Source organism: Oncorhynchus nerka, linkage group LG11 (assembly GCF_034236695.1).
Source record: "Oncorhynchus nerka isolate Pitt River linkage group LG11, Oner_Uvic_2.0, whole genome shotgun sequence".
Classification (NCBI taxonomy): domain Eukaryota; kingdom Metazoa; phylum Chordata; class Actinopteri; order Salmoniformes; family Salmonidae; genus Oncorhynchus; species Oncorhynchus nerka.
Genome location: NC_088406.1, coordinates 16,822,785 through 16,894,873, shown reverse-complemented (window position 1 = coordinate 16,894,873; position 72,089 = coordinate 16,822,785). Strand labels below are relative to the sequence as shown.

Below are 72,089 nucleotides of genomic sequence, written 5' to 3'. Positions count from 1 at the left end.
GTGTGTCTGTGTCTCGCTGTGTGGCTGTCTCGCTGTGTGTCTGTGTCTTGCTGTGTGTCTGTCTTGCTGTGTCTCGCTGTGTGGCTGTGTCTCGCTGTGTGGCTGTCTCGCTGTGTGTCTGTGTCTCGCTGTGTGTCTGTGTCTTGCTGTGTGTCTGTCTTGCTGTGTCTCGCTGTGTGGCTGTGTCTCGCTGTGTGGCTGTGTCTCCCTGTGTGTCTGTGTCTCCCTGTGTGTCTGTGTCTCCCTGTGTGTCTGTGTCTCGCTGTGTGGCTGTGTCTCGCTGTGTCTCTCTATGTGTCTCGCTGTGTCTCTCTGTGTGTCTCGCTGTGTCTCACTGTGTGGCTGTGTCTCGCTGTGTGGCTGTGTCTCGCTGTGTGGCTGTGTCTCGCTGTGTGGCTGTGTCTCGCTGTGTGGCTGTGTCTCGCTGTGTGGCTGTGTCTCGCTGTGTGGCTGTGTCTCTCTGTGTGTCTTGTTGTGTCTCACTGTCGCTGTGTGTCGCTGTGTCTCTGTCTCTGTGTCCTGGCTGATGGCAAACACAGGATGGTGAATCCATATATAACACTGACTGTGTGTGACATAGCTGTTAGCACTCACCATTACACTTGACAGAGTTCATGTCAGCCAGTCTGAATAAATGAATCTCTCTCTCTCTCTCTCTCTCTCTCTCTCTCTCCACCCCCCACTCTCTCTCTCTCTCTCTAAATCCGCCCCCTCTCTCCCCCCTCTCTCCCTCCCTCCCTCCACCCCCTCTCTCCCTCCCTCCTGTCTCCCCCATTCTCTCTCCCTCCTGCCCTCCCCCATTATCTCTCCCTCCTGCCACCCCCCTCTCTCTCCCTCCTGTGTCTCCCCCTCCCTCCACTCCCCTCTCTCTCTCTCTCCTCCACCCCCCTCTCTCTCCCTCCACCCCCTCTCTCTCTCCCTATACCCCCCTCTCTCTCTCCCTACCCCCCTCTCTCTCTCTCGCTCTCCCTCCCCCTCTCTCCCTCCCCCTCCCTCCCTCCACCCCCTCTCTCCCTCCACCCCCTCTCTCCCTCCACCCCCTCTCTCTCTCCCTCCACCCCCCCTCTCTCTCCCTCCACCCCCCTCTCTCTCCCTCCACCTCTCTCTCCCCTCCCTCCACTCCCCCCCATTCTCTCTCCCTCCTGCCACTCCCCCCATTATCTCTCCCTCCTGCCACCCCCCTCTCTCTCTCCCTCCCCCTCCCTCCACTCCCCTCCTCTCTCTCTCTCCCTCCACCCCCTCTCTCTCCCTCCTCCACCCCCCTCTCTCTCTCTATACCCCCTCTCTCTCTCCCTATACCCCCTCTCTCTCTCTCCCCCCCTCTCCCTCCCCCTCTCTCCCTCCCTCCCTCCCTCCACCCCCCTCTCTCCCTCCACCCCCTCTCTCCCTCCACCCCTCCTCTCTCTCCCTCCACCCCCCTCTCTCCCTCCCCTCCTCCCCCCCTCTCTCTCCTCCACCTCTCTCTTCCTCCACCCCACCTCTCTCTTCCTCCACCCCACCTCTCTCTTCCTCCACCCCACCTCTCTCTCTTCCTCCACCCCCCTCGCTCCTCTCTCTCACCCTCCACCCCCCTCTCTCTGTCCCCCTCCAACCCCACCTCTCTCTGTCCCCCTCCAACCCCACCTCTCTCTCTATATCACTCTGCCTCTCAGCTCTTTAGAGATGTCTGATAATGGGGCCAGACAAGGTAAGACATCATTATCTAATGTTTGTTCATGTGTAAGAGTGCGTGTGTGGTTATCTAATCGTCCGTGTGGGTTTCATAGGGGAGAGACCACCAGCTATAGAACCCACAAACTCTTCAGAACATTCCAGTAATGGCGCCCCCCCACACACACACACACCTGTGCCTATAAACTGGACCTCTAAGCAGGGGAAGCAGGTGTGTCATGAGGATTGAGAGAGACTGCTACCACAGTGCCTTTTACAACTGCAGTGCACCCTGGGATACATGGAGGGCCTGGAAGACGTTCCCGGTATAGACTGAGGGAGGGACAGACCTAGAACACAGACGGTTACCGGAGTAGCCTGACAGTACAGACTGTGTCTCTCTGAGAGGCCTGGAGAACCTGTGACAGGTGGGAGATAATGGAATGATCTTCACTGGAAATCCAGCCTTCAGTGTCCCCATATGTCCCATAATAACTCTATCCCTTCCTCTAACCATGTCGATCTCCCTGTTTTTAACTTTCCCCCACATCTACACCTCTCTGAGACTCCCCCATCTATAAATTGTTCACCCCACTCCCCAGTGTTCTCCTTCCCTGTTTTCTAGACTTGTGTAATTATTTATTTTTCCAGCAGAGGGAGCAGCATATTCAACATTAAGGTGGTTCCACTAGTCGAGAGGGAGCCATAGAGACGTGTCCAAGTTGATTTATGTAGTGACGTCATTACTCCCAACTCTAGGCCAAACCTGTATATACACATACACACACACACACACACACACACACACACACACACACAGGCCCTCATAACTGTTTTTGGGCAAAGAAAGAAGTGCTCACTCTGTTTACCATTTGTCGAAGACTGTGGTGACCTTCCTGTCTGCTACTCTGTATACTTTAATAAACGTTTCAGTCAGAACTACATTCCTAGTTCAGTGATGACATGTGGAGGAGTCCGTAAGGAGAGCATTATTAAACACCTGACCGTGTGGTTAACCAGTCTGATCTCCTGAGCTCACATTCTGTTTCAATTCAGTAAAAACTCAATGTGAGCACAGTGATGAGTCTGGTTTCACAAGGCTAGTGTGACTGACTGGTCAGAAATGGTCTACTTTTCTGGGGACGCAACAACACGCACAAGTGGTGTATTCTCATTAATGTGAACCTAACACTCTCAATCATCATATTAAATGTAACATGACAGCTTTAACCTGCCTCTGTCTTATAACTGTATCTAAGTGAAAGTAACTTTTGTAAATTCTGCAGTTCTTCAGATGGTAACTGTAGGTATGAATTTCAATAAATAAAGTCAATGTTATTTGGATCTGTGTGTGTGAAAATATGTAGCACCCTCTGACACTACAACCATTCCATTCTTTCCTCTGCGTCTGTTCTCTGAATGACAACCCAACTGTTTCCATAGTGCCCAACTACCCGTGGTTGTCTGTTCTCTGAATGACAAACTAACTGTTTCCATAGTGCCCATCTACCCGCGGTCATCCTGTTCTCTGACAACCCAACTGTTTCCATAGTGCCCAACTACCCGTGGTTGTCTGTTCTCTGAATGACAAACTAACTGTTTCCATAGTGCCCATCTACCCGCGGTCATCCTGTTCTCTGACAACCCAACTGTTTCCATAGTGCCCAACTACCCGTGGTTGTCTGTTCTCTGAATGACAAACTAACTGTTTCCATAGTGCCCATCTACCCGCGGTCATCCTGTTCTCTGACAACCCAACTGTTTCCATAGTGCCCAACTACCCGTGGTTGTCTGTTCTCTGAATGACAAACTAACTGTTTCCATAGTGCCCATCTACCCGCGGTCATCCTGTTCTCTGACAACCCAACTGTTTCCATAGTGCCCAACTACCCGTGGTTGTCTGTTCTCTGAATGACAAACTAACTGTTTCCATAGTGCCCATCTACCCGCGGTCATCCTGTTCTCTGACAACCCAACTGTTTCCATAGTGCCTATCTACCCGTGGTCGTCTGTTCTCTGACAACCCAACTGTTTCCATAGTGCCCATCTACCCGCGGTCATCCTGTTCTCTGACAACCCAACTGTTTCCATAGTGCCCATCTACCCGTGGTCGTCTGTTCTCTGAATGACAAACCAACTGTTTCCATAGTGCCTATCTACCCGTGGTTGTCTGTTCTCTGACAACCCAACTGTTTCCATAGTGCCCAACTACCCGCGGTCATCCTGTTCTCTGACAACCCAACTGTTTCCATAGTGCCTATCTTCCCGTGGTCGTCTGTTCTCTGACAACCCAACTGTTTCCATAGTGCCCAACTACCCGTGGTCCTCTTCTCTGACAACCCAACTGTTTTCATAGTGCCCAACTACCCGTGGTCGTCTGTTCTCTGACAACCCAACTGTTTCCATAGTGCCCATCTACCCGTGGTCGTCTGTTCTCTGACAACCCAACTGTTTCCATAGTGCCCATCTACCCGCGGTCATCTGTTCTCTGACAACCCAACTGTTTCCATAGTGCCCATCTACCCGTGGTCATCTGTTCTCTGACAACCCAACTGTTTCCATAGTGCCCATCTACCCGCGGTCATCTGTTCTCTGACAACCCAACTGTTTCCATAGTGCCCAACTACCCGTGGTCGTCTGTTCTCTGACAACCCAACTGTTTCTATAGTGCCTAACTACCTGTGGCCGTCTGTTCTCTGAATGACAGCCCAACTGTTTTTCCATTGTGCCCATCTACCCGTGGTAGGTATGTTGAACAGTATAAAACAAGAGTGTCTGCTAAATGACTCACTACTGTAAGTCTCTCTGGATAAGAGAGTCTGCTAAATGACTCACCACTGTAAGTCTCTGGATAAGAGTCTGCTAAATGACTCACTACTGTAAGTCTCTCTGGATAAGAGAGTCTGCTAAATGACTCACTACTGTAAGTCTCTCTGGATAAGAGAGTCTGCTAAATGACTCACCACTGTAAGTCTCTGGATAAGAGAGTCTGCTAAATGACTCACTACTGTAAGTCTCTCTGGATAAGAGTCTGCTAAATGACTCACTACTGTAAGTCTCTCTGGATAAGAGTCTGCTAAATGACTCCCTACTGTAAATGACTCCCTACTGTAAGTCTCTCTGGATAAGAGTCTGCTAAATGACTCACTACTGTAAGTCTCTCTGGATAAGAGTCTGCTAAATGACTCCCTACTGTAAGTCTCTCTGGATAAGAGTCTGCTAAATCACTCCCAACTGTAAGTCTCTCTGGATAAGAGAGTCTGTTAAATGACTCCCTACTGTTAGTCTCTCTGGATAAGAGAGTCTGTTAAATGACTCCCTACTGTTAGTATCTCTGGATAAGAGAGTCTGTTAAATGACTCCCTACTGTTGGTCTCTCTGGATAAGAGAGTCTGTTAAATGACTCCCTACTGTTAGTCTCTCTGGATAAGAGAGTCTGTTAAATGACTCCCTACTGTAAGTCTCTCTGGATAAGAGAGTCTGTTAAATGACTCCCTACTGTTAGTCTCTCTGGATAAGAGAGTCTGTTAAATGATTCCCTACTGTTAGTCTCTCTGGATAAGAGAGTCTGTTAAATGACTCCCTACTGTTAGTCTCTCTGGATAAGAGAGTCTGTTAAATGACTCCCTACTGTTAGTCTCTCTGGATAAGAGAGTCTGTTAAATGACTCCCTACTGTTAGTCTCTCTGAATAAGAGAGTCTGTTAAATGCCTCCAATGTAAAGGTAGATGCTGACCTGTAGTTCTACTCCGTCACGTTAGTCATTCAGCATTCTGTCTTGGACACATTTAAAAGACATGCTTTTTATTTGACATTCATAAAGCTGTGACACACATGCACTGTCTCTCTCTCACACACATTGTGCTGTTCCCAAGTCCTGTGGCTTTCTTGGCAATGTCACTCCTCAGCCGCAAAATGAAGCCTGCAGAGGTGTGTGTTCCACCAGCTCTCCTCTCGTCGTCCTGAGCCGAGCCGACACAAACGGGTCACCCTGCACCACAGGCACACACAGGAGAACCAGCAGGCCTGCATCAGTGTGTATATGTGTGTACGTCTTAGTGTGTCCGTGTCTGTGTATGCAAGTGTCTAGTCGTGACATTTCCCTGTGTAGCTCCTCTGTGTACAGCCATGGGGCACCAGCTGTAGTGCTGTCAGGTTGGAAGACCAACGTTGGTCAATTGAAATCATCATGGAAGATTAAAGCTCAGAACCCTCTGTTGATGGACCTGACTGAGGCCCTGCACAAACTCACTGATCTACACATCAACTTGTAATCCAGACAACTACCAGTTCAAATGATACTCATTTCCAGAGATGGGTAAACCTGTTCCAGAGATGGGTAAACCTGTTCCAGATGTGGGTAAACCTGTTCCAGAGATGGGTAAACCTACACCGTGTCTGTTCCAGACATGAGTTAACCTGTTCCAGAGATGGGTAAACCTACACAGTATCTGTTCCAGAGATGGGTAAACCTACACAGTGTCTGTTCCAGAGATAGGTAAACCTGTTCCAGAGATGGGTAAACCTGTTACCAAAGATGGGTAAACCTACACAGTGTCTGTTCCAGACATGGGTAAACCTGTTCCAGAGATGGGTAAACCTACACAGTGTCTGTTCCAGAGATGGGTAAACCTACACAGTGTCTGTTCCAGAGATGGGTAAACCTGTTCCAAAGATGGGTAAATCTGTTCCAGAGAAGGGTAAACCTGTTCCAGAGAAGGGTAAACCTGTTCCAGAGATGGGTAAATCTGTTCCAGAGATGGGTAAACCTGTTCCAGAGATGGGTAAACCTGTTCCAGAGATGGGTAAACCTGTTCCAGAGATGGGTTAAACTGTTCCAGAGATGGGTAAACCTGTTCCAGAGATGGGTAAACCTACACAATGTCTGTTCCAGAGATGGGTAAACCTGTACCAAAGATGGGTAAACCTGTTCCAAAGATGGGTAAACCTGTTCCAGAGAAGGGTAAACCTGTTCCAGAGAAGGGTAAACCTGTTCCAGAGAAGGGTAAACCTGTTCCAGAGATGGGTAAACATGTTCCAGAGATGGGTAAACCTGTTCCAGAGATGGGTAAACATGTTCCAGAGATGGGTTAACCTGTTCCAGAGATGGGTAAACCTGTTCCAGAGATGGGTAAACCTACACCGTGTCTGTTCCAGAGATGGGTAAACCTGTTCCTGAGATTGAGACACCTGAAACCCCACCTCTTTAAGGAATACCTAGGATAGGATAAAGTAATCCTTCTCCCCCCCCCCCTTAAAAGACCTAGATGCACTATTGTAAAGTGGCTGTTCCACTGGATGTCATAAGGTGAAAGCACCAATTTGTAAGTCGCTCTGGATAAGAGCGTCTGCTAAATGACTTAAATGTAAATGTAAATGTAAACCTGTTCCAGAGATGGGTAAACCTGTTCCAGAGATGGGTAAACCTACACAGTGTCTGTTCCAGAGATGGGTAAACCTGTTCCAGAGATGGGTAAACCTACACAGTGTCTGTTCCAGAGATGGGTAAACCTGTTCCATAGATGGGTAAACCTACACAGTGTCTGTTCCAGAGATGGGTAAACCTGTTCCAAAGATGGGTAAATATGTTCCAGAGAAGGGTAAACCTGTTCCAGAGAAGGGTAAACCTGTTCCAGAGATGGGTAAATCTGTTCCAGAGATGGGTAAATCTGTTCCAGAGATGGGTAAACCTGTTCCAGAGATGGGTAAACCTACACAGTGTCTGTTCCAGACATGGGTTAACCTGTTCCAGAGATGGGTAAACCTACACAGTGTCTGTTCCAGAGATGGGTTAACCTGTTCCATAGATGGGTAAACCTGTTCCAGAGATGGGTAAACCTGTTCCAGAGATGGGTAAACCTACACAGTGTCTGTTCCAGAGATGGATAAACCTGTTCCAGAGAAGGGTAAATCTGTTCCAAAGATGGGTAAACCTGTTCCAGAGAAGGGTAAACCTGTTCCAGAGAAGGGTAAACCTGTTCCAGAGACGGGTAAACCTGTTCCAGAGATGGGTAAACCTGTTCCAGAGATGGGTAAACCTGTTCCAGAGATGGGTAAACCTACACAGTGTCTGTTCCAGAGATGGGTTAACCTGTTCCAGAGATGGGTAAATCTGTTCCAGAGATGGGTAAACCTACACAGTGTCTGTTCCAGAGATGGATAAACCTGTTCCAGAGAAGGGTAAATCTGTTCCAAAGATGGGTAAACCTGTTCCAGAGAAGGGTAAACCTGTTCCAGAGATGGGTAAACCTACACAGTGTCTGTTCCAGAGATGGGTAAATCTGTTCCAGAGATGGATAAACCTGTTCCAGAGATGGATAAACCTGTTCCAGAGATGGGTAAATCTGTTCCAGAGATGGGTAAACCTGTTCCAGAGATGGGTAAACCTGTTCCAGAGATGGGTAAACCTACACAGTGTCTGTTCCAGAGATGAGTAAACCTACACCGTGTCTGTTCCAGAGATGGGTAAACCTACACCGTGTCTGTTCCAGAGATGAGTAAACCTACACAGTGTCTGTTCCAGAGATGGATAAACCTGTTCCAGAGATGGGTAAACCTACACAGTGTCTGTTCCAGAGATGGGTAAACCTGTTCCAGAGATGGGTAAACCCGTTCCAGAGATGGGTAAACCCGTTCCAGAGATGGGTAAACCTGTTCCAGAGAAGGGTAAACCTGTTCCAGAGATGGGTAAATCTGTTCCAGAGATGGGTAAACCTGTTCCAGAGATGGGTAAACCTGTTCCAGAGATGGGTAAACCTGTTCCAGAGATGGGTAAACCTACACAGTGTCTGTTCCAGAGATGGGTTAACCTGTTCCAGAGATGGGTAAATCTGTTCCAGAGATGGGTAAACCTGTTCCAGAGATGGGTAAACCTACACAGTGTCTGTTCCAGAGATGGGTAAACCTGTTCCAGAGAAGGGTAAACCTGTTCCAAAGATGGGTAAACCTGTTCCAGAGAAGGGTAAACCTGTTCCAGAGAAGGGTAAACCTGTTCCAGAGATGGGTAAACCTGTTCCAGAGATGGGTAAACCTGTTCCAGAGTCCAGAGATGGGTAAACCTGTTCCAGAGATGGGTAAACCTGTTCCAGCGAAGGGTAAATCTGTTCCAGAGAAGGGTAAATCTGTTCCAGAGAAGGGTAAACCTGTTCCAGAGATGGGTAAACCTGTTCCAGAGATGGGTAAACCTACACAGTGTCTGTTCCAGACATGGGTTAACCTGTTCCAGAGATGGGTAAACCTACACCGTGTCAGTTCCAGAGATGGGTAAACCTGTTCCAGAGATGGGTAAACCTGTTCCAGAGATGGGTAAACCTACACAGTGTCTGTTCCAGAGATGGATAAACCTGTTCCAGAGAAGGGTAAATCTGTTCCAAAGATGGGTAAACCTGTTCCAGAGAAGGGTAAACCTGTTCCAGAGAAGGGTAAACCTGTTCCAGAGAAGGGTAAACCTGTTCCAGAGATGGGTAAATCTGTTCCAGAGATGGGTAAACCTGTTCCAGAGATGGGTAAACCTGTTCCAGAGATGGGTAAACCTACACAGTGTCTGTTCCAGAGATGGGTTAATCTGTTCCAGAGATGGGTAAATCTGTTCCAGAGATGGGTAAACCTGTTCCAGAGATGGGTAAACCTGTTCCAGAGATGGGTAAACCTGTTCCAGAGATGGGTAAACCTGTTCCAGAGATGGGTAAACCTGTTCCAGAGATGGGTAAACCTGTTCCAGAGATGGGTAAATCTGTTCCAGAGATGGGTAAACCTGTTCCAGAGATGGGTAAACCTACACAGTGTCTGTTCCAGAGATGGGTAAACCTGTTCCAGATATGGATAAACCTGTTCCAGAGATTGGTAAATCTGTTCCAGAGATGGGTAAATCTGTTCCAGAGATGGGTAAATCTGTTCCAGAGATGGGTAAACCTGTTCCAGAGATGGGTAAACCTACACAGTGTCTGTTCCAGAGATGAGTAAACCTACACCGTGTCTGTTCCAGAGATGGGTAAACCTACACCGTGTCTGTTCCAGAGATGGGTTAACCTGTTCCAGAGATGGGTAAATCCGTTCCAGAGATGGGTAAACCCGTTCCAGAGATGGGTAAACCTACACAGTGTCTGTTCCAGAGATGGATAAACCCGTTCCAGAGATGGGTAAACCCGTTCCAGAGATGGGTAAACCCGTTCCAGAGATGGGTAAACCTACACAGTGTCTGTTCCAGAGACGGGTAAACCTACACAGTGTCTGTTCCAGAGATGGGTAAACCTGTTCCAGAGATGGGTAAACCTACTCAGTGTCTGTTCCAGAGATGGGTAAATCTGTTCCAAAGATGGGTAAATCTGTTCCAGAGAAGGGTAAATCTGTTCCAGAGAAGGGTAAACCTGTTCCAGAGATGGGTAAATCTGTTCCAGAGATGGGTAAACCTACACAGTGTCTGTTCCAGAGATGGGTAAATCTGTTCCAGAGATGGATAAACCTGTTCCAGAGATGGATAAACCTGTTCCAGAGATTGGTAAATCTGTTCCAGAGATGGGTAAATCTGTTCCAGAGATGGGTAAATCTGTTCCAGAGATGGGTAAACCTGTTCCAGAGATGGGTAAACCTACACAGTGTCTGTTCCAGAGATGAGTAAACCTACACCGTGTCTGTTCCAGAGATGGGTAAACCTACACCGTGTCTGTTCCAGAGATGGGTTAACCTGTTCTAGAGATGGGTAAACCCGTTCCAGAGATGGGTAAACCTACACAGTGTCTGTTCCAGAGATGGATAAACCTGTTCCAGAGATGGGTAAACCTACACAGTGTCTGTTCCAGAGATGGGTAAACCTGTTCCAGAGATGGGTAAACCCGTTCCAGAGATGGGTAAACCCGTTCCAGAGATGGGTAAACCTACACAGTGTCTGTTCCAGAGACGGGTAAACCTGTTCCAGAGAAGGGTAAATCTGTTCCAGAGAAGGGTAAACCAGTTCCAGAGATGGGTAAACCTGTTCCAGAGATGGGTAAACCTGTTCCAGAGATGGGTAAACCTGTTCCAGAGATGGGTAAACCTGTTCCAGAGATGGGTAAACTAAACCTGTTCCAGAGATGGGTAAACCTGTTCCAGAGATGGGTAAATCTGTTCCAGAGATGGGTAAACCTGTTCCAGAGATGGGTAAACCTACACAGTGTCTGTTCCAGAGATGGGTTAATCTGTTCCAGAGATGGGTAAACCTGTTCCAGAGATGGGTAAACCTACACCGTGTCTGTTCCAGAGATGGGTAAACCTGTTCCAGAGAAGGGTAAACCTGTTCCAGAGATGGGTAAACCTGTTCCAGAGATGGGTAAATCTGTTCCAGAGATGGGTAAACCTGTTCCAGAGATGGGTTATTCTGTTCCAGAGATGCGTAAACCTACACAGTGTCTGTTCCAGAGATGGGTAAATCTGTTCCAGAGATGGATAAACCTGTTCCAGAGATGGGTAAATCTGTTCCAGAGATGGGTAAATCTGTTCCAGAGATGGGTAAATCTGTTCCAGAGATGGGTAAATCTGTTCCAGAGATGGGTAAACCTGTTCCAGAGATGGGTAAACCTACACAGTGTCTGTTCCAGAGATGAGTAAACCTACACCGTGTCTGTTCCAGAGATGGGTAAACCTACACCGTGTCTGTTCCAGAGATGGGTTAACCTGTTCCAGAGATGGGTAAATCCGTTCCAGAGATGGGTAAACCCGTTCCAGAGATGGGTAAACCTACACAGTGTCTGTTCCAGAGATGGATAAACCTGTTCCAGAGATGGGTAAACCTACACAGTGTCTGTTCCAGAGATGGGTAAACCTGTTCCAGAGATGGGTAAATCCGTTCCAGAGATGGGTAAACCCGTTCCAGAGATGGGTAAACCTACACAGTGTCTGTTCCAGAGACGGGTAAACCTACACAGTGTCTGTTCCAGAGATGGGTAAACCTGTTCCAGAGATGGGTAAACCTACACAGTGTCTGTTCCAGAGATGGGTAAACCTGTTCCAAAGATGGGTAAATCTGTTCCAGAGAAGGGTAAACCTGTTCCAGAGAAGGGTAAATCTGTTCCAGAGAAGGGTAAACCTGTTCCAGAGAAGGGTAAACCTGTTCCAGAGATGGGTAAATCTGTTCCAGAGATGGGTAAACCTGTGCCAGAGATGGGTAAACCTGTTCCAGAGATGGGTTAAACTGTTCCAGAGATGGGTAAATCTGTTCCAGAGATGGGTAAACCTACACAGTGTCTGTTCCAGAGATGGGTAAACCTGTTCCAGAGATGGGTAAACCTGTTACCAAATATGGGTAAACCTACACAGTGTCTGTTCCAGACATGGGTTAACCTGTTCCAGAGATGGGTAAACCTACACAGTGTCTGTTCCAGAGATGGGTAAACCTACACAGTGTCTGTTCCAGAGATGGGTTAACCTGTTCCAGAGATCGGATAACCTGTTCCAGAGATGGGTAAACCTACACAGTGTCTGTTCCAGAGATGGATAAACCTGTTCCAGAGAAGGGTAAACCTGTTCCAAAGATGGGTAAACCTGTTCCAGAGAAGGGTAAACCTGTTCCAGAGAAGGGTAAACCTGTTCCAGAGAAGGGTAAACCTGTTCCAGAGATGGGTAAACCTGTTCCAGAGATGGGTAAATCTGTTCCAGAGATGGGTAAACCTGTTCCAGGGATGGGTAAATCTGTACCAGAGATGGGTAAATCTGTACCAGAGATGGGTAAACTGTTCCAGAGATGGGTAAACCTGTTCCAGAGATGGGTAAACCTACACCGTGTCTGTTCCAGAGATGGGTTAACCTGTTCCAGAGATGGGTAAACCTGTTCCAGAGAAGGGTAAACCTGTTCCAGAGAAGGGTAAACCTGTTCCAGGGATGGGTAAATCTGTTCCAGAGATGGGTAAACCTGTTCCAGAGATGGGTTAAACTGTTCCAGAGATGTGTAAACCTGTTCCAGAGATGGGTAAACCTACACAGTGTCTGTTCCAGAGATGGGTAAATCTGTTCCAGAGATGGATAAACCTGTTCCAGAGATGGATAAACCTGTTCCAGAGATGGGTAAAGCTGTTCCAGAGATGGGTAAATCTGTTCCAGAGATGGGTAAACCTGTTCCAGAGATGGGTAAATCTGTTCCAGAGATGGGTAAACCTACACAGTGTCTGTTCCAGAGATGGGTTAACCTGTTCCAGAGATGGGTAAACCTGTTCCAGAGAAGGGTAAACCTGTTCCAGAGAAGGGTAAACCTGTTCCAGGGATGGGTAAACCTGTTCCAGAGATGGGTAAACCTGTTCCAGAGATGGGTTAATCTGTTCCAGAGATGTGTAAACCTGTTCCAGAGATGGGTAAACCTACACAGTGTCTGTTCCAGAGATGAGTAAACCTACACCGTGTCTGTTCCAGAGATGGGTAAACCTACACCGTGTCTGTTCCAGAGATGGGTTAACCTGTTCTAGAGATGGGTAAACCCGTTCCAGAGATGGGTAAACCCGTTCCAGAGATGGGTAAACCTGTTCCAGAGAAGGGTAAACCTGTTCCAGAGAAGGGTAAACCTACACAGTGTCTGTTCCAGAGATGGATAAACCTGTTCCAGAGATGGGTAAACCTACACAGTGTCTGTTCCAGAGATGGGTAAACCTGTTCCAGAGATGGGTAAACCCGTTCCAGAGATGGGTAAACCCGTTCCAGAGATGGGTAAACCTACACAGTGTCTGTTCCAGAGACGGGTAAACCTGTTCCAGAGAAGGGTAAATCTGTTCCAGAGAAGGGTAAACCTGTTCCAGAGAAGGGTAAACCTGTTCCAGAGATGGGTAAACCTGTTCCAGAGATGGGTAAACCTGTTCCAGAGATGGGTAAACCTGTTCCAGAGATGGGTAAACTAAACCTGTTCCAGAGATGGGTAAACCTGTTCCAGAGATGGGTAAATCTGTTCCAGAGATGGGTAAATCTGTTCCAGAGATGGGTAAACCTGTTCCAGAGATGGGTAAACCTACACAGTGTCTGTTCCAGAGATGGGTTAATCTGTTCCAGAGATGGGTAAACCTGTTCCAGAGATGGGTAAACCTACACCGTGTCTGTTCCAGAGATGGGTAAACCTGTTCCAGAGAAGGGTAAACCTGTTCCAGAGAAGGGTAAACCTGTTCCAGAGATGGGTAAACCTGTTCCAGAGATGGGTAAATCTGTTCCAGAGATGGGTAAACCTGTTCCAGAGATGGGTTATTCTGTTCCAGAGATGCGTAAACCTACACAGTGTCTGTTCCAGAGATGGGTAAATCTGTTCCAGAGATGGATAAACCTGTTCCAGAGATGGGTAAATCTGTTCCAGAGATGGGTAAATCTGTTCCAGAGATGGGTAAATCTGTTCCAGAGATGGGTAAATCTGTTCCAGAGATGGGTAAATCTGTTCCAGAGATGGGTAAATCTGTTCCAGAGATGGGTAAACCTGTTCCAGAGATGGGTAAACCTACACAGTGTCTGTTCCAGAGATGAGTAAACCTACACCGTGTCTGTTCCAGAGATGGGTAAACCTACACCGTGTCTGTTCCAGAGATGGGTTAACCTGTTCCAGAGATGGGTAAATCCGTTCCAGAGATGGGTAAACCCGTTCCAGAGATGGGTAAACCTACACAGTGTCTGTTCCAGAGATGGATAAACCTGTTCCAGAGATGGGTAAACCTACACAGTGTCTGTTCCAGAGATGGGTAAACCTGTTCCAGAGATGGGTAAATCCGTTCCAGAGATGGGTAAACCCCTTCCAGAGATGGGTAAACCTACACAGTGTCTGTTCCAGAGACGGGTAAACCTACACAGTGTCTGTTCCAGAGATGGGTAAACCTGTTCCAGAGATGGGTAAACCTACACAGTGTCTGTTCCAGAGATGGGTAAACCTGTTCCAAAGATGGGTAAATCTGTTCCAGAGAAGGGTAAACCTGTTCCAGAGAAGGGTAAACCTGTTCCAGAGAAGGGTAAACCTGTTCCAGAGAAGGGTAAACCTGTTCCAGAGAAGGGTAAACCTGTTCCAGAGATGGGTAAACCTGTGCCAGAGATGGGTTAAACTGTTCCAGAGATGGGTAAATCTGTTCCAGAGATGGGTAAACCTACACAGTGTCTGTTCCAGAGATGGGTAAACCTGTTCCAGAGATGGGTAAACCTGTTACCAAAGATGGGTAAACCTACACAGTGTCTGTTCCAGAGATGGGTAAACCTACACAGTGTCTGTTCCAGAGATGGGTAAACCTACACAGTGTCTGTTCCAGGGATGGGTAAACAAACACAGTGTCTGTTCCAGAGATGAGTAAACCTACACCGTGTCTGTTCCAGAGATGAGTAAACCTACACCGTGTCTGTTCCAGAGATGGGTAAACCTACACCGTGTCTGTTCCAGACATGGGTTAACCTGTCCCAGAGATGGGTTAACCTGTCCCAGAGATGGGTTAACCTGTCCCAGAGATGGGTAAACCTGTTCCAGAGATGGGTAAACCTGTTCCAGAGATGGGTAAACCTACACAGTGTCTGTTCCAGAGATGGGTAAACCTACACAGTGTCTGTTCCAGAGATGGGTAAACCTACACAGTGTCTGTTCCAGAGATGAGTAAACCTACACCGTGTCTGTTCCAGAGATGGGTAAACCTACACAGTGTCTGTTCCAGAGATGGGTAAATCTGTTCCAGAGATGGATAAACCTGTTCCAGAGATGGATAAACCTGTTCCAGAGATGGGTAAAGCTGTTCCAGAGATGGGTAACACTGTTCCAGAGATGGGTAACACTGTTCCAGAGATGGGTAAACCTGTTCCAGAGATGGGTAAATCCGTTCCAGAGATGGGTAAACCTACACAGTGTCTGTTCCAGAGATGGGTAAACCTACACAGTGTCTGTTCCAGAGATGAGTAAACCTACACCGTGTCTGTTCCAGAGATGGGTAAACCTACACCGTGTCTGTTCCAGAGATGGGTTAACCTGTTCTAGAGATGGGTAAACCCGTTCCAGAGATGGGTAAACTCGTTCCAGAGATGGGTAAACCTACTCAGTGTCTGTTCCAGAGATGGATAAACCTGTTCCAGAGATGGGTAAACCTACACAGTGTCTGTTCCAGAGATGGGTAAACCTGTTCCAGAGATGGGTAAACCTACACCATGTCTGTTCCAGAGATGGGTAAACCTACACTGTGTCTGTTCCAGAGATGGGTAAACCTGTTCCAGAGATGGGTAAATCTGTTCCAGAGATGGGTAAATCTGTTCCAGAGATGGGTAAACCTACACCGTGTCTGTTCCAGAGATGGGTAAACCTGTTCTAGAGATGGGTAAACCTACACTGTGTCTGTTCCAGACATGGGTTAAGCTGTTCCAGAGATGGGTAAAGCTGTTCCAGAGATGGGTAAACCTACACAGTGTCTGTTCCAGAGATGGGTAAACCTACACAGTGTCTGTTCCAGAGATGGGTAAACCTGTTCCAGAGATGGGTAAACCTGTTCCAGAGATGGGTAAACCCGTTCCAGAGATGGGTAAACCTACACAGTGTCTGTTCCAGAGATGGGTAAATCTGTTCCAGAGATGGGTAAACCTGTTCCAGAGATGGGTAAACCTACACCGTGTCTGTTCCAGACATGAGTTAACCTGTTCCAGAGATGGGTAAACCTACACAGTGTCTGTTCCAGAGATGGGTAAACCTACACAGTGTCTGTTCCAGAGATGGGTTAACCTGTTCCAGAGATCGGTTAACCTGTTCCAGAGATGGGTAAACCTACACAGTGTCTGTTCCAGAGATGGATAAACCTGTTCCAGAGAAGGGTAAACCTGTTCCAAAGATGGGTAAACCTGTTCCAGAGAAGGGTAAACCTGTTCCAGAGAAGGGTAAACCTGTTCCAGAGAAGGGTAAACCTGTTCCAGAGATGGGTAAACCTGTTCCAGAGATGGGTAAATCTGTTCCAGAGATGGGTAAACCTGTTCCAGGGATGGGTAAATCTGTACCAGAGATGGGTAAATCTGTACCAGAGATGGGTAAACTGTTCCAGAGATGGGTAAACCTGTTCCAGAGATGGGTAAACCTACACCGTGTCTGTTCCAGAGATGGGTTAACCTGTTCCAGAGATGGGTAAACCTGTTCCAGAGAAGGGTAAACCTGTTCCAGAGAAGGGTAAACCTGTTCCAGGGATGGGTAAACCTGTTCCAGAGATGGGTAAACCTGTTCCAGAGATGGGTTAAACTGTTCCAGAGATGTGTAAACCTGTTCCAGAGATGGGTAAACCTACACAGTGTCTGTTCCAGAGATGGGTAAATCTGTTCCAGAGATGGATAAACCTGTTCCAGAGATGGATAAACCTGTTCCAGAGATGGGTAAAGCTGTTCCAGAGATGGGTAAATCTGTTCCAGAGATGGGTAAACCTGTTCCAGAGATGGGTAAATCTGTTCCAGAGATGGGTAAACCTACACAGTGTCTGTTCCAGAGATGGGTTAACCTGTTCCAGAGATGGGTAAATCTGTTCCAGAGAAGGGTAAACCTGTTCCAGAGAGGGTAAACCTGTTCCAGGGATGGGTAAACCTGTTCCAGAGATGGGTAAACCTACACAGTGTCTGTTCCAGAGATGAGTAAACCTACACCGTGTCTGTTCCAGAGATGGGTAAACCTACACCGTGTCTGTTCCAGAGATGGGTTAACCTGTTCTAGAGATGGGTAAACCCGTTCCAGAGATGGGTAAACCCGTTCCAGAGATGGGTAAACCTACACAGTGTCTGTTCCAGAGATGGATAAACCTGTTCCAGAGATGGGTAAACCTACACAGTGTCTGTTCCAGAGATGGGTAAACCTGTTCCAGAGATGGGTAAACCTGTTCCAGAGATGGGTAAACCTACACCATGTCTGTTCCAGAGATGGGTAAACCTACACCGTGTCTGTTCCAGAGATGGGTAAACCTGTTCCAGAGATGGGTAAACCTGTTCCAGAGATGGGTAAATCTGTTCCAGAGATGGGTAAACCTACACCGTGTCTGTTCCAGAGATGGGTAAACCTGTTCTAGAGATGGGTAAACCTACACTGTGTCTGTTCCAGACATGGGTTAAAGCTGTTCCAGAGATGGGTAAACCTGTTCCAGAGATGGGTAAACCTACACAGTGTCTGTTCCAGAGATGGGTAAAAACAGTGTCTGTTCCAGAGATGGGTAAACCTGTTCCAGAGATGGGTAAACCTGTTCCAGAGATGGGTAAATCCGTTCCAGAGATGGGTAAACCTACAAAGTGTCTGTTCCAGAGATGGGTAAATCTGTTCCAGAGATGGGTAAACCTGTTCCAGAGATGGGTAAACCTACACCGTGTCTGTTCCAGACATGAGTTAACCTGTTCCAGAGATGGGTAAACCTACACAGTGTCTGTTCCAGAGATGGGTAAACCTGTTCCAGAGATTGGTAAACCTGTTACCAAAGATGGGTAAACCTACACAGTGTCTGTTCCAGAGATGGGTAAACCCGTTCCAGAGATGGGTAAACCTACACAGTGTCTGTTCCAGAGATGGATAAACCTGTTCCAGAGATGGGTAAACCTACACAGTGTCTGTTCCAGAGATGGGTAAACCTGTTCCAGAGATGGGTAAACCTGTTCCAGAGATGGGTAAACCTACACCATGTCTGTTCCAGAGATGGGTAAACCTACACCGTGTCTGTTCCAGACATGAGTTAACCTGTTCCAGAGATGGGTAAACCTACACAGTGTCTGTTCCAGAGATGGGTAAACCTGTTCCAGAGATGGGTAAACCTACACAGTGTCTGTTCCAGAGATGGGTAAACCTACACAGTGTCTGTTCCAGAGATGAGTAAACCTGTTCCAGAGATGGGTAAACCTGTTACCAAAGATGGGTAAACCTACACAGTGTCTGTTCCAGACATGGGTTAACCTGTTCCAGAGATGGGTAAACCTACACAGTGTCTGTTCCAGAGATGGGTAAACCTACACAGTGTCTGTTCCAGAGATGGGTAAACCTGTTCCAGAGATGGGTAAACCTACACAGTGTCTGTTCCAGAGATGGGTAAACCTGTTCCAAAGATGGGTAAATCTGTTCCAGAGAAGGGTAAATCTGTTCCAGAGAAGGGTAAACCTGTTCCAGAGATGGGTAAATCTGTTCCAGAGATGGGTAAACCTGTTCCAGAGATGGGTTAAACTGTTCCAGAGATGGGTAAACCTGTTACCAAAGATGGGTAAACCTACACAGTGTCTGTTCCAGACATGGGTTAACCTGTTCCAGAGATGGGTAAACCTACACAGTGTCTGTCCCAGAGATGGGTAAACCTGTTCCAGAGATGGGTAAACCTACACAGTGTCTGTTCCAGAGATGGGTAAACCTGTTCCAGAGATGGGTAAACCTACACAGTGTCTGTTCCAGAGATGGATAAACCTGTTCCAGAGAAGGGTAAAACTGTTCCAAAGATGGGTAAACCTGTTCCAGAGAAGGGTAAACCTGTTCCAGAGAAGGGTAAACCTGTTCCAGAGAAGGGTAAACCTGTTCCAGAGATGGGTAAACCTGTTCCAGAGATGGGTAAACCTGTTCCAGAGATGGGTTAAACTGTTCCAGAGATGGGTAAACCTGTTCCAGAGATGGGTAAACCTACACAGTGTCTGTTCCAGAGATGGGTAAACCTACACAGTGTCTGTTCCAGAGATGGGTAAACCTACACAGTGTCTGTTCCAGGGATGGGTAAACAAACACAGTGTCTGTTCCAGAGATGAGTAAACCTACACCGTGTCTGTTCCAGAGATGAGTAAACCTACACCGTGTCTGTTCCAGAGATGGGTAAACCTACACCGTGTCTGTTCCAGACATGGGTTAACCTGTCCCAGAGATGGGTTAACCTGTCCCAGAGATGGGTTAACCTGTCCCAGAGATGGGTAAACCTGTTCCAGAGATGGGTAAACCTGTTCCAGAGATGGGTAAACCTGTTCCAGAGATGGGTAAACCTGTTCCAGAGATGGGTAAACCTGTTCCAGAGATGGGTAAACCTACACAGTGTCTGTTCCAGAGATGGGTAAACCTACACAGTGTCTGTTCCAGAGATGGGTAAACCTACACAGTGTCTGTTCCAGAGATGAGTAAACCTACACCGTGTCTGTTCCAGAGATGGGTAAACCTACACAGTGTCTGTTCCAGAGATGGGTAAATCTGTTCCAGAGATGGATAAACCTGTTCCAGAGATGGATAAACCTGTTCCAGAGATGGGTAAAGCTGTTCCAGAGATGGGTAACACTGTTCCAGAGATGGGTAACACTGTTCCAGAGATGGGTAAACCTGTTCCAGAGATGGGTAAATCCGTTCCAGAGATGGGTAAACCTACACAGTGTCTGTTCCAGAGATGGGTAAACCTACACAGTGTCTGTTCCAGAGATGAGTAAACCTACACCGTGTCTGTTCCAGAGATGGGTAAACCTACACCGTGTCTGTTCCAGAGATGGGTTAACCTGTTCTAGAGATGGGTAAACCCGTTCCAGAGATGGGTAAACTCGTTCCAGAGATGGGTAAACCTACTCAGTGTCTGTTCCAGAGATGGATAAACCTGTTCCAGAGATGGGTAAACCTACACAGTGTCTGTTCCAGAGATGGGTAAACCTGTTCCAGAGATGGGTAAACCTACACCATGTCTGTTCCAGAGATGGGTAAACCTACACTGTGTCTGTTCCAGAGATGGGTAAACCTGTTCCAGAGATGGGTAAATCTGTTCCAGAGATGGGTAAATCTGTTCCAGAGATGGGTAAACCTACACCGTGTCTGTTCCAGAGATGGGTAAACCTGTTCTAGAGATGGGTAAACCTACACTGTGTCTGTTCCAGACATGGGTTAAGCTGTTCCAGAGATGGGTAAAGCTGTTCCAGAGATGGGTAAACCTACACAGTGTCTGTTCCAGAGATGGGTAAACCTACACAGTGTCTGTTCCAGAGATGGGTAAACCTGTTCCAGAGATGGGTAAACCTGTTCCAGAGATGGGTAAACCCGTTCCAGAGATGGGTAAACCTACACAGTGTCTGTTCCAGAGATGGGTAAATCTGTTCCAGAGATGGGTAAACCTGTTCCAGAGATGGGTAAACCTACACCGTGTCTGTTCCAGACATGAGTTAACCTGTTCCAGAGATGGGTAAACCTACACAGTGTCTGTTCCAGAGATGGGTAAACCTACACAGTGTCTGTTCCAGAGATGGGTTAATCTGTTCCAGAGATCGGTTAACCTGTTCCAGAGATGGGTAAACCTACACAGTGTCTGTTCCAGAGATGGATAAATCTGTTCCAGAGAAGGGTAAACCTGTTCCAAAGATGGGTAAACCTGTTCCAGAGAAGGGTAAACCTGTTCCAGAGAAGGGTAAACCTGTTCCAGAGAAGGGTAAACCTGTTCCAGAGATGGGTAAACCTGTTCCAGAGATGGGTAAATCTGTTCCAGAGATGGGTAAACCTGTTCCAGGGATGGGTAAATCTGTACCAGAGATGGGTAAATCTGTACCAGAGATGGGTAAACTGTTCCAGAGATGGGTAAACCTGTTCCAGAGATGGGTAAACCTACACCGTGTCTGTTCCAGAGATGGGTTAACCTGTTCCAGAGATGGGTAAACCTGTTCCAGAGAAGGGTAAACCTGTTCCAGAGAAGGGTAAACCTGTTCCAGGGATGGGTAAATCTGTTCCAGAGATGGGTAAACCTGTTCCAGAGATGGGTTAAACTGTTCCAGAGATGTGTAAACCTGTTCCAGAGATGGGTAAACCTACACAGTGTCTGTTCCAGAGATGGGTAAATCTGTTCCAGAGATGGATAAACCTGTTCCAGAGATGGATAAACCTGTTCCAGAGATGGGTAAAGCTGTTCCAGAGATGGGTAAATCTGTTCCAGAGATGGGTAAACCTGTTTCAGAGATGGGTAAATCTGTTCCAGAGATGGGTAAACCTACACAGTGTCTGTTCCAGAGATGGGTTAACCTGTTCCAGAGATGGGTAAATCTGTTCCAGAGAAGGGTAAACCTGTTCCAGAGAAGGGTAAACCTGTTCCAGGGATGGGTAAACCTGTTCCAGAGATGGGTAAACCTACACAGTGTCTGTTCCAGAGATGAGTAAACCTACACCGTGTCTGTTCCAGAGATGGGTAAACCTACACCGTGTCTGTTCCAGAGATGGGTTAACCTGTTCTAGAGATGGGTAAACCCGTTCCAGAGATGGGTAAACCCGTTCCAGAGATGGGTAAACCTACACAGTGTCTGTTCCAGAGATGGATAAACCTGTTCCAGAGATGGGTAAACCTACACAGTGTCTGTTCCAGAGATGGGTAAACCTGTTCCAGAGATGGGTAAACCTGTTCCAGAGATGGGTAAACCTACACCATGTCTGTTCCAGAGATGGGTAAACCTACACCGTGTCTGTTCCAGAGATGGGTAAACCTGTTCCAGAGATGGGTAAACCTGTTCCAGAGATGGGTAAATCTGTTCCAGAGATGGGTAAACCTACACCGTGTCTGTTCCAGAGATGGGTAAACCTGTTCTAGAGATGGGTAAACCTACACTGTGTCTGTTCCAGACATGGGTTAAGCTGTTCCAGAGATGGGTAAACCTGTTCCAGAGATGGGTAAACCTACACAGTGTCTGTTCCAGAGATGGGTAAACCTACACAGTGTCTGTTCCAGAGATGGGTAAACCTGTTCCAGAGATGGGTAAACCTGTTCCAGAGATGGGTAAATCCGTTCCAGAGATGGGTAAACCTACACAGTGTCTGTTCCAGAGATGGGTAAATCTGTTCCAGAGATGGGTAAACCTGTTCCAGAGATGGGTAAACCTACACCGTGTCTGTTCCAGACATGAGTTAACCTGTTCCAGAGATGGGTAAACCTACACAGTGTCTGTTCCAGAGATGGGTAAACCTGTTCCAGAGATTGGTAAACCTGTTACCAAAGATGGGTAAACCTACACAGTGTCTGTTCCAGAGATGGGTAAACCCGTTCCAGAGATGGGTAAACCTACACAGTGTCTGTTCCAGAGATGGATAAACCTGTTCCAGAGATGGGTAAACCTACACAGTGTCTGTTCCAGAGATGGGTAAACCTGTTCCAGAGATGGGTAAACCTGTTCCAGAGATGGGTAAACCTACACCATGTCTGTTCCAGAGATGGGTAAACCTACACCGTGTCTGTTCCAGACATGAGTTAACCTGTTCCAGAGATGGGTAAACCTACACAGTGTCTGTTCCAGAGATGGGTAAACCTGTTCCAGAGATGGGTAAACCTACACAGTGTCTGTTCCAGAGATGGGTAAACCTACACAGTGTCTGTTCCAGAGATGAGTAAACCTGTTCCAGAGATGGGTAAACCTGTTACCAAAGATGGGTAAACCTACACAGTGTCTGTTCCAGACATGGGTTAACCTGTTCCAGAGATGGGTAAACCTACACAGTGTCTGTTCCAGAGATGGGTAAACCTACACAGTGTCTGTTCCAGAGATGGGTAAACCTGTTCCAGAGATGGGTAAACCTACACAGTGTCTGTTCCAGAGATGGGTAAACCTGTTCCAAAGATGGGTAAATCTGTTCCAGAGAAGGGTAAATCTGTTCCAGAGAAGGGTAAACCTGTTCCAGAGATGGGTAAACCTGTTCCAGAGATGGGTAAACCTGTTCCAGAGATGGGTAAACCTGTTCCAGAGATGGGTTAAACTGTTCCAGAGATGGGTAAACCTGTTACCAAAGATGGGTAAACCTACACAGTGTCTGTTCCAGACATGGGTTAATCTGTTCCAGAGATGGGTAAACCTACACAGTGTCTGTCCCAGAGATGGGTAAACCTGTTCCAGAGATGGGTAAACCTACACAGTGTCTGTTCCAGAGATGGGTAAACCTGTTCCAGAGATGGGTAAACCTACACAGTGTCTGTTCCAGAGATGGATAAACCTGTTCCAGAGAAGGGTAAAACTGTTCCAAAGATGGGTAAACCTGTTCCAGAGAAGGGTAAACCTGTTCCAGAGAAGGGTAAACCTGTTCCAGAGAAGGGTAAACCTGTTCCAGAGATGGGTAAACCTGTTCCAGAGATGGGTAAACCTGTTCCAGAGATGGGTTAAACTGTTCCAGAGATGGGTAAACCTGTTCCAGAGATGGGTAAACCTACACAGTGTCTGTTCCAGAGATGGGTAAACCTACACAGTGTCTGTTCCAGAGATGGGTAAACCTACACAGTGTCTGTTCCAGGGATGGGTAAACAAACACAGTGTCTGTTCCAGAGATGAGTAAACCTACACCGTGTCTGTTCCAGAGATGAGTAAACCTACACCGTGTCTGTTCCAGAGATGGGTAAACCTACACCGTGTCTGTTCCAGACATGGGTTAACCTGTCCCAGAGATGGGTTAACCTGTCCCAGAGATGGGTTAACCTGTCCCAGAGATGGGTAAACCTGTTCCAGAGATGGGTAAACCTGTTCCAGAGATGGGTAAACCTGTTCCAGAGATGGGTAAACCTGTTCCAGAGATGGGTAAACCTGTTCCAGAGATGGGTAAACCTACACAGTGTCTGTTCCAGAGATGGGTAAACCTACACAGTGTCTGTTCCAGAGATGGGTAAACCTACACAGTGTCTGTTCCAGAGATGGGTAAACCTACACAGTGTCTGTTCCAGAGATGGGTAAATCTGTTCCAGAGATGGATAAACCTGTTCCAGAGATGGGTAAAGCTGTTCCAGAGATGGGTAAAGCTGTTCCAGAGATGGGTAACACTGTTCCAGAGATGGGTAACACTGTTCCAGAGATGGGTAAACCTGTTCCAGAGATGGGTAAATCCGTTCCAGAGATGGGTAAACCTACACAGTGTCTGTTCCAGAGATGGGTAAACCTACACAGTGTCTGTTCCAGAGATGAGTAAACCTACACCGTGTCTGTTCCAGAGATGGGTAAACCTACACCGTGTCTGTTCCAGAGATGGGTTAACCTGTTCTAGAGATGGGTAAACCCGTTCCAGAGATGGGTAAACTCGTTCCAGAGATGGGTAAACCTACTCAGTGTCTGTTCCAGAGATGGATAAACCTGTTCCAGAGATGGGTAAACCTACACAGTGTCTGTTCCAGAGATGGGTAAACCTGTTCCAGAGATGGGTAAACCTACACCATGTCTGTTCCAGAGATGGGTAAACCTACACTGTGTCTGTTCCAGAGATGGGTAAACCTGTTCCAGAGATGGGTAAATCTGTTCCAGAGATGGGTAAATCTGTTCCAGAGATGGGTAAACCTACACCGTGTCTGTTCCAGAGATGGGTAAACCTGTTCTAGAGATGGGTAAACCTACACTGTGTCTGTTCCAGACATGGGTTAATCTGTTCCAGAGATGGGTAAAGCTGTTCCAGAGATGGGTAAACCTACACAGTGTCTGTTCCAGAGATGGGTAAACCTACACAGTGTCTGTTCCAGAGATGGGTAAACCTGTTCCAGAGATGGGTAAACCTGTTCCAGAGATGGGTAAACCCGTTCCAGAGATGGGTAAACCTACACAGTGTCTGTTCCAGAGATGGGTAAATCTGTTCCAGAGATGGGTAAACCTGTTCCAGAGATGGGTAAACCTACACCGTGTCTGTTCCAGACATGAGTTAACCTGTTCCAGAGATGGGTAAACCTACACAGTGTCTGTTCCAGAGATGGGTAAACCTGTTCCAGAGATTGGTAAACCTGTTACCAAAGATGGGTAAACCTACACAGTGTCTGTTCCAGAGATGGGTAAACCCGTTCCAGAGATGGGTAAACCTACACAGTGTCTGTTCCAGGGATGGATAAACCTGTTCCAGAGATGGGTAAACCTACACAGTGTCTGTTCCAGAGATGGGTAAACCTGTTCCAGAGATGGGTAAACCTGTTCCAGAGATGGGTAAACCTACACCATGTCTGTTCCAGAGATGGGTAAACCTACACCGTGTCTGTTCCAGAGATGGGTAAACCTGTTCCAGAGATGGGTAAACCTGTTCCAGAGATGGGTAAATCTGTTCCAGAGATGGGTAAATCTGTTCCAGAGATGGGTAAACCTACACCGTGTCTGTTCCAGACATGGGTTAACCTGTTCCAGAGATGGGTAAAACTGTTCCAGAGATGGGTAAACCTACACAGTGTCTGTTCCAGAGATGGGTAAACCTGTTCCAGAGATGGGTAAACCTGTTCCAGAGATGGGTAAACCCGTTCCAGAGATGGGTAAACCTACACAGTGTCTGTTCCAGAGATGGGTAAATCTGTTCCAGAGATGGGTAAACCTGTTCCAGAGATGGGTAAACCTACACCGTGTCTGTTCCAGACATGAGTTAACCTGTTCCAGAGATGGGTAAACCTACACAGTGTCTGTTCCAGAGATGGGTAAACCTGTTCCAGAGATGGGTAAACCTACACAGTGTCTGTTCCAGAGATGGGTAAACCTACACCGTGTCTGTTCCAGAGATGGGTAAACCTACACCGTGTCTGTTCCAGACATGGGTTAACCTGTCCCAGAGATGGGTTAACCTGTCCCAGAGATGGGTAAACCTGTTCCAGAGATGGGTAAACCTGTTCCAGAGATGGGTAAACCTGTTCCAGAGATGGGTAAACCTGTTCCAGTGATGGGTAAACCCGTTCCAGAGATGGGTAAACCTACACAGTGTCTGTTCCAGAGATGGGTAAACCTACACAGTGTCTGTTCCAGAGATGGATAAACCTGTTCCAGAGATGGGTAAACCTACACAGTGTCTGTTCCAGAGATGGGTAAACCTGTTCCAGAGATGGGTAAACCTGTTCCAGAGATGGGTAAACCTACACAGTGTCTGTTCCAGAGATGGGTAAACCCGTTCCAGAGATGGGTAAACCTACACAGTGTCTGTTCCAGGGATGGATAAACCTGTTCCAGAGATGGGTAAACCTACACAGTGTCTGTTCCAGAGATGGGTAAACCTGTTCCAGAGATGGGTAAACCTGTTCCAGAGATGGGTAAACCTGTTCCAGAGATGGGTAAACCTGTTCCAGAGATAGGTAAACCTGTTCCAGAGATAGGTAAACCTGTTCCAGAGATGGGTAAACCTGTTCCAGAGATGGGTAAACCTGTTCCAGAGATGGGTAAACCTGTTCCAGAGATGGGTAAACCTGTTCCAGACATGGGTAAACCTGTTCCAGACATGGGTAAACCTACACAGTGTCTGTTCCAGAGATGGGTAAACCTGTTCCAGACATGGGTAAACCTACACAGTGTCTGTTCCAGACATGGGTAAACCTACACAGTGTCTGTTCCAGAGATGGGTAAACCTGTTCCAGGCTGATCATGTCCATAAAGCAGAACACACACAGTACAGTATCATGTCTCAGCTGGAGAAAATAACACCTTCAATAGCTCTGATTAAAACACCTTGTCCTACCTAGCGAATAGCCATTCTGCTTCAGCAGAGAATGAAGAGACTGGGTGGGAGTAGAGATGAGCACAGAGGACACTGTAGACCGGCCAAAACTGACTGATTCAAAGTCCTGTGTGAGTCGTGTCTCGCTAAGTGTGAGTCGTGTCTCGCCAGGTTGTCTGACTGACCCTGCCACCCACCCATCACCAATTACAGCTCTTCAGAAAGCCATCCCCATGGCAACCCTTCCCTCCAGCTCTCCACTTTATCTGCAGACTCACTTTGCTCCGGGTTGTGTAACTGATCCGTTCAGCAGGCACTAAAGGAGAGGTGAGAGAAGTCATTTTCACTTTCTGGGGTTTAGAGGGAACAGCTTGTTTAGTTCCACTCTGCCTGTCTGTAACTGAATGGTTCAGTGGACCGGACTCATTCCTTTGTGTTGCACTAACACTTATCCTTAATAGCACTGATTTGCTGATAGCCGTTTTGTTAAGGATTTTGAATAAAAACATCTGCTAAAATGACATGTAAATGTACTGTACATGTGATGAAGGGGAAAGAGAGAGTGGAGGGAAGGAGAGGGGAGCCGAGGAGACCGGTCTAATGAGAGATGAGTCATGCTAAAGATGCTGAAGGTCAGTCTGCCTCTCTCTGACTGAAGGTCAGTCTGCCTCTCTCTGACTGAAGGTCAGTCTGCCTCTCTCTGACTGAAGGTCAGTCTGCCTCTCTCTGACTGAAGGTCAGTCTGCCTCTCTCTGACTGAAGGTCAGTCTGCCTCTCTCTGACTGAAGGTTAGTCTGCCAGTCTCTGACTGAAGCATGTGTTTGTGCGTGTGACTAGCATGTACTGACAGTAATCATTGCTCCAACTGACAGGCTCTAGGAACTTGTAGGTGTTCTCTCCTTTAGCAGATAAACGGCCCAAACTATGTGTAGATACACGGTTGGTAGACAAGACTAATGCTGGTCTCCCCACCTATATATCATACACCAACGGGATCATGCAGGCCAGTCTGCTCTCTCATTAGTGTTCCTCTGCTGGGGTAAAAGCCTCCGTGTCACCTCTCTTCTCCCTAACACTCTCCCTCTGTGTTTTTCTTATTGTCTCTCATCCTGATGGAGAAGATTTCAGTTTATTCAATTAGCAGGTGTTTTTTAGTGTGAGTCATGACCGTCTCTTTCCTCCTGCTGAGAGACCCTATGATGTGTCACATGCATGAATGCACGACAATCGTGTGTGTGTGTGTGTGTGTGTGTGTGTGCACGTATCAGCGAGAAGAGGGATGATGCAACACTTTAGCCTTTAAAATTATAACCAGAGCAAATGCATGTAGAGAAACAATCCACGAAAGTTGAGACAAATTTGACACCAAAAATAACTTTCGGAGATATGCGTCAACAGCAACCTTGATAATACAGAGGAATTTTCCTAACAGCAGAATCATACTTTTTCCTCTGTGAAAACAATGTACTGAGCAAATGTCAAATTGGCTTTTTACCAAATTACCGTACGACAGACCACATGTTCACCCTTGACAAACAAAGGCAAAGTCTTCTCATGTTGATTTCAAAATCTTTTGACTCAATTTGGCATGAGGGTCTGCTATACAAATTGATGTAAAGTGGTGTTGGGGGGGAACACAAAATCCATGTACACAAACAAGTGTGCGGTTAAAATGGGCACAAAACAAACATTTCTTTCCACAGGGCCGGGGTGTGAGACAGGGATGCAGCTTAAGCCCCACCCTCAACATATAATTACGAATTGGCGAGGGCACAGGGTGTCCTGACTCTCTGAGGTCATTAAAGATCCCATGGCACTTATCGTAAGAGTAGGAGTGTTAACCCTGGTGTCCCTGCTAAATGCCCAATCTGGCCCTCAAACCATCACTTTATAATCCCCAGTTTACAATTGGCTCATTCATCCCCCTCCTCTCCCCTGTAACTATCCCCCAGGTCGTTGCTGTAAATGAGAATGTGTTCAGTCAACTTCCCTGATTAAAATAAAAAATATTGTTACAACACTGTTGACATGACTTTTGAAATGACTATTCTTTTGTGAGTGTAATGTTTACTGTAAATATGTTAAAGATCTACTGTAGTACAGAATGTAACAATGTCTGTCCAGCTATGTAGCTCAGGAAGAAAACGGCTATGTTGCTCAGGAAGAAAACAGCTATGTAGCACAGGAAGAAAACGGCTATGTAGCACAGGAAGAAAACAGCTATGTAGCACAGGAAGAAAACAGCTATGTAGCACAGGAAGAAAACGGCTAGGTAGCACAGGAAGAAAACGGCTATGTAGCTCAGGAAGAAAACGGCTATGTAGCTCAGGAAGAAAACGGCTATGTAGCACAGGAAGAAAACGGCTATGTAGCTCAGGAAGAAAACTGCTATGTAGCACAGGAAGAAAACGGCTATGTAGCTCAGGAAGAAAACGGCTATGTAGCGCAGGAAGAAAACGGCTATGTAGCGCAGGAAGAAAACGGCTATGTAGCGCAGGAAGAAAACGGCTATGTAGCGCAGGAAGAAAACGGCTATGTAGCGCAGGAAGAAAACGGCTATGTAGCGCAGGAAGAAAACGGCTATGTAGCGCAGGAAGAAAACGGCTATGTAGCGCAGGAAGAAAACGGCTATGTAGCTCAGGAAGAAAACTGCTATGTTCTGTATGAAGCAGAATGCATAGAAATACATATTCTGATAAAGACTCTTAGTTGAAGAGACACTCTTAGAAAAAAAGGGTTTTTCGGTTTTCCTCAGGAGAACCCTTTTTGGTTCCATGTAGAAGTCTGGAATGGGTTTTACATGGAACCCCAAAGGGTTCTAGCTGGAACCAAAAAGGGTTCTTCAAGTGTTAACCTATGGGGACAGTCAAAGAAGCCTTTTAAGTTCTAGAGAGCAACTTTTATCTGAGAATGTAAGGTTGAGATTGGGCTCAGATTTCCCCTCAGCACCACTCCTGCTTCCTCTTCCTCTCGTACACACACACCTCGTAACGTTCGACGTTAAGCGTACTCCTGTCTTTTCACGCACCCACCTAGCAGCCCTCTCTCCCGCCAATGTGACAGTGTGTCAAGCTGAGGAGAAAGCTATTTCTATGCCAATTATTTCCTGTTCCTGTTATGTCTGTTCTGTGTGGTGCATTTTGAGAGAAGGAGAACATTACATTCCACAAACACACAGCAGACTGTCATACCCCCAAGTCCACGGGCTCTGTGACAGCCTGGGGACACTTGTGGATCCAGACAAATGGTGGCTTTTAGAATAATGGTTTCAGTTGTGTTAAATGATTATGTGCTGAGAGAGCGGGAATCCTTTGCATTATCATTAACAACAGACACCTACATTGCTTCAGTGAAAACAATGTACTGAGCAAATGTCAAGTTGGCTTTACTAAATTACAGTACAGCAGACCAGTCACCCTGCACACCCTAATTCAGTTGGGGCGGCAGGGTAGCCTAGTGGTTAGAGTGTTGGACTTGTAACCGGAAGGTTGTAAGTTCAAATCCAAGAGGCGGACAAGGTGAACAGGCAGTTAACACACTGTTCCTAGGCAGTCATTGAAAATAAGAATTTGTTCTTAATTAACTGACTTGACTAGTTAAATAAAGGTTAAAAACATTATTTTGACAAACTAAAGCAAAGTCTCCGCATGTTTCATTGATTTATACAGCTTAAGCCTCACCCTCAATGTATATATCAACGAATTGGTGAGGGCACTAGAACAGTCTGCAGCACCCGGCCTCACCCTACTAGAATCTGAAGTCAAATGTCTACTGTTTTCTGATGATCTGGTGCTTCTGTTACCAACCAAGGAGGACCTACAGTAGCTAGATCTTCTGCATGGAGTGTCAGAACTGTGTCCTGACAGTGAATCTTAGTAAAATACAAAAATAGTGTTTAAAAAAACTAGTTATCCGGACCACAAATACCATCTAGACACTGTTGCCCTAAAGCACACGATAAACTATACATACCTCGGCCCAAACATCAGCACCACAGATAGCGTCCAGAAAGTTGTGAACGATCTGAGAGACCAGGACCTTCTAGGCAATCAAAAGGAACAAAATGTGACCTCCTAATTAGGATTTGACTAAAAATACTTATAATCAGTTATAGAACCCATTGCCAGTTATGGTTGTGAGGTCTGGGGTTCACTCACCAACCAAGATCTTAGATTTTTTATTTAAAAAATTAAACACCAAATTCAGACCCTGCAAAATACACCATCTGTACAACATAGCACTATTGCATGCAGAGCTACTTATCAAAATCCAGAAGAGTCCTTCAATTCTACAACCTAAAAGGAAGCTATGCCCAAACCTTCCATAACAAAGCCATCACCTACAGAGAGATGAACCTGGAGAAGAGTCCCCTAAGCAAGCTGGTCCTGGGGCTCTGTTCACAAACACACCCCACAGAGCCCCAAGACAGCAACACAATTAGACCCAACCAAATCATGAGAAAACAAAAATAATTTACACATTGGAAACAATAAAACATATATTTAAAAAAAAGAGCAAACTAGAATGCTATTTGACCCTAAACAGAGAGTACACAGTGGCAGAATACCTGACCACTGTGACTGACCCTAAACAGAGAGTACACAGTGGCAGAATACCTGACCACTGTGACTGACCCTAAACAGAGAGTACACAGTGGCAGAATACCTGACCACTGTGACTGACCCTAAACAGAGAGTACACAGTGGCAGAATACCTGACCACTGTGACTGACCCTAAACAGAGAGTACACAGTGGCAGAATACCTGACCACTGTGACTGACCCTAAACAGAGAGTACACAGTGGCAGAATACCTGACCACTGTGACTGACCCTAAACAGAGAGTACACAGTGGCAGAATACCTGACCACTGTGACTGACCCTAAACAGAGAGTACACAGTGGCAGAATACCTGTAATGAAGATGCCGGGAGTCGAGAAGCAGCTGGTGACTTTAATAATACAATAAAACAAGGACCGATACAAACCAAGAGTCGTGTCTAGACATGAAACACAACCAATACTGCCTGGGGAATGAAACTAGGGGAGTGACAGATATAGGCGAGGTAATCAGTGAAGTGATGAAGTCCAGGTGTGTCTCATAATGAGGCGCAGGTGCACGTAACGATAGTGCCAGGTGCACGTAATGATAGTGCCAGGTGCACGTAACGATAGTGCCAGGTCCGAGTAACGATAGTGCCAGGAGTGTCTCAATGAGGCGCAGGTGCGCGTAACGATAGTGCCAGGTGTGCGTAATGATGGTAGTGAGAACCAGTGGTTCGTAAACCAGTTACAAGCGCTGGAGAGAGTGAGTAGACGTGACCTCTGTGACTGACCCAAATTAAGCAAGGGGGGTGGTGAGAAAGGTGGAGAACCACTCCCTCATCTCTCTCTCTGTGTGTGTGTGTGTCTGCTTTAGAAGTATTTCAGCGCAGGATAAACAGAGTGGTCTGATATCATCCTCTAATTCCTGTTGTTCAGTCAGCAGGCAGCCATCTAGCCTTCTGAACACACATACACTCACCCGGGGGAAACTACCTGCCCTCCAGGACACCTACACCACCGATGTCACAGGAAGGCTAAAAAGATCATCAAGGACAACAACCACCCAATCCCCTGCCTGTTTACCCCGCTATTATCCAGAAGGCTAGGTCAGTACAGGTGCATCAAAAATGGGACCAAGAGACTGAAAAACACCTTCTATCTGAAGGCCAACAGACTGTTAAACAGCCTTCACTAACAGAGAGGCTGCTGCCTACATACAGACTTGAAATCATTGGCCACTTTAATAAATGGAACACTAGTCACTTTAATAATGCCACTTTAGTAATGTTAACATATCTTATATTACTCATCTCATATGTATATACTGTATTCTATACTATTCTACTGTATCTTAGTCTATACTGCTCTGACATTACTTATCCATATATTTATACATTCTTAATTCCATTCCTTACTTAGATTTGTGTGTATTGGGTATATGTTGTGAAATTGTTAGATTACTTGTTAGATATTACTGCAATGTCAGAACTAGAAACACAAGCATTTCGCTACACCCACAATAACATCTGCTAAACATGTGTATGTGATCAATACAATTTTATTTGACTCCCACACACACACACACACACACACACACACACACACACACACACACACACACACTGTGTGCCTTGTCACTTAGGGGATGGAGGGATAGTGTGAGTGTGTACTGTGGAAGCAGATCGTCCTCCTCAGAGACCCTTGACTAGGGCTGTTACGGTGACCGTATTAATGCCACACCGGTGGTCATGATGGCAGTTAAATTCCACATGACCGTTTAGTCACGGTAATTAGGCTTCTCCAAGCTCTGATGCTGCTGATCATTAGTAGCCTACCAAACTTACTAACTGCCTGGTACTCAATACTCTATTATACTCTGACATCAATGCAAATATATTTGAAATTCTAATCAAACACTTCATTAGAGCCCATGAGCTCATGTTGCGCAACATTTCTGTAGGCTATTCAATTGTGACTCTACTAAAAAGAGGAGGATCCCATCAGCTTTCTATAGGCTAGGCCTACTATATTCATTTATCAACTTTCTTAATATTAAGTACATTGCTTCTCTTTCTAACCAGACTATAGCCTACCTGGCTGGCATGAAAATTAACCAAGGCAATAGCATCCTCCATTAGTTTTTTAAGTGCATAGATTACATGTATTGTTTTGCCCCTATTCCAACAGGTGCACGATTATCGTCCATTCTAAATCAAAACTAATTCCACACATTTAGTATATGTAAAGACAAGATTCAATCAATAACAGTCTGATGGGTGACAATATTAGCCTATCACTTGTGAATGATATATTATCACTTGTGAATGATACCCAGCTTGTAAGGCAAGAAACACATGCATTTTTTTGTGACCTTTTTCAAATCATAGTCGCACACCTCATGTAGCCTAGCCCATAGGACTATATGTTTTGATAAGGTTTGTATCACAACTAAAGTGGTCAAATAAATTCTTAAAATTAAGCACATTAATCAGCTTTACAACAGGTTTAGAACCTAACTGGCATTCATACGTAGCATGTGAGTTTTAAGTTTGGGAAAGAATTTTCACCATAAAAATGCACCTCTATAATAAAAGCATTTTATGCATAATCACATTCGCATTCACTTTTGATAATGGTGTTTTCCTGCTAATGGAACATTTGTGCTTATAGACTCCTGCCTTGTGCACATTGCTGGATTTATAATGTGAAGAAACAGACTGATAGTTTATCAACATTTTAAGCTAAATGTTCTGATCTGTTGCAAAACAATAATTTTGATGCTAGCGGTTGTATTCATTTAGGATCTATCCCATCCCACAACTGTCCCAGACTATGTTTGGAATATTTATTTCTCGCACAGAATAGAATAGGTTGACTTTTGTACTATAAGGGTTAGTAGATTGACTTAGGCTAGTGCTTTGGCTGTTCATTAGGCCTACTCGTCTTGTTGGCTGATAAAGTAAATGTGGATGGTTCTTCCAATATCTTCAATATGCACCTCGGAATTGGATAAGGATATGCTCAGTTGCATCCCTGACGTGTCTGTCTTCACTTGTAGCCTGTGAGAAAGACCCGATCACATGACGGAGAGCCATGTGAGTGAGATGTGCTTCCACACGGAGCCGGGAGAAGGGAATTAACATTATCATATGCAGCCCAAGTACTTGTCAAATTGTGAATGAGAGACTGATGAAGTGTGTACAGCCTGCACAAGAAACAAAGCAGAGCTCATGCGTTTCATGCAACTCAAATCATCATTAGTCCCATTAAAAATCTAAACATATAGCCCAACATTTATATCACAACTAAAGTTGCATAAATAACTCTAAATTAAGCTTATAGGAATACCTGTTTCTTTGTTAACAGCTGCATGTGCACACTGCCTCAAATTGCTTGGAGAAATGATCCTTTCTCTTTCATTCAGCTTTGTTGAATTGTATTCTTCATACTATAAACTAATATTAAATAATGCAACGGAATTCTAAGCAAATCTTGTCTGCTAAGTGAACTAGTGTAGCCTACAGCCATATGGCATAGCCAGATCAGGATGTAACATAAGGACAACTCAATGAACTAGTGTAGCCTACAGCCATATGGCATAGCCAGATCAGGATGTAACATAAGGACAACTAAATGAACTAGTGTAGCCTACAGCCATATGGCATAGCCAGATCAGGATGTAACATAAGGACAACTCAGAGTATGCTATTCTGTTATTCTGAAATAGACTACATCTTGTTCATATCATGTTTCTTTAAACGTGTCTAAAATAAATAATGGATTTATTGTGGATTATTTATTTATAGTCTTTTTGAAGACAGTAGATGCTAAATGTGTTAATGTTAATTAATGGTCAATTACCATGAGACCGACAGTGATTTTCTTGATAATCACCGACTGACAAAATTTCATGACCGCAACAGCACTACCCTTGACTCTCATACATTATACTGCACATACACATTGTGGGCCCCCGAGTGGTGCAGCGGTCTAAGACACCGCATCTCAGTGCGAGAGGCGTCACTACAAACCCTGGCTCGATTCCAGGTTGTATCACAACCGGCCATGATTGGGGGTCCCATAGGGCGACGCACAATTGGCCCAGCATCGTCCGAGTTAGGTTGTGGCCGGGGTAGGCCGTCATTATAAATAAGAATTTGTTCTTAACTGACTTGCCTCGTTAAATAAAGGATAAAATAAATTTGAGGAAAAAAACAATAAATGGAGGCTTATTTCCATTGTGGTCTTCATAATTCAGATTGAGACAAAGATGGATAGAGGGCAGAGAAAGAGAGACAGAAAGAGAGAAAGGGATTGGGGCAGACAAAGAGGAAGCGAATGGGATTGGGGGCAGACAAAGAGAGAATGGGATTGGAGAGAGAATGGGATTGGGGGAAGAAGAGAGAATGGGATTGGAGAGAGAAGGGGATTGGAGAGAGAAGGGGATTGGGGGAAGAGAGAGAGAAGGGGATTTGGGGAAGACAAAGAGAGAATGGGATTTGGGGAAGAGAGAGCGAATGGGATTGGGGGAAGACAAAGAGAGAATGGGATTGGAGAGAGAATGGGATTGGGGAAAGACAAAGGGAGAATGGGATTGGGGAAGAGAGAGAGAATGGGATTGGGGGAAGACAAAGAGAGAATGGGATTGGGGAAGAGAGAGAGAATGGGATTGGGGGAAGACAAAGAGAGGAAGAGCGAGAGAATGGGATTGGGGAAGAGAGAATGGGATTGGGGAAGAGAGAGAGAATGGGATTGGGGGGGCAGACAAAGGGAGAATGGGATTGGGGAAGAGAGGAGAGGGGAAGAGAGAGAGAATGGGATTGGGGGAAGAGAGAGAATGGGATTGGGGGCAGAGGAAGAGAGAATGGGATTGGGGGAAGAGAGAGAATGGGATTGGGGGAAGAGAGAGATTGGGGGCAGGAACAGAGAGAGAATGGGATTGGGGGAAGAGAGAGAATGGGATTGAGGGCAGGAAGAGAGAGAGAATGGGATTGGGGGAAGAGAGAGAATGGGATTGGGGGCAGAGGAAAGAGAATGGGATTGGGGAAGAGAGACAATGGGATTGGGGGAAGAGAGAGAATGGGATTGGGGGCAGGAAGAGAGAGAGAATGGGATTGGGGCAGACAAAGAGAGAATGGGATTGGGGGCAGGAAGAGAGAGAGAATGGGATTGGGGAAGAGAGAATGGGATTGGGGAAGTGTGTGTGTGTGTGTGATTTTGTGAGTCGCTGTTTGTGTGTGTGTTTGTGTCACATCTGGTGTCCTGTCAGACCTGTGGTCTGACACAGAGAGAGGGCCTCGTCACTAGCTCCATTTCCACTGAGGACACAGGCGCTGCAGGGCGGGCTGACACAGAGAGAATGTGTGTGTGGGCTGTCGTCTGCTGTCATATTTTTGCCAGTTGAACATAGACACCGCCTAAATAATACTGCCAGTTGAACATAGACACCGCCTAAATAATACTGCCAGTTGAACATAGACACCACCTAAATAATACTGCCAGTTGAACATAGACACCGCCTAAATAATACTGTCAGTTGAACATAGACACCGCCTAAATAATACTGCCAGTTGAACATAGACACCACCTAAATAATACTGCCAGTTGAACATAGACACCGCCTAAATAATACTGCCAGTTGAACATAGACACCGCCTAAATAATACTGCCAGTTGAACATAGACACCGCCTAAATAATACTGCCAGTTGAACATAGACACCGCCTAAATAATACTGCCAGTTGAACATAGACACCACCTAAATAATACTGCCAGTTGAACATAGACACCGCCTAAATAATACTGCCAGTTGAACATAGACACCACCTAAATAATACTGCCAGTTGAACATAGACACCACCTAAATAATACTGCCAGTTGAACATAGACACCGCCTAAATAATACTGCCAGTTGAACATAGACACCGCCTAAATAATACTGCCAGTTGAACATAGACACCGCCTAAATAATACTGCCAGTTGAACATAGACACCGCCTAAATAATACTGCCAGTTGAACATAGACACCGCCTAAATAATACTGCCAGTTGAACATAGACACCACCTAAATAATACTGCCAGTTGAACATAGACACCGCCTAAATAGTGTCAAAAAGGACTTACAAAAACAAACAATGAACAAAAATGTATTTCTACAAAGAAAGCCATATCCAACGGAACATAATCCAAAACCAGGATTTGGCCTTAGGAAACAGAGTAGGCCATGGGTAGCCTACTGTGAGGACAACATACAGTTTAAATACACATGGATATTCTCCCCTTCAGAGCTCACTGGCAAAGTAGAAATACCTTAAGAAACCCACTGGGTAAAACCATTATCTCAACAAACAGGGGTCCATATAACTGACTAACTGGTTGAAACCTTTATAAAAGCAGGCTATACAAACATCTAGAAACACTCATAACATTAGGCCTACATAATATTCACAGGCCTTTGTCAATCAAACCGGTATACAATCCGAGAGATCTCGTTCTGAAAAATATCGGGTCGTACTAGAGGTCCGACATGTATGAGCAGAGCTCCGAGAAGCGGCAACTATCGGGTCGTACTAGAGGTCCGACATGTATGAGCAGAGCTCCGGGAAGCGGCAACTATCGGGTCGTACTAGAGATCCGACATGTATGAGCAGAGCTCCGAGAAGCGGCAACTATCGGGTCGTACTAGAGATCCGACATGTATGAGCAGAGCTCCGAGAAGCGGCAACTATCGGGTCGTACTAGAGATCCGACATGTATGAGCAGAGCTCCGGGAAGCGGCAACTATCGGGTCGTACTAGAGATCCGACATGTATGAGCAGAGCTCCGGGAAGCGGCAACTATCGGGTCGTACTAGAGATCCGACATGTATGAGCAGAGCTCCGAGAAGCGGCAACTATCGGGTCGTACTAGAGATCCGACATGTATGAGCAGAGCTCCGAGAAGCGGCAACTATCGGGTCGTACTAGAGATCCGACATGTATGAGCAGAGCTCCGAGAAGCGGCAACTATCGGGTCGTACATGTATGAGAGATCCGACATGTATGAGCAGAGCTCCGAGAAGCGGCAACTATCGGGTCGTACTAGAGATCCGACATGTATGAGCAGAGCTCCGAGAAGCGGCAACTATCGGGTCGTACTAGAGATCCGACATGTATGAGCAGAGCTCCGAGAACCGGCAACTATCGGGTCGTACTAGAGATCCGACATGTATGAGCAGAGCTCCGAGAAGCGGCAACTATCGGGTCGTACTAGAGATCCGACATGTATGAGCAGAGCTCCGAGAAGCGGCAACTATCGGGTCGTACTAGAGATCCGACATGTATGAGCAGAGCTCCGAGAAGCGGCAACTATCGGGTCGTACTAGAGATCCGACATGTATGAGCAGAGCTCCGAGAAGCGGCAACTATCGGGTCGTACTAGAGATCCGACATGTATGAGCAGAGCTCCGAGAAGCGGCAACTATCGGGTCGTACTAGAGATCCGACATGTATGAGCAGAGCTCCGAGAAGCGGCAACTATCGGGTCGTACTAGAGATCCGACATGTATGAGCAGAGCTCCGAGAAGCGGCAACTATCGGGTCGTACTAGAGATCCGACATGTATGAGCAGAGCTCCGAGAAGCGGCAACTATCGGGTCGTACTAGAGATCCGACATGTATGAGCAGAGCTCCGAGAAGCGGCAACTATCGGGTCGTACTAGAGATCCGACATGTATGAGCAGAGCTCCGAGAAGCGGCAACTATCGGGTCGTACTAGAGATCCGACATGTATGAGCAGAGCTCCGAGAAGCGGCAACTATCGGGTCGTACTAGAGATCCGACATGTATGAGCAGAGCTCCGAGAAGCGGCAACTATCGGGTCGTACTAGAGATCCGACATGTATGAGCAGAGCTCCGAGAAGCGGCAACACAAAATAGGCAGGCCCACAAAAAATCATGTGCAAACTGAAGGAAAATAATTGACTTGAGCTACACAGATAACTGCACACTTGCTAACAATGTGAGTAGTATTTCATAGGTGTTTACTAAAGACAGTCAATTTGTGTTACAATTTACTCCAGTGTGCACAAGGAAGAGCAGGTCCTAGAATGGCCTATTAGAAGTAATTGAATGGTGGAGCAGGCCTTGAACCAGTGCGATGCACAGCACAGCCAGGCAGGCATGTCTCTGTTCCCAGCCTGGTGTCACAGTATGTGATGTGGCTCTGGCTGCTGCTCTCACAGCAGGTACTTCCTTCTTGCTTCCCCAACACTGACTCTCTCTATCCTCTCCCTCTCTCTCTCTCTTCGTTTTACTCTCTCCCTCTCCCCCTCTCTTCGTTTTACTCTCCCCTCTCCCCCCTCTCTCTCTCTTCGTTTTACTCTCTCCCTCTCCCCCTCTCTTCGTTTTACTCTCTCCCTCTCCCCTCTCTTCGTTTAACTCTCCCCCCTCTCCCCCTCTCTCTCTTCGTTTTACTCTCTCCCTCTCCCCTCTCCCTCTATTCGTTTTACTCTCCCCTCTCCCCCTCTCTCTCTTCGTTTTACTCTCCCCCTCTCCCTCTCTCTTTCTTTGTTTTACTCTCTCCCTCTCTCCCTCTTTCTTTCTTCATTTTACTCTCTCCCTCTCTCCCCCCTCTCTCTCTCCCCCTCTCTCTGTCTCCCTCTCTCCCCCTCTCTCTCTCTCTCTCTCTCTCTCTCTCTCTCTCTCTTAATTTTACTCACTCCATCTCGTTCTTTCTCTCTACTCCATATCTTTGACATTGTGATGTGGTTGATTAAGCAGACAGTCTTTCCCAGAAGCCTTCAACACAGATTGAATACTGTTTTCCTCTCAAACTCACATAAACACACACTCACACACAGTGTCAGGCCAGTAACAGGCACTGTTTGCTTATTAGCTGACAGACAGAAAAGCAAAGCGAGGAGAAGAGAGAGGTGAAATATCCAATGCTTGTTATGTCGAGGTATAGAAAGAACAGGAACTATAGCTACTATGCTGCTGCCATAGCACTACACACACAGAGAGAGAGAGACCTCTTCCACAGAGCTGGACCCCTGGAGCGTTTCTGTGATGGTTACCAGCTCTGACATGACCAAGGATCTCTGTTTCTAATCCTGGAAGTCAGCTTCTGAAACTGTGCTTAGAGAACATCACACACATGACCACTGCATACACTCTGAAATGAGGAAGTCACTACAAGCTAACATATGTATGTATTTATTGAACCTTTATTTAACTAGACAAGTCAGTTAAGAACAAATTCTTATTTACAATGACGGCCTAGGAACAGTGGGTTAACTGCCTTGTTCAGGAGCAGAATGACAGATTTTTACCTTGTCAGCTTTCGGTTACTAGCCCAATGCTCTAACCACTAGGCTACCTGCCGCCCCAATACATGTTAATGTATGCAGTGCTGGAGCAGCCATGTTAATGTATGTAGTGCTGGAGCAGCCATGTTAATGTATGTAATACTGGAGCAGCCATGTTAATGTATGTAGTGCTGGAGCAGCCATGTTAATATATGTAATGCTGGGGCAGCCATGTTAATGTATGTAATGCTGGAGCAGCCATGTTAATGTATGTAATGCTGGAGCAGCCATGTTAATGTATGTAATACTGGAGCAGCCATGTTAATGTATGTAGTGCTGGAGCAGCCATGTTAATATATGTAATGCTGGGGCAGCCATGTTAATGTATGTAGTGCTGGAGCAGCCATGTTAATGTATGTAATACTGGAGCAGCCATGTTAATGTATATAATGCTGGAACAGCCATGTTAATGTATGTAGTGCTGGAGCAGCCATGTTAATATATGTAATGCTGGAGCAGCCATGTTAATATATGTAATGCTGGGGCAGCCATGTTAATGTATGTAATGCTGGAGCAGCCATGTTAATATATGTAATGCTGGAGCAGCCATGTTAATGTATGTAATACTGGAGCAGCCATGTTAATGTATGTAGTGCTGGAGCAGCCATGTTAATATATGTAATGCTGGGGCAGCCATGTTAATGTATGTAGTGCTGGAGCAGCCATGTTAATGTATGTAATGCTGGAGCAGCCATGTTAATGTATGTAGTGCTGGAGCAGCCATGTTAATATATGTAATGCTGGGGCAGCCATGTTAATGTATGTAGTGCTGGAGCAGCCATGTTAATGTATGTAATACTGGAGCAGCCATGTTAATGTATATAATGCTGGAGCAGCCATGTTAATGTATGTAGTGCTGGAGCAGCCATGTTAATATATGTAATGCTGGAGCAGCCATGTTAATATATGTAATGCTGGGGCAGCCATGTTAATGTATGTAGTGCTGGAGCAGCCATGTTAATGTATGTAGTGCTGGGGCAGCCATGTTAATATATGTAATGCTGGAGCAGCCATGTTAATGTATGTAATGCTGGAGCAGCCATGTTAATGTATGTAATGCTGGAGCAGCCATGTTAATGTATGTAGTGTTGGGGCAGCCATGTTAATGTATGTAATGCTGGAGCAGCCATGTTAATATATGTAGTGCTGGGGCAGCCATGTTAATGTATGTAGTGCTGGGGCAGCCATGTTAATGTATGTAATGCTGGAGCAGCCATGTTAATGTATGTAGTGCTGGGGCAGCCATGTTAATATATGTAATGCTGGAGCAGCCATGTTAATGTATGTAGTGTTGGGCAGCCATGTTAATGTATGTAGTGTTGGGGCAGCCATGTTAATGTATGTAGTGCTGGAGCAGCCATGTTAATGTATGTAGTGCTGGAGCAGCCATGTTAATGTATGTAATGCTGGAGCAGCTATGTTAATGTATGTAGTGTTGGGCAGCCATATTAATGTATGTAATGCTGGAGCAGCCATGTTAATGTATGTAATACTGGAGCAGCCATGTTAATGTATGTAGTGTTGGGGCAGCCATGTTAATGTATGTAATACTGGAGCAGCCATGTTAATGTATGTAGTGCTGGAGCAGCCTTGTTAATGTATGTAGTGTTGGGGCAGCCATGTTAATGTATGTAATGCTGGAGCAGCCATGTTAATGTATGTAATACTAGAGCAGCCATGTTAATGTATGTAGTGCTGGAGAAACCATGTTAATGTATGTAATACTGGAGCAGCCATGTTAATGTATGTAATACTAGAGCAGCCATGTTAATGTATGTAGTGCTGGAGAAACCATGTTAATGTATGTAATACTGGAGCAGCCATGTTAATGTATGTAGTGCTGGAGAAACCATGTTAATGTATGTAGTGCTGGAGCAGCCATGTTAATGTATGTAATACTGGAGCAGCCATGTTAATGTATGTAGTGTTGGGGCAGCCATGTTAATGTATGTAGTGCTGGAGCAGCCATGTTAATGTATGTAATGCTGGAGCAGCCATGTTAATGTATGTAGTGCTGGAGCAGCCATGTTAATGTATGTAATACTGGAGCAGCCATGTTAATGTATGTAATACTGGAGCAGCCATGTTAATGTATGTAGTGCTGGAGCAGCCATGTTAATGTATGTAGTGCTGGAGCAGCCATGTTAATGTATGTAATACTGGAGCAGCCATGTTAATGTATGTAGTGTTGGGCAGCCATGTTAATGTATGTAATACTGGAGCAGCCATGTTAATGTATGTATTGTTGGGCAGCCATGTTCATGTATGTAATGCTGGAGCAGCCATGTTAATGTATGTAGTGCTGGGGCAGCCATTTTAATGTATGTAATGCTGGAGCAGCCATGTTAATGTATGTAGTGCTGGGGCAGCCATGTTAATGTATGTAGCGCTGGAGCAGCCATGTTAATATATGTAATGCTGGAGCAGCCATGTTAATGTATGTAGTGTTGGGCAGCCATGTTAATGTATGTAAGACTGGAGCAGCCATGTTAATGTATGTAGTGCTGGAGAAACAATGTTAATGTATGTAATACTCGAGCAGCCATGTTAATGTATATAATGCTGGAGCAGCCATGTTAATGTATGTAGTGCTGGAGCAGCCATGTTAATGTATGTAATGCTGGAGCAGCCATGTTAATGTATGTAATACTGGAGCAGCCATGTTAATGTAAGTAGTGTTGGGCAGCCATGTTAATGTATGTAGTGTTGGGGCAGCCATGTTAATGTATGTAATGCTGGAGCAGCCATGTTAATGTATGTAGTGCTGGGGCAGCCATGTTAATGTATGTATTGTTGGGCAGCCATGTTAATGTATGTAGCGCTGGAGCAGCCATGTTAATATATGTAATACTGGAGCAGCCATGTTAATGTATGTATTGTTGGGCAGCCATGTTAATGTATGTAGTGCTGGAGCAGCCATGTTAATGTATGTAGTGCTGGAGCAGCCATGTTAATGTATGTAGTGTTGGGCAGCCATGTTAATGTATGTAGTGCTGGAGCAGCCATGTTAATGTATGTATTGTTGGGCAGCCATGTTAATGTATGTAGTGCTGGAGCAGCCATGTTAATGTATGTATTGTTGGGCAGCCATGTTAATGTATGTAGTGCTGGAGCAGCCATGTTAATGTATGTAGTGCTGGAGCAGCCATGTTAATGTATGTAGTGCTGGAGAAACCATGTTAATGTATGTAATACTGGAGCAGCCATGTTAATGTATATAATGCTGGAGCAGCCATGTTAATGTATGTAGTGCTGGAGCAGCCTTGTTAATGTATGTAATGCTGGAGCAGCCATGTTAATGTATGTAATGCTGGGGCAGCCATGTTAATGTATGTAGTGCTGGAGCAGCCATGTTAATGTATGTAGTGCTGGAGCAGCCATGTTAATGTATGTAATGCTGGAGCAGCCATGTTAATGTATGTAGTGCTGGAGCAGCCATGTTAATGTATGTAGTGTTGGGCAGCCATGTTAATGTATGTAGTGTTGGGGCAGCCATGTTAATGTATGTAATGCTGGAGCAGCCATGTTAATGTATGTAGTGCTGGGGCAGCCATGTTAATATATGTAATGCTGGAGCAGCCATGTTAATATATGTAATGCTGGGGCAGCCATGTTAATGTATGTAGTGCTGGAGCAGCCATGTTAATGTATGTAATGCTGGAGCAGCCATGTTAATGTATGTAGTGCTGGAGCAGCCATGTTAATGTATGTAATGCTGGAGCAGCCATGTTAATGTATCTAATACTGGAGCAGCCATGTTAATGTATGTAGTGTTGGGCAGCCATGTTAATGTATGTAGTGCTGGAGCAGCCATGTTAATGTATGTAATGCTGGAGCAGCCATGTTAATGTATGTAATGCTGGAGCAGCCATGTTAATGTATGTAGTGCTGGAGCAGCCATGTTAATGTATGTAATGCTGGAGCAGCCATGTTAATGTATGTAATACTGGAGCAGCCATGTTAATGTATGTAATACTGGAGCAGCCATGTTAATGTAGTGTTAGTGTATTTAGTGCTGGAGCAGCCATGTTAATGTATGTTAATGTTATTTAGTGCTGGAGCAGCCATGTTAATGTATGTAATGCTGGAGCAGCCATGTTAATGTATGTAGTGCTGGAGCAGCCATGTTAATGTATGTAGTGCTGGAGCAGCCATGTTAATGTATGTAATACTGGAGCAGCCATGTTAATGTTTGTAATGCTGTATCTGGCTGGAGCAGCCAACTACTTCTGATTATCAATAAATTAAATCAATAACTCAATTATGATTGACAGCTCCAGCTAAGAGACCTGAGATGATACACACTCTATCTATCTATCTATCTATCTATCTATCTATCTATCTATCTATCTATCTATCTATCTATCTATCTATCTATCTATCTATCTATCTATCTAATTACCCCCAACCCTCTATTTACTCATTTTATCCCTTTACCCTTTGGGCCCAAGCTTGCTGTACAACATTAAAACCCATTCAGTCTGCCTACATACAAGCTCTCAAAGTGCTTGATAGGAAGCCCAATAGCCATCATCACTGTTACATCCTCAGAAAGCATGAGCTCCTGAGTTGGGAAAATCTTATGCAATACACCAAAACATGTCTTGTATTCAAGATCCTAAATGGCCTGGCTCCTCCTCCACTCAGTGTTTTATTAGTCAAACAGAAAACCCATGGCAGCAGATCCACAAGGTCTGCCATGGGAAGTGACTGTGTAGTTCCCTTAAGGAAAAGCACCTTCAGTCAAACTGCTTTCTCTGTAAGAGCTTCCACTGTCTGGAATAAACTGGCATCAGACACACAACTGCACCACCTATCTTTCGTACCTTCACAAAAAGCATGAAGACATGGCTAAAGGCCAGTCAGACCAGTGAACATAATCCCTAGCTGTGTATTGCCGCTTTCCATGATATGGGATGTCTGTAGCTGGTCAGTTGTGGAAGCATTCTGTTGCTTTTATGGAATTAGTTTTTGTTGCTTTTTGTGCTATTTTCTGTCTGGGTGATATGTGTTGCTTCTCCTGTGTTTCTCTGTCTGGGTGCTACGTGTTGCTTCTCCTGTGTTTTTCTGTCTGGGTGCTACGTGTTGCTTCTCCTGTGTTTTTCTGTCTGGGTGCTACGTGTTGCTTCTCCTGTGTTTCTCTGTCTGGGTGCTACGTGTTGCTTCTCCTGTGTTTTTCTGTCTGGGTGCTACGTGCTCCTTGTTCTCTGTGTCTGGGTACCATGTATTCCTTGTTCTCTGTGTCTGGGTGCTACGTGTTCCTTGTTCTCTGTGTCTGGGTACTATGTGTTCCTTGTTCTCTGTTTCTCTGTCTGGGTGATACATGTTCCTTGTGTCAGCCAGCCTCCCTCATATGTCAGCCAGCCTTCTCCATTTGTCAGCCAGCCTCCCTCCTCCATATGTTAGCCTGCCTCCTCCATATGTCAGCCAGTCTCCTCTATATGTCAGCCAGTCTCCCTCCTCCATATGTCAGCCAGCCACCCTCCTCCATATGTCAGCCAGCCTCCCTCCTCCATATGTTAGCCTGCCTCCTCCATATGTCAGCCAGTCTCCTCTATATGTCAGCCAGTCTCCCTCCTCCATATGTCAGCCAGCCACCCTCCTCCATATGTCAGCCAGCCACCCTCCTCCATATGTCAGCCAGCCACCCTCCTCCATATGTCAGCCTCCCTCCTCCGTATGTCAGCCAGCCAGCCACCCTCCTCCATATGTCAGCCAGCCACCCTCCTCCATATGTCAGCCAGCCAGCCACCCTCCTCCATATGTCAGCCAGCCTCCCTCCTCCATATGTCAGCCACCCTCCACCATATGTCAGCCAGCCACCCACCTCCATGTGTCAGCCAGCCACCCTCCTCCATATGTCAGCCAGCCTCCTACATACGTCAGTCAGCCTCCTCCATGTGTCAGCCAGCCACCTCCATGTGTCAGCCAGCCTCCTCCATGTGTCAGCCAGCCTCCTCCATATGTCAGCCAGCCACCTCCATGTGTCAGCCAGCCTCCTCAATATGTCAGCCAGCCACCCTCCTCCATGTGTCAGCCAGCCAGCCACCCTCCTCCATATGTCAGCCACCCTCCTCCATGTTTCAGCCAGCCTCCTCCATATGTCAGCCAGCCACCATCCTCCATATGTCAGCCAGCCACCATCCTCCATATGTCAGCCACCCTCCTCCATGTGTCAGCCAGCCACCATCCTCCGTATGTGAGCCTCCCTCCTCCATATGTCAGCCAGCCACCCTCCTCCATATGTCAGCCAGCCACCCTCCTCCATGTGTCAGCCAGCCTCCTCCATACGTCAGCCAGCCACCCTCCTCCATATGTCAGCCTCCCTCCTCCATATGTCAGCCTCCCTCCTCCGTATGTCAGCCAGCCACCCTCCTCCATATGTCAGCCAGCCTCCCTCCTCCATATGTCAGCCACCCTCCACCATATGTCAGCCAGCCACCCACCTCCATGTGTCAGCCAGCCACCCTCCTCCATATGTCAGCCAGCCTCCTACATACGTCAGTCAGCCTCCTCCATGTGTCAGCCAGCCACCTCCATGTGTCAGCCAGCCTCCTCCATGTGTCAGCCAGCCTCCTCCATATGTCAGCCAGCCACCTCCATGTGTCAGCCAGCCTCCTCAATATGTCAGCCAGCCACCCTCCTCCATGTGTCAGCCAGCCAGCCACCCTCCTCCATACGTCATCCACCCTCCTCCATGTTTCAGCCAGCCTCCTCCATATGTCAGCCAGCCACCATCCTCCATATGTCAGCCAGCCACCATCCTCCATATGTCAGCCACCCTCCTCCATGTGTCAGCCAGCCACCATCCTCCGTATGTGAGCCTCCCTCCTCCATATGTCAGCCAGCCACCCTCCTCCATATGTCAGCCAGCCACCCTCCTCCATGTGTCAGCCAGCCTCCTCCATACGTCAGCCAGCCACCCTCCTCCATATGTCAGCCTCCCTCCTCCATATGTCAGCCTCCCTCCTCCGTATGTCAGCCAGCCACCCTCCTCCATATGTCAGCCAGCCTCCCTCCTCCATATGTCAGCCACCCTCCACCATATGTCAGCCAGCCACCCACCTCCATGTGTCAGCCAGCCACCCTCCTCCATATGTCAGCCAGCCTCCTACATACGTCAGTCAGCCTCCTCCATGTGTCAGCCAGCCACCTCCATGTGTCAGCCAGCCTCCTCCATGTGTCAGCCAGCCTCCTCCATATGTCAGCCAGCCACCTCCATGTGTCAGCCAGCCTCCTCAATATGTCAGCCAGCCACCCTCCTCCATGTGTCAGCCAGCCAGCCACCCTCCTCCATATGTCAGCCACCCTCCTCCATGTTTCAGCCAGCCTCCTCCATATGTCAGCCAGCCACCATCCTCCATATGTCAGCCAGCCACCATCCTCCATATGTCAGCCACCCTCCTCCATGTGTCAGCCAGCCACCATCCTCCGTATGTGAGCCTCCCTCCTCCATATGTCAGCCAGCCACCCTCCTCCATATGTCAGCCAGCCACCCTCCTCCATGTGTCAGCCAGCCTCCTCCATACGTCAGTCAGCCACCCTCCTCCATATGTCAGCCTCCCTCCTCCATATGTCAGCCTCCCTCCTCCGTATGTCAGCCAGCCACCCTCCTCCATATGTCAACCAGCCTTCCTCCTCCATATGTCAGCCAACCTCCTCCATGTGTCAGTCAGCCTCCTCCATGTTTCAGCCAGCCTCCTCCATGTTTCAGCCAGCCTCCTCCATGTTTCAGCCAGCCTCCTCCATATGTCAGCCAGCCACCATCCTCCATATGTCAGCCACCCTCCTCCATGTGTCAGCCAGCCACCATCCTCCGTATGTGAGCCTCCCTCCTCCATATGTCAGCCAGCCACCCTCCTCCATGTGTCAGCCAGCCTCCTCCATACGTCAGCCAGCCACCCTCCTCCATATGTCAGCCTCCCTCCTCCATATGTCAGCCTCCCTCCTCCGTATGTCAGCCAGCCACCCTCCTCCATATGTCAGCCAGCCTCCCTCCTCCATATGTCAGCCACCCTCCTCCATATCTCAGCCAGCCTCCCTCCTCCATATGTCAGCCAGCCTCCCTCCTCCATATGTCAGCCAGCCACCCTCCTCCATATGTCAGCCAGCCTCCCTCCTCCATATGTCAGCCAGCCACCCTCCTCCATATGTCAGCCTCCCTCCTCCATGTGTCAGCCAGCCTCCCTCCTCCAAATGTCAGCCAGCCACCCTCCTCCATATGTCAGCCAGCCACCCTTCTCAGTATGTCAGCCTCCCTCCTCGTGTGTCAGCCAACCTCCTCCATATGTCAGCCAGCTTCCCTCCTCCATATGTCAGCCATCCTCATCCAAATGTCAGTCAGCCTCCTCCATATGTCAGCCCCCCTTCTCCGTATGTGAGCCTCCATCCTCCATATGTCAGCCAGCCATCCTCCTCCATATGTCAGCCAGCCACCCTTCTCCATATGTCAGCCAGCCACCCTTCTCCATATGTCAGCCAGCCACCCTTCTCCATATGGTAGCCAGCCTCCTCCATATGTCAGCCAGCCACCCTTCTCCATATGTCAGCCAGCCTCCCTCCTCCATATGTCAGCCAGCCACCCTCCTCCATATGTCAGCCTCCCTCCTCCATGTGTCAGCCAGCCTCGCTCCTCCATATGTCAGCCAGCCACCCTCCTCCATATGTCAGCCTCCCTCCTCCATGTGTCAGCCAGCCTCCCTCCCTCATATGTCAGCCAGCCTCCCTCCTCCATATGTCAGCCAGTCTCCCTCCTCCATATGTCAGCCAGCCACCCTCCTCCATGTGTCAGCCAGCCACCCTCCTCCATGTGTCAGCCAGCCACCCTCCTCCATGTGTCAGCCAGCCACCCTCCTCCATGTGTCAGCCATCCACCCTCCTCCATATGTCAGCTAGCCACCCTCCTCCATATGTCAGCCACCCTCCTCCATATGTCAGCCTCCCTCCACCATATGTCAGCCTCCCTCCACCATATGTCAGCCAGCCAGCCACCCTCCTCCATATGTGAGCCACATTCCTCCATGTCTGACATTTGGTGGATGCCAGCCACCCTCGTCCATATGTCAGCCAGCCATCCTCCTCCATGTGTCAGCCAGCCTCCTCCATACGTCAGCCAGCCAACCTCCTCCATATGTCAGCCTCCCTCCTCCATATGTCAGCCAGCCACCCTCCTCCAGATGTCAGCCAGCCACCCTCCTCCAGATGTCAGCCAGCCACCCTCCTCCTGGGTCAGCCAGCCTCCTCCATATGTCAGCCAGCCACCCTCCTCCATATGTCAGCCAGCCTCCCTCCTCCATATGTCAGCCAATCTTCTCCATATGTGAGCCTTTCTCCTCCATATGTCAGCCAGCCGCCCTCCTCCTGTGTCAGCCAGCCTCCATCCTCCATATGTCAGCCAGCCTCCCTCCACCATATGTCAGCCAGCCACGCTCCTCCATAAGTCAGCCAGCCTCCTCCATATGTCAGCCACCCTCCCTTATATGTCAGCCACCCTCCCTTATATGTCAGCCTCCCTCCTCCATATGTCAGCCAGCCAGCCACCCTCCTCCATATGTCAGCCAGCCACCCTCCTCCATATGTCAGCCAGCCACCCTCCTCCATATGTCAGCGAGCCACCCTCCCTCATATGTCAGCCAGCCACCCTCCACCATATGTCAGCCTCCCTCCTCCATATGTCAGCCAGCCACCCTCCTCCATATGTCAGCCACCCTCCTCCATATGTCAGCCAGCCACCCTCCTCCATATGTCAGCCAGCCACCCTCCTCCATATGTCAGCCAGCCACCCTCCTCCATGTGTCATCCAGCCTCCCTCCTCCATGTGTCAGCCAGCCTCTTTCCTCCATATGTCAGCCAGCAACACTCCTCCATGTGTCAGCCAGCCTCCCTCCTCCATATGTCAGCCAGCCTTTTTCCTCCATGTGTCAGCCAGCCACCCTCCTCCATATGTCAGCCACCCTCCTACATATGTCAGCCAGCCACCCTCGTCCATATGTCAGCCAGCCACCCTCCTCATATGTCTGTCAGCCAGCGTCTTCCATACGTCAGCTCCCACCCTCCTCCATATGTCAGCCATCCTCCTCCAAATGTCAGTCAGCCTCCTCCATATGTCAGCCACTCTTCTCCGTATGTGAGCCTCCCTCCTCCATATGTCAGCCAGCCATCCTCCTCCATATGTCAGCCAGCCACCCTTCTCCATATGTCAGCCAGCCACCCTTCTCCATATGTCAGCCAGCCACCCTTCTCCATATGTCAGCCAGCCACCCTTCTCCATATGGTAGCCAGCCTCCTCCATTTGTCAGCCAGCCACCCTTCTCCATATGTCAGCCAGCCTCCCTCCTCCATGTGTCAGCCAGCCTCCCTCCTCCATGTGTCAGCCAGCCTCTCTCCTCCATATGTCAGCCAGCCTCTTTCCTCCATGTGTCAGCCAGCCACCCTCCTCCATATGTCAGCCACCCTCCCTCATATGTCAGCCAGCCTCCCTCATATGTCAGCCAGCCTTCTCCATATGTCAGCCACCCTCCTCTATATGTCAGCCAGCCACCCTCCTCCATGTGTCAGCCACCCTCCTCCATATGTCAGCCACCCTCCTCCATATGTCAGCCAGCCACCCTCCTCTATATGTCAGCCAGCCACCCTCCTCCATATGTCAGCCACCCTCCTCCATGTCAGCCAGCCTCCTCCATATGTCAGCCAGCCTCCCTCCTCCATATGTCAGCCAGCCTCCCTCCTCCATATGTCAGCCAGCCTCCCTCCTCCATATGTCAGCCAGCCAGCCACCCTCCTCCATATGTCAGCCACCCTCCTCCATATGTCAGCCACCCTCCACCATATGTCAGCCAGCCTCCATCCTCCATATGTTAGCCAGCCACCATCCTCCATATGTCAGCCACCATCCTCCATATGTCAGCCACCCTCCTCCATATGTCAGCCACCCTCCTCCATATGTCAGCCACCCTCCACCATATGTCAGCCAGTCTCCATCCTCCATATGTCAGCCACCCTCCTCCATATGTCAGCCACCCTCCTCCATATGTCAGCCACCCTCCTCCATATGTTAGCCACCCTTGTAGCAGGGTGTTGCGTTCCCTCTTCATAGAGGCGTGTGTAACACTCCATATGTCAGCCAGCCTCCTCCATATGTCAGCCACCCTCCTCCATATGTTAGCCACCCTTGTAGCAGGGTGTTGCGTTCCCTCTTCATAGAGGCGTGTGTAACACTCCATATGTCAGCCACCCTCCTCCATATGTCAGCCACCCTCCTCCATATGTCAGCCACCCTCCTCCATATGTTAGCCACCCTTGTAGCAGGGTGTTGCGTTCCCTCTTCATAGAGGCGTGTGTAACACTCCATATGTCAGCCAGCCTCCTCCAGATGAATGCGCTACTCAGAGGCATGGCAGTCACGTTGTTGAGGAGATATTGGCAGTCACGTTGTTGAGGAGAATTAGTCCTAACTGTAGAGATGCTGAGTTGGGATGGACTATGATAGTCTATTTCCTACAGATTTGAATTGTGATTAATTGTATACCGGAAGAAAACACAGTATAAACTACCGTATCCATCCTTTATTCATCTCACTGTGACCACCTGATGGATCTCAGGGCCTTTGGAAAGGGCTACCGGGAAGTTTACAGACTGACTGGCAAAATAAATCACTCTGACTGTCTGAAATCAGAAGGATAATCGAGAGACCAGTGGTAAAACTACCGGAGCTGATTGGCGGCAGGCAACACACGCTCTCCCTGTAATGTTGCCGCCGCTAGCGCTCTGTTCCAGTTATCTGCCCTTGCTCTAGACCACAAAGCTGCTGTACTTACTGAAGCATCACCAATCCCCGCGTGCTGACTGCGCAGGGGAGGAGAGGCCAGAGAGAGAGAGAGATAAGAGCATCCATCCATCCTCTCGTCCCTTTATCAACGGTAACACCCCATTCCCTCCGTCCTCCCGACACTCCCTTCTCACATCGCTTAAGGCTCTGCAAGGCTCGAGGAAGGCAGCTAGCGTTTTCGGTGTGTGTAGCAGCTACCAGGAGGCGCAAGGCAGAATGCGCGATGGGGCAAGCGTGTGGACACGCGCTCCTCTGCCGTAGCCAGCAGCACCAGTCCGCTGCTTCCGATATGTAAGTGCTACAGACCCGGGTGTGTTTTATTTTGTGTGATAAAGTGAAAGAGATGCATGGAGAGAGCTATTCATAAAGCTATTTGTTCAACACAATTTGTATCTGATGCTGTGCCTGTGCTCTGGGTTGATTGACAGGCTCTGTTCTAGGCAATGTGTAAGTGTTTTCTCAGGTGTCCAGGGTTGTTCACTCACCCATCTCATCAAGAGTTTACCGGAATGTATCTCTAGAGAGTCTACTGCAAAGCAAAGTGATGCTACAGGAATGTGTGTGTGTCCAACCTGGTCTCAAAGGATTTTGTACTATTCTGTATGTAAACCGGAAAAAAATATTTATTATGATATATTATGTTTTGTATGGTATGTATTAATTTGTGGATATCCATCAACCATTTCGTATGATATGTTACAAATTACAATTCGTTTTATATGATAAAAATGTGCAAAACATACAATATGTTACGAATTCTAGCTAGGTGGCTAATGTTAGCTAGGCTAGGAGTTAGTGTTAGGGTTAAGTTTAGGTGTTAGGTTAAAGGGTTAAAACCTCTCTAGGGTACGTGGGACGGTAGCGTCCCACCTGGTCAACATCCAGTGAAATTGCAGGGCGTGAAATTCAAACTACAGAATTGTAAATATTTAACCTTCTTGAAAATACACATGCAATGTCAAATTAAAGCTTGACTTGTTGTTAATCCTGCCACAGTGTCAGATTTCAAAAAGGCTTTATGGCGAAAGCAAACCATGTGATTAGCCGAGGACAGCACCCCATGAAACAAACACAGACAATCATATTTCATCCTGCCAGGCGCGGCACAAAACTCAGAAATAACCATATAATTCATGCCTTACCTTTGAAGATCTTCTTCTGTTGGCTGTTCTGTCCAATATGTTTCTTAAACTTCACAAACTGTCATTTTGTTCGATTAATTCTGTCGTTATATATCCAAAATGTCCATTTATTTGGCGCGTTTGATCCAGAAAAACACCGGTTCCAACTCGAGCAACATGACTACAAAATACCTAATAAGTTACCTGTAATCTTTGTCCAAACATTTCAAACAACTTTCCTAATACAACTTTAGGTATTTTTAACGTAAATAATCGATAAATTTGAGACTGGATAAACTGTGTTCAATACCGGAGGAAAACAAAGTGTAGTGAGCTTTCAGGTCACGTGCCTCTAACAAACAGTACACTTCACTCTTCCCTCGTTCTGAACAGGGCTGCATCTTCATTACACAAAGGAAAAACCTCAACCAATTTCTAAAGACTGTTGACATCTAGTGGAAGCGATAGGAACTGCAAACATATTTCTATTAAAACGGGCTTGCCATAGAAACCTAATGGAAAACAGATTGACCGAAAAAAAAATCCCTGGATGGATTGTGCTCGGGGTTTCGCCTGCCAAATACGTTCTGTTATACTCACAGACATCATTCAAACAGTTTTAGAAACTTCAGAGTGTTTTCTATCATATACAATCAATTGTATGCATATCCTAACTTCTAGGCCTGAGTAGCAGGCAATTTACTTTGGGCACCTCAGTTTCCAAACTTCCAAATACTGCCCCCTACCCCGAAGAAGTTTTAAGTAACCATCTGTCTTATGGAACTATACCAAACGTAACATATCATACTAATTTGTGTGTCCCAGATTTCATATACTATGTTACGTCTAGTCTGAGACCCGGCTGGTGTGTCAGAGAGAGAAACAGAGAAAGAGAGAGTTTGTGTGTTTAAATGGGATATATGCCTAATAATGCATTGATTTAATGTGTGTGTGGAATATGGTAGAGTTGGTAACTTCACTAAAAGCAACAACCCCGGTGCAGAAAGAACAGCTCACGTGATCTCCTTGCTTCTGATGTTTTTTTGCCTGTGTGGGTGTGTGTGCCAGCCTGTTATAAATTCACTTTGATGAGGATATTTCTTTCTTCAAGGGAGTTTATTTATCTGGGCAGCATCAATAATGTTTCAGCAGCAGAGAACAGAAGAGGAGAGAATAGGTAATAAAAGGAGAGGGGAGGAGAGGAGAGGATCGAGTGGTGTGATGGGAGGAGAGGAGCGAGTGGTGTGATGGGAGGAGAGGAGAGAGTGGTTGTGAGGAGAGGAGAGGAGACGAGAGGAAGAGGAGAGGAGAGAGTGGCTGTGATGAGAGGAGAGGAGAGGAGAGGAGAGGAGAGGTGCTGTGATGGGAGGAGAGGGGAGGAGAGAGTGGTTGTGATGGGAGGAGAGGAGAGAGTGGCTGTGATGGGAGGAGAGGAGAGGAGCGAGTGGTTGTGAGGAGAGGAGAGGGGAGGAGAGGAGAGAGTGGATGAGAGGAGAGGGGAGGAGAGAGTGGCTGTGATGGGAGGAGAGGAGAGGAGAGAGTAGTTGGGAGGAGAGGACAGGAGAGGAGAGAGTGCTTGTGGGGAGAGGAGAGGAGAGAGTGGTGGTGATGGGAGGAGAGGACAGGGGAGGAGAGAGTGGTTGTGAGGAGAGGAGAGAAGAGGAGAGAGTGGTTGTGATGGGAGGGGAGGAGAGAGTGGTTGTGATGGGAGGAGAAGAAATGGGAGGAGAGAGTGGTTGGGAGGAGAGGAGATGGGAGGAGAGAGTGGTTGTGAGGAGAGGAGAGGGGAGGGGAGGAGAGTGGTTGTGAGGAGAGGAGAGGGGAGGAGAGAGTGGCTGTGAGGAGAGGAGAGGAGAGGAGAGGAGAGAGAAGAGAAGAGAAGAGAAGAGAAGAGAAGAGAAGAGAAGAGAAGAGAAGAGAAGAGAAGAGAAGAGAAGAGAAGAGAAGAGAAGAGAAGAGAAGAGAAGAGAAGAGAAGAGAAGAGGAGAGGAGAGGAGAGGAGAGGAGAGGAGAGGAGAGGAGAGGAGAGGAGAGGAGAGAGAGTGGCTGTGATGATAGGAGAGGAGAGTGGCTGTGATGTGACGAGAGGAGAGGAGAGGAGAGGAGAGAGTGGTTGTGAGGAGAGGAGAGAAGAGGAGAGAGTGGTTGTGATGGGAGGGGAGGAGAGAGTGGTTGTGAGGAGAGGAGAGGGGAGGAGAGAGTGGTTGTGAGGAGAGGAGAGGGGAGGAGAGAGTGGCTGTGAGGAGAGGAGAGGAGAGGAGAGGAGAGGAGAGGAGAGGAGAGGAGAGGAGAGGAGAGGAGAGGAGAGGAGAGGAGAGGTTGTGATGGTTCACCGTTTTGTTGCTGTACTCAATAACTGTGAACTGTCTACTTCTGGATAAAAGTGTAAATGTTTTAGTGTTTGTGCTTTTGAGAGCGGGTGTATGTGTTGTGGGTTTGACATGGTTAGGGCCACCGTACATATATAAGAGGCATGGATTTAATGGGTGTGTGGGTGTGTGTAGCGTGATTGAGAGAATGCTGGTTGTGCAGTATGTTGTCATCTCTAATGTGAGCACTCATGAATGCTGTTGGATTTTGCTAATACAGACTTCACTGTTAGTGGGGTCAACTTTACACACACACACACACACACACACACACACACACACACACACACACACACACACACACACACACACACACACACACACACACACACACACACACACACACACCTACTTGCCTATCACTGGTACTATGAGGAGTGGAAGTGTGTGTCTTTGTGTTCGGAGGGCTGGTGTGTTTTGGGTGTGAGGGGACAGTGTGTGTCTGTGTGTGTGTTTTTTGGGCGGGCTCGGGCAGTTTGTGTGTGGGTTGAGAATGACAGAATGACTCAAAGCGATCTCTCCCACCCATACACTCATCCTCACATTTTCCACTCTGTTTAAAGTGTCACCCTGGGTACACACACACACACACACACTATCCTCACGTACAATTGAGCATGTCCATGAGCACACACCCACATAAGCACTCAAGGATAGTCAACACACACACACTGCCCTACAGGGTTACCAACATCACACGAGTGTGTGTGTGCGCACTGTGACCGATACTCAGGTGCTAATTGTAGCAGCAGGTAGGTGTAGGAGTTTTGAGTGTGCTCAGTGTGTGTGTTTGTGTCGGATTGGGTGACACGGTTGGCTGTATGTCTAACAAGGATCCAGCATCAAGTACCTCCGTACCTGGTCCTGATTTTGTGTGTGTGTGTGTGTGTGTGAGAGATTTGCTTTTGTAATGTATACATGTGTTTCCCATGCCAATAAAGCCCTTTAAACTGAGAGAGAGACCTGCCTCTCAAGAGAAGACTAGGCTAGGTGCACACTGCCCACAAAATGAGGTGGAAACTGAGATGCACTTCCTAACCTCCTGCCAAATGTATAACCATATTAGAGACCGATATTTCCTTCAGATTACACAGACCCACAAAGAATTTGAAAACAAACCCAATTTTGATAAACACCCATATTTATTGTGGGAAATAACAGTGCGCACAGTGTGCCATCACAGCAGCAGATGTGTGACCTGTTGCCACAAGAAAAGGTCAACCAGTGAAGAACAAACACCATAGTAAATACAACTCATATTTATTTTGAAATATTTTCCCTTTTGTATTTTAACTATTTGCACATTGTTACATCACTGTAAATAGCCATAATATGACATATTAAATGTCTCTATGGTGATGTGGTGATGAAGAAGAGAAGGCTGTCCTGGTGCATGGGTCCCACGGTGAGGGTGATGAAGAAGAGAAGGCTGTCCTGGTGCATGGGTCCCACGGTGAGGGTGATGAAGAAGAGAAGGCTGTCCTGGTGCATGGGTCCCACAGTGAGGGTGATGAAGAAGAGAAGGCTGTCCTGGTGCATGGGTCCCACGGTGAGGGTGATGAAGAAGAGAAGGCTGTCCTGGTGCAATGGTCCCACGGTGAGGGTGATGAAGAAGAGAAGGCTGTCCTGGTGCATGGGTCCCACGGTGAGGGTGATGAAGAAGAGAAGGCTGTCCTGGTGCAATGGTCCCACGGTGAGGGTGATGAAGAAGAGAAGGCTGTCCTGGTGCATGGGTCCCACGGTGAGGGTGATGAAGAAGAGAAGGCTGTCCTGGTACATGGGTCCCACGGTGAGGGTGATGAAGAAGAGAAGGCTGTCCTGGTGCATGGGTCCCACGGTGAGGGTGAAGTTAAGTTCAGGGAGAAGGTGAGGGCCTGGTTGATGAAGTTCACTAGAGCTGTAGAGACTTGAGGGACAGCAGCCAGTGAACTGGGAAGCAGAAAGGGGTTGGCGGAAAACGATGATAACTTAATACTCACTCCTACCCTGGGAGACGGACGGTCACAGAGCCGCTCTTCTGCTCTTGTGGAACATCTAATACAAACGTCAAATGAAAAACATAAGCAGCAAATCCACCCAGAGCTACACTTTGAAACTCAAACAGTGTAAACATACACTGAAACGCAATACATTTAATTATACCAATAATGGAGCAATTTAAGCACGACAAAGCCATAAGAATTAGCCACACAAGATGAAGGAATTTGGAAAACATATTTTAATAATCTATACAAAAACATCCCACAAAAGACTTGCAACATTACTAATTAGAAATTAACCAAAAATGTAACATTCTTGAATCAGTCATTAAAGCAACCAAAATCCATTAGATTACCCAACAACCCAACAATGACACGCCTGCTCCTGCTCTCCCCCCCTGCCAGGCTCCCCAGCTATGTGCACACCTGCCTTCTCCCATCATGCGCATCAGCGATTATTGGACTCAATCACCTCTCAATACCTTCCCTATATCTCTCTGGTTCCCTGATCTGTTCCCTGCTTCTGCATTGACTGTCATATATCCTTGTCTACCTGTGTGCTGAGGCTGTTCCTGTCTTGTTCTGTCTGTCTGTTTCCGATTAAATGTTTGACTCCCCGTACCTGCTTCTCATCTCCGGGGTCAGTCCTTACAAACAAGAACTAAATCAAAAGATAAAATAAAATAAAACAAAGAAGACTTGTGGTCTAGATACTGTAACATCAGAAATGAAATGCTGAAAAACAGCCCACCTGAGTTGCAAAATGCTGTGCATACATTTTTTAACATAGTACAAACTGCTTCCCTGATGTCTGGAACCAGGGGCTCATCTCCCCTATCCACAAAAGTGGAGACAAATCAGACCCCAGTAATTACAGGGGAATATGCAAAAACAGCAACTTGGAAGAATCCAAACCTTTCTCCAAGAAAAAAATATATGTAAGTAAATGTCAAATTGTTTTTCTCCCTAAACATCGCACTACTGACCATAAATACACCTCAGACACTAATTAATAACCACCATCACACTACTGACCATATATACACCTCACACACACTAATTAATAACCACCATCACACTACTGACCATATATACACCTCACATACACTAATTAATAAACACCATCACACTACTGACCATATATACACCATCACACTACTGACCATATATACACCTCACACACTAATTAATAACCACCATCACACTACTGACCATAAATACACCTCACACACTAATTAATAACCACCATCACACTACTGACCATATATACACCTCACACACTAATGAATAAACACCATCACACTACTGACCATATATACACCTCACACACTAATAATAACACCATCACACTACTGACCATATATACATTAATAACCACCATCACACTACTGACCATATATACACCTCACATACACTAATTAATAAACACCATCACACTACTGACCATATATACACCTCACACACTAATTAATAACCACCATCACACTACTGACCATAAATACACCTCACACACTAATTAATAAACACCATCACACTACTGACCATAAATACATCACACTAACCACCATCACACTACTGACCATAAATACACCTCACACACTAATTAATAAACACCATCACACTACTGACCATATATACACACCATCACACTACTGACCATATATACACCTCACACACTAATTAATAACCACCATCACACTACTGACCATAAATACACCTCACACACTAATTAATAACCACCATCACACTACTGACCATAAATACACCTCACACACTAATGAATAACCACCATCACACTACTGACCATAAATACACACCATCACACTACTGACCATATATACACCTCACACACACTAATTAATAATCACCATCACACTACTGACCATAAATACACCTCACACACTAATTAATAACCACCATCACACTACTGACCATAAATACACCTCACACACTAATGAATAACCACCATCACACTACTGACCATAAATACACACCATCACACTACTGACCATATATACACCTCACACACACTAATTAATAACCACCATCACACTATGACCATAAATACACCTCACACACTAATTAATAACCACCATCACACTACTGACCATAAATACACCTCACACACTAATTAATAACCACTTCCACCAAAAAAAGAGCTCAAAGTATGTTCTTAATTTATTCAATTGATATTTGACACACAGGTCTATTCTTCAGAATTCTCCAAAGTGGGCTGGTGGTAAGGTGTACTGACTTAATAAAATGTATGTACACAGAAAACAAGTGTGCAATAAAATCAAAAATCCAAGAACATAGTTATTTATAAACGTTGAGGTGTGAGACAAGGCTGCAGTTTGAGTCCAAACCCTTCAACATTTATATCAATGAAATAGCAGACATGTTGGACCATTCTCCAGCCCCAGGACTGCTATATGCTGATCATTTGTTTCTTCTATCACTAACCAAAGAAGGTCTTCAACAGAACCTTAACATTCTAGAGCAACATTTACATAATTGGGTCCTGGGAGTAAATAAAAAATCCAGGGAAAAAAAACAGATGTCAGAAACACAATTATAAATGAACCTTCTCAGTCAGCTGGTGTTGGACCTCACCTATCAAGTTGACACCAGCACTGCTTCAAAATAAACAATTCAAACAAACAAAATCATGAACCAATCATAGGACTCATATTTACAACATTGGAAAAACGAAACAAAATCCCAACGCCGACTAAATTGCTATCTGACCCTGAACAGAGAATAAGAATTGGCTGATTATCTCTACTCTGTCAGAGATACGAAGCAGAGACAGATCCTTACCAAGTACAGGCTGAGTGACCACCAATTGGCAATAGAAACCGGCAGACATAAAAAGACATGGCTACTCAAAGAGGAGCGTGTATGTGGTCACTGCACAACAGGGGAGGTAGAAACAGAGATGCACTTTCTCCTTTACTGTGATAAATATTCATCACCAAGAGATTCATTATTCACAGAAATTACTACATTTATTCAAAACGTTAACTTATTAAACCCAGAGGAAAAACAAAGAATACTCATGGGCAAAGGAGCCACAGCTCCTCTTTCAGCCAAATATGTATTAGCCTGGGACAGCCTGAAGGACACTGAAGAGCCTGAAGGACACTGAATAATAACATCAGTATAGTAAGCAGTGCCTTAACGGCTCCTCTTGCAGCCAAATATGTATTAGCCTGGGACAGCCTGGAGGACACTGAAAAATAACATCAGTATAGTAAGCAGAAACTTACTTATTATTAGTATTCTTGTTATTACTGTTGTGATTATTATTCCAAATAGTAGTTATATGGGGAGTAGGGGTGATGGTAATGATATCAGTTTAATGATGGTGGTGGTGGTAGTGTCACGCCTCCTCCCACTCTCCCTCTCCTGTGCTCGAGGGCACCAGACCGCCTATCATTACACACACCTGTCCCCTTCGTTACGCACACCTGCGCCTCATTGGACCGACCAAACTATTTGATCGCCTCCCCTTTATCTGTCTATTTCCTATGTTTGTTCCCTGTGTCTGCATTGATCTCGATACTTTGTCCCCTGTCCAGACGCTGTTCCTGTACTGTTTTGTGTCCGTTATTTATTAAATGTTCTCCCTGTACCTGCTTCCTGTCTCCAGCGTCGATCCTCACAAGTAGTAGTAGTGGTGATGATGATGGTAGTGGTAATGATGATGGTAGTAGTAATGATGATGGTAGTAGTAATGATGATGGTAGTGGTAATGATGATGGTAGTGGTAATGATGATGGTAGTGGTAATGATGATGGTAGTAGTAATGATGATGGTAGTGGTAATGATGATGGTAGTAGTAATGATGATGGTAGTGGTAATGATGATGGTAGTAGTAATGATGATGGTAGTGGTAATGATGATGGTAGTAGTAATGATGATGGTAGTGGTAATGATGATGGTAGTAGTAATGATGATGGTAGTAGTAGTAATGATGATGGTAGCTGTAATGATGGTAGTAGTAATGATGATGGTAGTAGTAATAATGATGATGGTAGTAGTAATGATGATGGTAGTTGTAATGATGATGGTAGTAGTAATGATGATGGTAGCTGTAATGATGATGGTAGTAGTAATGATGATGGTAGTAGTAATGATGATGGTAGTTGTAATGATGATGGTAGTAGTAATGATGATGGTAGTAGTAATGATGATGGTAGTTGTAGTAATAATGATGTTAGTAGTTGTAATGATGATGGTAGTAGTAGTAATGATGATGGTAGTAGTAATGATGATGGTAGTAGTAGTAATGATGATGGTAGTTGTAGTAATAATGATGTTAGTAGTAGTAATGATGATGGTAGCTGTAATGATGATGGTAGTAGTATTGATGATGGTAGTAGTATTGATGATGGTAGTAGTAATGATGATGGTAGTAGTATTGATGATGGCAGTAGTATTGATGATGGTAGTAGTATTGATGATGGTAGTAGTATTGATGATGGCAGTAGTAATGATGATGGTAGCTGTAATGATGATGGTAGTAGTATTGATGATGGTAGTAGTATTGATGATGGCAGTAGTATTGATGATGGTAGCTGTAATGATGATGGTAGTAGTATTGATGATGGTAGTAGTAATGATGATGGTAGTAGTATTGATGATGGCAGTAGTAATGATGATGGTAGTAGTAGTAATGATGATGGTAGTAGTAATGATGATGGTAGTAGTAGTAATGATGATGGTAGTTGTAATGATGATGGTAGTAGTAATGATGATGGTAGTAGTAATGATGATGGTAGTAGTAGTAATGATGATGGTAGTAGTAGTAATGATGATGGTAGTAGTAATGATGATGGTAGTAGTAGTAATGATGATGGTAGTAGTAATGATGATGGTAGTAGTAGTAATGATGATGGTAGTTGTAGTAATAATGATGTTAGTAGTAGTAATGATGATGGTAGCTGTAATGATGATGGTAGCTGTAATGATGATGGTAGTAGTATTGATGATGGTAGTAGTAATGATGATGGTAGTAGTATTGATGATGGTAGTAGTATTGATGATGGTAGTAGTATTGATGATGGTAGTAGTAATGATGGTAGTAGTATTGATGATGGTAGTAGTATTGATGATGGTAGTAGTAATGATGGTAGTAGTATTGATGATGGTAGTAGTAATGATGGTAGTAGTATTGATGATGGTAGTAGTGTTGATGATGGTAGTAGTAAATATGAGTATTGCTGATGGTAGTAGTATTGATGATGGTAGTAGTATTGATGATGGTAGTAGTAATGATGATGGTAGTAGTATTGATGATGGTAGTAGTAATGATGATGGTAGTAGTAATGATGGTAGTAGTAGTAATGATGATGGTAGTGGTAATGATGATGGTAGTAGTAATGGTGATGGTAGTAGTAATGATGGTAGTAGTAGTAATGATGATGGTAGTAGTTGTAATGATGATGGTAGTAGTAATGGTGATGGTAGTAGTAATGATGGTAGTGGTAATGATGGTAGTAGTAGTAATGATGATGGTAGTGGTAATGATGATGGTAGTAGTAATGGTGATGGTAGTAGTAATGATGGTAGTGGTAATGATGGTAGTAGTAGTAATGATGATGGTAGTAGTAATGATGATGGTAGTGGTAATGATGATGGTAGTAGTAATGATGATGGTAGTGGTAATGATGATGGTAGTAGTAATGATGATGGTAGTGGTAATGATGATGGTAGTAGTAATGATGATGGTAGTGGTAATGATGATGGTAGTAGTAATGATGATGGTAGTGGTAATGATGATGGTAGTAGTAATGATGATGGTAGTGGTAATGATGATGGTAGTAGTAATGATGATGGTAGTAGTAGTAATGATGATGGTAGCTGTAATGATGGTAGTAGTAATGATGATGGTAGTAGTAATAATGATGATGGTAGTAGTAATGATGATGGTAGTTGTAATGATGATGGTAGTAGTAATGATGATGGTAGCTGTAATGATGATGGTAGTAGTAATGATGATGGTAGTAGTAATGATGATGGTAGTTGTAATGATGATGGTAGTAGTAATGATGATGGTAGTAGTAATGATGATGGTAGTTGTAGTAATAATGATGTTAGTAGTTGTAATGATGATGGTAGTAGTAGTAATGATGATGGTAGTAGTAGTAATGATGATGGTAGTAGTAATGATGATGGTAGTAGTAGTAATGATGATGGTAGTTGTAGTAATAATGATGTTAGTAGTAGTAATGATGATGGTAGCTGTAATGATGATGGTAGTAGTATTGATGATGGTAGTAGTATTGATGATGGTAGTAGTAATGATGATGGTAGTAGTATTGATGATGGCAGTAGTATTGATGATGGTAGTAGTATTGATGATGGTAGTAGTATTGATGATGGCAGTAGTAATGATGATGGTAGCTGTAATGATGATGGTAGTAGTATTGATGATGGTAGTAGTGTTGATGATGGCAGTAGTATTGATGATGGTAGCTGTAATGATGATGGTAGTAGTATTGATGATGGTAGTAGTAATGATGATGGTAGTAGTATTGATGATGGCAGTAGTAATGATGATGGTAGTAGTAGTAATGATGATGGTAGTAGTAATGATGATGGTAGTAGTAGTAATGATGATGGTAGTTGTAATGATGATGGTAGTAGTAATGATGATGGTAGTAGTAGTAATGATGATGGTAGTAGTAGTAATGATGATGGTAGTAGTAGTAATGATGATGGTAGTAGTAATGATGATGGTAGTAGTAGTAATGATGATGGTAGTAGTAATGATGATGGTAGTAGTAGTAATGATGATGGTACTGTAATGATGATGGTAGCTGTAATGATGATGGTAGTAGTATTGATGATGGTAGTAGTAATGATGATGGTAGTAGTATTGATGATGGCAGTAGTATTGATGATGGTAGTAGTATTGATGATGGTAGTAGTATTGATGATGGTAGTAGTAATGATGGTAGTAGTATTGATGATGGTAGTAGTATTGATGATGGTAGTAGTAATGATGGTAGTAGTATTGATGATGGTAGTAGTAATGATGGTAGTAGTATTGATGATGGTAGTAGTGTTGATGATGGTAGTAGTAAATATGGTAGTAGTATTGCTGATGGTAGTAGTATTGATGATGGTAGTAGTATTGATGATGGTAGTAGTAATGATGATGGTAGTAGTATTGATGATGGTAGTAGTAATGATGATGGTAGTAGTAATGATGGTAGTAGTAGTAATGATGATGGTAGTGGTAATGATGATGGTAGTAGTAATGGTGATGGTAGTAGTAATGATGGTAGTAGTAGTAATGATGATGGTAGTAGTTGTAATGATGATGGTAGTAGTAATGGTGATGGTAGTAGTAATGATGGTAGTGGTAATGATGGTAGTAGTAGTAATGATGATGGTAGTGGTAATGATGATGGTAGTAGTAATGGTGATGGTAGTAGTAATGATGGTAGTGGTAATGATGGTAGTAGTAGTAATGATGGTAGTAGTAATGATGGTAGTAGTAATGATGATGGTAGTAGTATTGATGATGGTAGTAGTAATGATGATGGTAGTAGTATTGATGATGGTAGTAGTAATGATGGTAGTGGTAATGATGGTAGTAGTAGTAATGATGATGGTAGTAGTAATGATGATGGTAGTAGTAATGATGATGGTAGTAGTAATGATGGTAGTGGTAATGATGGTAGTAGTAGTAATGATGATGGTAGTAGTAATGATGATGGTAGTTGTAGTACTGATCTAATGGTGAGGATGACAGTTAGTTTTATTTTCAAACTTTAGCCTTTTATATTTATTATATTGCTACTGTTGACTGTTAACATTTTATTGTTGTTATTTAAAAAATAAAAAATAAGAATTATCATTCATTATTTCATAACAATGTATATTGTATACATTGTTGCTTAGGCAATATTAAAGCAATGCTTCTCATGAGAGAGAGATAATACAGTATTTCTACAATTTCCCATCGTGTCTGCAGGGCGATATTGATTGGTTTATAGAGAGACGAAGTGACAAATAGGGCCTAGGTTATACGGGACATGAATGGTTAGTCTAGGGATGGGTGTCGCTTATAGAATTCAGTCCTTCTGTCTGTCCCAGGACCTCGGCTCATCACTTATTAACACGTTCTAAAAGCCACCATGTGTGTGGATCCACAAGTGTCTGCTGTACTGTCATTTAGTAAAGCCAACTTGACATTTGCTCAGTACATTGTTTTCACTGAAGCAATGTAGGTGTCTGTTGTTAATGATAATGCAAAGGATTCCCGCTCTCTCGGCACATAATCATTTAACACAACTGAAACCATTATTCTAAAAGCCACCATGTGTCTGGGTCCACGAATGTCCCCAGGCTGTCACAGAGCCCGTGGACTTGGGGGTATGACAGTCTGCTGTGTGTTTGTGGAATGTAAGGATGTAATGTGACCAAGGGGATTTTTCCACCATGACGTCATGTGGACAGACATAAGAGGTGCTTTGTGTGTGTGTGTTTGGTGTTTTGTCCCCCACACTACTTGCCTGTTCTGTTGGAGACGTGAGACCTGTAGAGAGTGAGGTCTCTCCCTACTTCACAGTAATGGAACTCTCTTTCTCTCTCCATCCCTTACCCTCTTAACTCTCTCTCTCTCTCTCTCTCTCTCCATCCCTTACCCTCTTAACTCTCTTTCTCTCTCCATCCCTTACCCTCTTAACTCTCTCTCTCTCTCCATCCCTTACCCTCTTAACTCTCTCTTTCTCTCTCCATTCCTTACCCTCTTAACTCTCTCTTTCTCTCTCCATCCCTTACCCTCTTAACTCTCTTTCTCTCTCCATCCCTTACTCTCTTAACTCTCTCTTTCTCTCTCCATCCCTTACCCTCTTAACTCTCTCTCTCTCCATCCCTTACCCTCTTAACTCTCTCTCTCCATCCCTTACCCTCTTAACTCTCTCTCTCTCTCCATCCCTTACCCTCTTAACTCTCTCTTTCTCTCTCCATCCCTTACCCTCTTAACTCTCTCTCTCTCCATCCCTTACCCTCTTAACTCTCTCTTTCTCTCTCCATCCCTTACCCTCTTAACTCTCTCCATCCCTTACCCTCTTAACTCTCTCCATCCCTTACCCTCTTAACTCTCTCTTTCTCTCTCCATCCCTTACCCTCTTAACTCTCTCTTTCTCTCTCCATCCCTTACCCTCTTAACTCTCTCCATCCCTTACCCTCTTAACTCTCTCCATCCCTTACCCTCTTAACTCTTTCTCTCTCTCCATCCCTTACCCTCTTAACTCTCTCTTTCTCTCTCCATCCCTTACCCTCTTAACTCTCTTTCTCTCTCCATCCCTTACCCTCTTAACTCTCTCTCTCTCTCCATCCCTTACCCTCTTAACTCTCTTTCTCTCTCCATTCCCTTACCCTCTTAACTCTCTCTCTCTCTCCATCCCTTACCCTCTTAACTCTCTCTTCTCCCTCCATCCCTTATCCTCTTAACTCTCTCCATCCTCTTACTCTTAACTCTCTCCATCCCTTACCCTCTTAACTCTCTTTCTCTCTCCATCCCTTACCCTCTTAACTCTCTCTTTCTCTCTCCATCCCTTACCCTCTTAACTCTCTCCATCCCTTACCCTCTTAACTCTCTCCATCCCTTACCCTCTTAACTCTTTCGCTCTCTCCATCCCTTACCCTCTTAACTCTCTCTTTCTCTCTCCATCCCTTACCCTCTTAACTCTCTTTCTCTCTCCATCCCTTACCCTCTTAACTCTCTCTCTCTCATCCATCCCTTACCCTCTCCAACCCTCTTAACTCTTTCTCTCTCCATCCCTTACCCTCTTAACTCTCTCTCTCTCTCCATCCCTTACCCTCTTAACTCTCTCTCTCCCTCCATCCCTTATCCCTTACCCTCCTCTTAACTCTCTCCATCCCTTACCCTCTTAACTCTCTCCATCCCTTACCCTCTTAACTCTCTCTCTCTCTCTCCATCCCTTACCCTCTTAACTTAACTCTCTCTCTCCATCCCTTACCCTCTTAACTCTCTCCATCCCTTACCCTCTTAACTCTCTCCATCCCTTACCCTCTTAACTCTCTCTTTCTCTCTCCATCCCTTACCCTCTTAACTCTCTCCATCCCTTACCCTCTTAACTCTCTCTTTCTCTCTCCATCCCTTACCCTCTTAACTCTCTCTTTCTCTCGCCATTCCTTACCCTCTTAACTCTCTCTCTCTCTCCATCCCTTACCCTCTTAACTCTCTCTTTCTCTCCCCATTCCTTACCCTCTTAACTCTCTCTTTCTCTCCATTCCTTACCCTCTTAACTCTTTCTCTCTCTCCATCCCTTACCCTCTTAACTCTTTCTCTCTCTCCATCCCTTACCCTCTTAACTCTCTCTTTCTCTCTCCATCCCTTACCCTCTTAACTCTCTCTTTCTCTCTCCATTCCTTACCCTCTTAACTCTCTCTCTCTCTCTCCATCCCTTACCCTCTTAACTCTCTCTTTCTCTCTCCATCCCTTACCCTCTTAACTCTCTCCATCCCTTACCCTCTTAACTCTCTCCATCCCTTACCCTCTTAACTCTCTCTTTCTCTCGCCATCCCTTACCCTCTTAACTCTCTCTTTCTCTCTCCATCCCTTACCCTCTTAACTCTCTCCATCCCTTACCCTCTTAACTCTCTCCATCCCTTACCCTCTTAACTCTTTCGCTCTCTCCATCCCTTACCCTCTTAACTCTCTCTTTCTCTCTCCATCCCTTACCCTCTTAACTCTCTTTCTCTCTCCATCCCTTACCCTCTTAACTCTCTCTCTCTCTCCATCCCTTACCCTCTTAACTCTCTCTTTCTCTCTCCATTCCTTACCCTCTTAACTCTCTCTCTCTCTCCATCCCTTACCCTCTTAACTCTCTCTTTCTCTCTCCATCCCTTATCCTCTTAACTCTCTCCATCCCTTACCCTCTTAACTCTCTCCATCCCTTACCCTCTTAACTCTCTCTTTCTCTCGCCATCCCTTACCCTCTTAACTCTCTCTTTCTCTCTCCATCCCTTACCCTCTTAACTCTCTCCATCCCTTACCCTCTTAACTCTCTCCATCCCTTACCCTCTTAACTCTTTCGCTCTCTCCATCCCTTACCCTCTTAACTCTCTCTTTCTCTCTCCATCCCTTACCCTCTTAACTCTCTTTCTCTCTCCATCCCTTACCCTCTTAACTCTCTCTCTCTCCATCCCTTACCCTCTTAACTCTCTCTCTCTCTCCATCCCTTACCCTCTTAACTCTCTCTCTCTCTCCATCCCTTACCCTCTTAACTCTCTCTCTCTCTCTCCATCCCTTACCCTCTTAACTCTCTTTCGCTCTCTCCATCCCTTACCCTCTTAACTCTCTCCATCCCTTACCCTCTTAACTCTCTCCATCCCTTACCCTCTTAACTCTCTCTTTCTCTCGCCATCCCTTACCCTCTTAACTCTCTCTTTCTCTCTCCATCCCTTACCCTCTTAACTCTCTCCATCCCTTACCCTCTTAACTCTCTTTCTCTCTCCATCCCTTACCCTCTTAACTCTCTCTTTCTCTCCCCATTCCTTACCCTCTTAACTCTCTCTTTCTCTCTCCATCCCTCTTACCCTCTTAACCCTCTTAACTCTCTCATCCCTTCTCTCCCATTCCTTACCCTCTTAACCCTCTCTCTGTCTCTCTCCATCCCTTACCCTCTTAACTCTCTCTTTCTCTCTCCATCCCTTACCCTCTTAACTCTCTCTTTCTCTCCCCATTCCTTACCCTCTTAACTCTCTCTTTCTCTCTCCATCCCTTACCCTCTTAACTCTCTCTTTCTCTCTCCATCCCTTACCCTCTTAACTCTCTCTCTCTCTCCATCCCTTACCCTCTTAACTCTCTTTCTCTCTCCATCCCTTACCCTCTTAACTCTCTTTCTCTCTCCATCCCTTACCCTCTTAACTCTCTCTTTCTCTCTCCATCCCTTACCCTCTTAACTCTCTCTTTCTCTCTCCATCCCTTACCCTCTTAACTCTCTCTCTCTCTCTCTCCATCCCTTACCCTCTTAACTCTCTCTCTCTCTCCATCCCTTACCCTCTTAACTCTTTCGCTCTCTCCATCCCTTACCCTCTTAACTCTCTCTTTCTCTCTCCATCCCTTACCCTCTTAACTCTCTTTCTCTCTCCATCCCTTACCCTCTTAACTCTTTTTCGCTCTCTCCATCCCTTACCCTCTTAACTCTCTCTTTCTCTCTCCATCCCTTACCCTCTTAACTCTCTCCATCCCTTACCCCTTTAACTCTCTCTTTCTCTCTCCATCCCTTACCCTCTTAACTCTCTCTTTCTCTCCCCATTCCTTACCCTCTTAACTCTTTCTTTCTCTCTCCATCCCTTACCCTCTTAACTCTCTCTTTCTCTCGCCATTCCTTACCCTCTTAACTCTTTCTCTCTCTCCATCCCTTACCCTCTTAACTCTCTCTTTCTCTCCCCATTCCTTACCCTCTTAACTCTCTCTTTCTCTCTCCATTCCTTACCCTCTTAACTCTTTCTCTCTCTCCATCCCTTACCCTCTTAACTCTCTCTTCTCTCCTGCTGGAAAGGGGGATAAGATTTTTTATTTTTCATAAAATACTTTCAAGGGTTGCCAGGCAACTAATGGTGTCTATCTCTCCTTCTCTCTACCACTTTCTAAACATTATACAACAAACATCCTGTGTGTGTGAGAGAGAGTGAGCGAGACAGTGTGTGTGTGTGAGTTTGTATACAGTACCAGTTATAGAACACCTACTCATTCAATGGTTTTTCTTTCTTCTTACTATTTTCTACATTGTAGATTAATAGTGAAGACATCAAAACTATGAAATAACACATATGGAATCATGTAGTAACCAAAAAAGTGTTAAACTGAACAACCGTGAAGCTTACAGGGCTAAGATAAGAAAGACAGCTGTCCCTGATTGAGAACCATACCCGGCCAAAACATAGAAATAAAGAAACATAGAACACAAAACATAGAATGCCCACCCCACATCACACCCTGACCTAACCAAACAGAGAAATAAAATGGCTCTCTTAAGGTCAGGGCGTGACAGTACCCCCCCCCCCCCCCTCTCCCCAAAGGTGCGGACTCCGGCCGCAAAACCTGAACCTATAGGGGAGGGTCTGGGTGGGCATCTATCCACAGTGGCGGCTCTGGTGCGGGACGTAGACCCAGGACTCTGGCTCACCTCACTTTGGTAGCGCTTCTGGTCTGGGGACCCTCGCCACCGACCCCGGACTGGGGACCCTCGCTGCGGGCCCCAGGCTGGGGACCCTATTGCGGGCCCCGGGCTGGGGACCCTCGTGGCGGGCCCCAGACTGGACACCTTCGTTGCAGGCCCCGGGCTGGGCACCCTCGCTGGGGGCTCCGGACTGAAGGCCGTCGCTGGGGTCATCGGACTAGAGGCCGTTGCTGGAGGCTCAGGACTGGAGGCTGTCGCTGGAGGCTTCGGACTGGAGGCCGTCGTTGGAGGCTTCGTGCCATGACTCCTCACTGGAGGCTTCTTGCCATGGATCATCACTGGAGGCTTCTTGCCATGGATCATCACTGGAGGCTTCGTGCCATGGATCATCACTGGAGGCTTCTTGCCATGGCGGGCATTGGATACACTGGGCCGTGAAGGCGCACTGGCGGTCTCGAGCGCAGAGCTGGCACAACCCGTTCTGGCTGGATGCCCACTTCCACCCGGCAAATGTGGGACGCTGGCACAGAGCACACCGGCCTGTGAATTCTCACTCGAGACACCATGCGCATCACCCCATAACACGGTGCCTGACTAGTCACATGCTCCCCACGGTAAGCACGGGGAGTTGGCTCAGGTCTAAACTCCGACTCCGCCAATATCCCAGTGTGCCCCACCCCAAATAGTTTTTGGGGCTGCCTCTCGTGCCTGCTTCGCTGACTTGCCTCCTCATCTCCGCCGCTCCGCCTTAGCTGCCTCCATCTCCTCCCTCAGACGGTGATTCTCCCCGGCC

The 72,089-nt window shown here is 46.1% G+C and overlaps 2 protein-coding genes across 6 annotated transcripts in view; both read left to right on the top strand.

The window, feature by feature from the left end:
* Nucleotides 1-2,994, top strand: part of LOC115125746 (arf-GAP with Rho-GAP domain, ANK repeat and PH domain-containing protein 1-like) — a 183,461-nt gene extending 180,467 nt beyond the window's left edge. For all 5 annotated transcript variants that reach the window (XM_065024262.1, XM_065024259.1, XM_065024261.1 and 2 more), the window contains 2 exons: nt 1,653-1,687; nt 1,767-2,994. In XM_065024262.1, coding sequence (XP_064880334.1) covers nt 1,653-1,670 — 18 coding nt within the window. In that variant the 3' untranslated portion in view covers nt 1,671-1,687; nt 1,767-2,994. The remainder of the gene's footprint in view (nt 1-1,652; nt 1,688-1,766) is intronic.
* Nucleotides 2,995-39,246: 36,252 nt separating this feature from the next.
* Nucleotides 39,247-48,269, top strand: LOC135573863 (uncharacterized). Its single transcript, XM_065024044.1, has 2 exons — nt 39,247-39,360; nt 46,644-48,269. Exons 1-2 carry the CDS (start codon nt 39,247-39,249, stop codon nt 48,267-48,269), a joined length of 1,740 nt encoding a protein of 579 aa, XP_064880116.1.
* The last annotated feature ends 23,820 nt before the right edge of the window (nt 48,270-72,089 follow it).

What these genes read in the sequence shown, in the direction of transcription:
- LOC135573863 (XM_065024044.1), top strand. Translation starts at nt 39,247, where the DNA reads ATGTATGAGCAGAGCTCCGAGAAGCGGCAACTATCGGGTCGTACTAGA. An exon ending in TCGTACTAGAGATCCGACAT is followed by an intron (nt 39,361 to 46,643) that starts GTATGAGCAGAG and finishes ACCATATGTCAG; the next exon opens with CCAGCCACCCACCTCCATGT.